The following is a 65,212-nucleotide window of genomic DNA, read 5'->3' as shown; positions in this document are numbered from 1 at the left end:
GGCTGGGCGCTTAAGTTCCACGTAAGTACTGGTGGTTTTGGCCCGAAGCCCTGCATGTTTGGAAAATCTGACTCTCCAGACACTAAAGAGTTAAGAATATAGGCCAAGACCTTTGAAAGAGAATAGATATTTTGACCAGTTCCATTTTTGGAGTGACCAACTTGTGACATTAAAAAGGGGCTTGAATTTCAGTCAGTGCCGAGCATCTGTGCTCTGAAAGTCAGGTTTTTTTTCACACATCTCAGGTTAGGCACCCACACAATCAGTAGTCCCATTTTTGGATCGATACTTTTTTTGCATGTGTAAAACATGTTTCTGAAATAGCTAAGCATATGCTGGTTTCTTTTTTGAAGACCGGGAGCTCTGAATGTTCATTGTCTTCAGCCTTATATCAGATCAAATGCCATATTTTAAGTCAGCTGGAATGATCAGACAATCCAGTAAGGCCAACCTCTGTATTTAAGCACCTTTCCAAAAGAACTAAGCGGCCTCAACTACAAAGTCACACTGGTTGGTACATTTGGTTTTTCCATTGGTGTAAACAGAAAAGAACTGTAGACTGGATGCTTTTGCAGTCCCCTCCTCCCGGCCCAATGACTCTCATAGTGCTAATTTAGGCCATTAAATAAAAGACAAACTATGGGAAATGTATTCAGTGGAAAATGTGTCTGTCTAGTGTTTCTATCCTCCACGACTAGTCAAGGATGCGGTCACTTTAAGAAGCGTCCTCTTCCACTAGACTGAAAATTCCCCAGCCCATACATCTGTCTCTGAGCAACTCTGAGTTTTTATTGTGTACCCAGTCTCTGTATTAGAATGGTGGATTTGGCATGCAGGCATTTTAAGCAATGGGGCACTAGGTAACAGCACTTCCATGCACACCGCTATGTAAGCCTTTTAGTTTCTGTTATCGCTCCCACAGGTCTTGATCTTTTCGCAATGTAGAAGTATTTTTAGTGGAAGGGGAGGAAGGAGGGAGAATGGGTCATTTGTGTCGTTCATTACTTTAACTGATTTTTTCAGGTTGGCAGCCAACACTGGCACCACAGCTTTTGCTCCAGTAATGTTCTTTTTCTGGACAGCATCCCAGTAGCACTGGAATGTTGCCGCAGATATGGCGACAGTGCTGTTATGCCTCTAACGCACCATGTGATCGTATGAGACAATCCATCAAGCCTTTCAGAGGGAAATCTGTAGCGGCTGCCTTAGCCCATCTCTGTTCATTATGTTTCAGAAGAGAATGAGGCTGCATTCCCCAACTTCATGCTCTGCAGCAAAAGAGCTGGAGAACAGTGAGATGGCAATAAAGTGCATAAAACAAAATATTAAACGCTAGCTGCTTCAATGGTGTAAATCAACTGTACCTTCCCTGGCATATGAGGATCTGGCCCTAAATGTGCCTTTAAAAAAAAAGTAATGGCAAACTTACATTGAAACCTTATAGTTTAATGAAATGAAATCACGACCCAGTGTGACAAGTTAGTAGAGCTGAGCAAAAAATGGATTTTTCAGTTCAGGGACCAAATAAACAAAATGTCCAATTCAGTTTGAACCAAAACCAATTTTTCCAATATTGTTCATCGCTTCAAAAACTTTTTTTGAATCAACCAAAATAGTTTCAGTCAACTCAAAATGAGGAGTTGGGTTTTTTGTTTTTTTTCATTTTTGTTTTTGTTTTTAAGTTTTTCATTTCAGTTTAGTCCTTTGGGGTGTTTTTCTTTTTTTTTTTTTAAACTGGCATAATTTGGAAATGAAATACCATTTCAAAATGAAGAATTTCAAAAAAAAACTCAAAACAAAGCATTTCCAAATGGTCCAATCAAAACATTTTGTCTGTTTTGAGAAAATATTTTTGTTTTTGTTTTTCTTTTTGGCCAAAACTTATTTGCAAATATGGGTTGAGTTTGACAAATATTTGAGTCCCTCAAAATGCATATTTTGACAAAAATTCTATTCACTGAAAAAAAATCACCCAGCTCTACTAGTTAGAACTGAAAGGGTGTGCAACTAAAAACCCATGACTGGCCTCTACCAGCTGACTCGGGCTTGCAGGACTCGGGCTGAGGGACTTTTAATTGTGGTGCAGATATTTGGGCTCAGACTGGAGCCCGGGATCTACAACCCTGCAAGATGGGAGAATCCCAGAGCTTAGGCTGCAGCCCAAGCCTGAATATCTACACTGCAATTAAACAGCCCTATATCCCAAGCCCGCAAGCCTGAGTCAGCTGGCACAGGCTAGCTGCAGGTGTCCAATTGCAGTATAGACATACCCGGAGAGTCCCAATGGAAACAAATTCCCAGGCAAAAACTTTGTAAGAGAAATTTTAAAAGAATATTCATTTAAATTAGATGTTAAAACTGGGTATATACTACAAAAGTCACATTTGTGAGCAGTGATTCCAGTTACCAACAGATGTTTACTTCTAGCATGTTCACACCACTTTTAATGGGCCATCATGAACATTCAGGAGAATAACTGGTTGATATAAATGTCTGGGGAGTGGTTATTCTTCTGCTGTATTCACACACACCACACATCAGGGAATACCTGCATGAATTAGAGTAAATCCTTTCCATTATCCACCTGCTTAATTAGCTCAGCCATCCAGTCAGGAAACAGAAAGACCATCATGCGCTCAAATGATCGATCCAATGACACACCATGACTAACATTATGAAGAGCTCAAGCACTCAATTCCCAAATACTCCATGGACTGAAATGTATTTACACTTCTGTTAACTGAACAATCACTAATAACATATACATTTAGACAAATCAGGGTTTGTTGCTGGATAATTCACAAGGAAAGAAAAGGTCTAACTTTGTGAGTAAACTAATGGATAATTGGATCATTGCTTTTAGAGGTTAATATACTTTGTACTTAGGTAGATCGCCTTTCACCCAAGATCTCAAAGCAACATATAAGTATGAAAATAAGCATCACAACATCCATCCAGACTATCTACCCTCCTAAATAAGGACTACTAGAGTGAATAAGGATGGCATGATCAGGCTGATAGGCCCAGAACCTGCAAGGGATTGGCTCCTACCTCCTGTTGAAACCAATGGAAGTTAGGAGCTTAGATACCTTTGAGAATCTGGGCCTCAGTTTTTAATTAGTCATCTATCTCTTAGGCAAAATTCCATGGAAGTGAATAAGTACTTCAGTATTTGGCCCAATTTTTCTATAATGTGCTTTGAAACACAGTGCTCAAAACAACACCATTGTGAAGTGGAATCTAGAATTCAGGGTTATAGGCCAGATCTAATTCCCACTGAAATCAGCTACAGTCTTTCCATTGACTCCAGTTACAGTTTGATAAGGTCCATAATATCATTGCTTATAGATATGAGCATCCATCAGCTTTATTTTCTCGTCCAGTATAATAAAAAAACAGATGTCATAATAGCCATCCCATCATAGACTAGTTTCCATCACGTAACAGCCAGACAGTAAATGTTTGCTCAGCTCTCAGTCAAAGGAGGGGACCAAAGCAGAAGAGACAAGCTGCCCTTTTAGGTTAGATTCACAACAAAGCTTTCATTTACTCTTTGCTGAGATTTTTACTGATCTGTACACTGGTAGAATGTTGCTTAAATTAAGGGGAGGGGCTGGGCGATGAGTCTCAGTGGTGTATTTAATGAGCTTTTATTTTTTTTTAAATTACTCAGAGAAATACAAACCTCCCCTAGTTCTTAACCTTTTATCAGTCCAGGTATCAAATACCGGTTGGCCCAAGTACATTTTGTGCAGTCCTTGTTTCTTATGCAAATGCAAACATCTATAGACCAACCTGCACTGTAGTCGAATTTGTTTCATGGACTTCATTCTGTTTTGTACTTTTCATCTAAAAGGAGTATCAGGTAGATGGAGGTTCCCCCACTTCCCCAGGAGATTGTGGGAGATTTATTTTCTTTCTAAAATTATTGAGATAAATCCGTCTAGGTGCAATTTCACTGAAGTCAGTTGGGTTACCTGAGGGGTGAATATTTTTCATCACCCTGCTTCAAAGAAAAAGCACTACTATGTAGGTAATCTTCATGTATTTTAAGTGTTTCTACTAATGCTATAGGATGATCAACCAAAAATATAGATGCTCCTGTCTTTGTCAGTCAGGGTGTTTGTATTACGCCCTTACCTATGTAGGTCTTGACCAAATCTCAGTTAAACACCTTGAGCCAAAATCAGCCCAAATTCAACTCCTCTGAAGTCAATGGAGTTGCACTTTGTCTACCACAGGGCTGAATTTGGTTCTTGAGTCTGAAGAAGTGGGATGGGCAAACTTGAGAGGACAGGCTTCCTCATGAGTTCCTTCCTCGTGTTTGGGCTGCATGTACCCTGTCTCATGATGTTTTGATACTTATGTTTCCAGTCCTAGGCAAAACTAGGAAGTAAAGAATAACAAAAGCAATGAAAACAATAAGCTAACCACTCTCTATCTCAATCTCTCTCTCTTTGTTTGTTGTTACAACACACACACACCACAAATGTTCCATTTAATTTTGGATCAAGAAATGAGTAGACATTTGGATTTGGGCTTTATAAAGTTACTTATAGATCTGGATTTTCAATATCACCACTTCCAGGATTTCTGGTCAGGGCCCAGGCTCATCTGTAATTGGATTAAACCAGTTGACTCATGCTCTCTAGTTCTTGTATAATGGACTATTCTTTAACTCAGTTGCAATGACAGTGAACTAGGGTCAAGTGGCCTGATCTTGCATGTCAATACATGTGTAAGTAATTTCATTTTAATCAATGGATAATGATTTAGGGAATTGGGCCCATGAGGGCAAAAGGCACAGTCTATTTAATATACTCTGGTCTAGTCTTGCGATTCTTATTTGACTAAAGGTTGCAGAGTCAGGCTTGTGGCTTATTGTTTGAAATATGGAATTGGGAATTATTAGGTCCAGTATTCCACTATTTTTACTTTAAATATCCTGGGCTATATTGTACCATCACATTGTAATGAAATCATTGGGGAGTTCTGCTTAAAAATCCATAGCCTAAGATGACCCCAACGTTTTTACTATTTAGAAAATAGTGTTTATATTATTATAATTCCACATTAGAGAGACAAGGTGGGTGAGGTAGCATCTTTTATTGGACCAGTTTCTATTGGTGAGAGAGACAATGTTTCGAGGTTACACAGAACTGAAAATTAGGACTCAAACTTGTCTCTCTCTCACCAACAGAAATTGAGCCAATAAAAGATATTAACTCATCCACCTTGTTCCTCTAATATCCTAGAATTCCACATAACTTATTGCTTATTTTTAGATCAAGTTCCCCTCCAGTACACCCCAAGGACAAACTGCTTGTGATATTTGCGACTAACTCATCTCATTAGGAATAAGAAGGAGAAAAAAATGGCAGGAGTAGAAAGTATTATCCAAAAGAGAAAAGGGAGTTGCACATCACATTAGAAATGCTAATACACATTAAAAACTTCCCTAATACTAACTCACCATGTAAGGAATCACTTTAGTTGTATACATTTTATTGGGAAAATCTAGGCTGGTTTTTTGTTGGTTTTTTGGGGGGAAGTTTTATGAAAAATTCAGAATGTGGAAGTTGTTTACATTTTGCAGGATTCAAAATAGAGCAATTTTTTTCCATTTTTGCAAAATTGTTAATTGACATTTTTATTGATACCATTATCAAAACATGTAGCTTTCTGAAAATAAGGTTTTCAGACAGCTTAAATATTTCAATCAATGTTTTGATAGCAGTTTCTAGTGGTTTCTGATACAAATCTTTGACAAAAGTTTGTAATTCAAAAAAGTCAGCAAGAATTTTACAAACAAATAAAAGAGATGGGGGGATTTTTTGCATAATTTTCATTTTGAATGAAAGCCTTTCCTTTTTTTTTAATTTAACTATTTTTCTTTTGAAAAATTTCAACCAGCTCTACAAAAATCCTCACTGGACATCTGCACCCTCTGAAGTCCCCAAATACAGTGAAAATGCCAACTTCCTACTATGTAGCAGGCTAAGTAAGTTCCCTGTAAGCTGCGCTGCTGCAGGCTATCAAGAGCCGCACAGGGAGGGAGAGGTACCACTCCCCCGGCCCTGCCCAGCCCAGCCCCACTGGAGCTGCTGGGAAAAGGAGCCGCACCCCACCCCCCAGCCCAGTCTGGCCCCACCAGAACTGCCGCAGCCCAGGAGAGGCACCTTTTTGCCAGGAACTGCCAGCCCAGCCCCACCAGAGCTGCCGTGGCTGAGGAGAGGAGCCTCTCACCTTGCCCAGAGCTGCTGCAGTGAGAGAAGGCTGCGGGGAGTCCTCTCTCCCACCATAGCCGCAGATCAGCCTGCACCCCCAAACCCCTCATCCCACCCCACCCCAGAGCCTGTACCCCCCCGAACACACCAACCCACTGCTCTAGCCCTGAGCTCCCTCCCTCACCCTGAACCCCTCATCCCTGGCCCTACCAAAGAGCCTTCACCCCTAGCTGGAGCCATCATCCCCCTGCATCCCAGCCCACAGCCCCAGCCCTGACCACCCTCCCACACTCCGAACCTCTCGGCCCCACCCCTACCACACATCACCTGTATATTGGTGCCCATAACAAAATTCATTCCGCAAATGGACGTAAGAAATTAGAGGGAACACTGGTAGAATGGCTGGGGGCAGACTCAGCACCTCCTAGTATACAGCCTGGTAAAGGACAGAATGTGGATGAGCTACAGTCATGATCACTGGGTCTCCGTATGATCCACTGTCATGGGGAAGCCACAGGTTACATGTGCTGCTACCCACATACATTTGCAGCCACAGCTGGCCACAGTGCATGGTGTATATAGGCCTTTTGATCTGGCTCTCTGCACAAGGGTGACTTTTACCCATTATGGATGCTTTTCTGGGATTAGATGCAAAAGGCAAGTCCCTCCTAAGGGAATATATTCCAGTTTGGATTCATGTGAGCCTCTGTTAAAGGATAATAAAACCTACTGACATATGAAAAAGCCCCAACTCTGGCAGATAATTTATTGAATATTCTTTCCTGTGTCTGAGTGACATTAGAGGGTGGGATTTTCAAAAACACCCAAGTGAGCTAGGCCCTAACTCCCATAGATATTCAATAAGAGTTGGGCATGTAGCATCTGTGACCAGGATGTGGGCAGTCAGGCATAGTGGTCAGGACAGAAAGGTGCCCAAGCCAAGGATCACTGACAGAGGCAGAGCCCAGGGTCAGAACTGAATTCAGCAGCCAGATGCCAGAGCCAAGGTTTGGACCCAAAGTCAGAGGTCAGGAATCAGAGACAAGGGTTAGACCAGGTAAGGCAAGAGCAGGGCTGGACCAAGCAGGGCTGCTGGGGGGGGGGGGGCAAGTGAGGCAATTTGCCCCACAAGCCCTGGCCCGGTGGCAGTCCAGCTCTTCAGCCGGCATTTCGGCGGTGGGGGGCCCATCAGTGCTGCCGAAGACGCAGAGCGACTGAAGGGCCCCCCGCTGCTGAAGTGCCGCCGAAAACCTGGACCACTGCTGGGTGAGTATAAGCGCCACAGCTCTCTCGCTTTGCCCCAGGCCCTCAGAATCCTCTAGATGGTCCTGGGACCAGCAGGCACAGGACCTATCATAACTGTGGGCAATTGCTTTGAGCAGCCAGTGAACTGCTGCTGCAGCTGGTCTGAAGAGCCAGTCTGCTGATCCGTCCAACCAGCCAGGTGATGGAATGGATCAGGCAGCCTGCTAAAGGCTAGCTGCTCTTATTAGATTGCCTGGAGAGTTAGTCTGCTGCAGGTCCTGCTTCCTGACACATAGTTACCTTGTGCCTGTTCGACATTCACCTCCAATGGTCATTCAGTGTCTTTTAAGCAAGCAGGTTTCAGTCAGCAAACTGGCTTTCTGCCAATAAATAAAAATCCGCATACTCTCTTCCAAGTTAAGATGTAAAACAAATTTGGTGCAACTTTGATACTGTTAGCAGAACTCTGTTTGAAGACCTTAATAAATATGTTTAAACCTCATTCAGATAGCATTAGTAATGTCTAATCTAGAGCAGGGGAACTGAACTTTCCATTCAGTTACTTTGTACAATTCTTTTTGACCATCCTACCCTATTGGATACTACTGCTTGATTGAGCTTTAACCAAAGATGGGTCCCTTTCACAAGATGGCCTATATAAAGTGACGATAATGCCAGCTGGATTCATTTGAAAGAAGGACATCTTGGTAAAAGCAGATACACAGCTAACAGAAAAAAACAGGGAGAATGAACACCTGAATCCTCTGTCTGTTCTTGTCTTGTAGGTATTATATTCCTTAACTTCTTATAGGTGCATGTGATTTTTTTTAAAGGAATTGCCACTTGGATATACAGTTTAAACAGTTTATATATTATTAGAAAAACAGGCTGATTGATTGAAAATGTTTTTGTGTTGAAAATACTAATTCCAAAAGGAAAAAATCGTTTCTCTATCGGGGCACATTATTGGCTAAATGCTACTTGTTATTTCTGTCTGCTGAGCGATCTGTGTAAGCTAGAGGAATTACCTAAAAAGTGTCTAGTGTGGAAAAATACAAGTATTTGATCCTGCTAGCTGGTCTGTGCTGGGACATGCCTGCATTGGGGCCGAGCAGCTTGCAGGTGGCTGAACTCTTAATACTATTAATTCATACTGCTATTTTGCAAACCCAAAGGCTAATATTAAAGGAGAAATTGCATCATTCTCTCAACAGCTTTGCATGAGAGAGTGAGATATATATTGCAGGATAACAAACAGCCGGACTGAATATGGGAATAGTTTCTCTGGTTGGCTAAGTAAAGTATGTATGTTTACTCACCTCTACACTTCTTCCTCCTTCCAATTAGCTCTTCTCCTTTCTTCTTATTTTCTTGCTTGATTTTGTTTTTCCTGCTTGTCTTTTTTCCTTTATATTCATTGTCTAATTTCGATTCATTCATATTTGTAGCTCTTTTGTTCTGTGACTTTTACAGGAACCAAAAGAAAAAAACAAAAAATCCTGGCAGTGGTACAAATCCATTACTAGACTCAGATACTAAAATTCTCAATAATGATGCCAAAGAGGCAGAAGTGCTCGGTAAATATTTCTGAGCGGCAATTGCAATCAAGCTGGATGACATATCAATATCACAAAATGATTTTTCCAACAGTGACTAAGGAGTATGTGAAACCACATCTACAATTCTATGATTGCAATTAATGGAAAATTTCATAGACATTTTCTCTTTTTTAAAAAAAATCAACATTTTAAACAAATGTGTTAAGACCCAACAGTATTCTAAAAGGCAAACTCTGCTTTTGTTACCAGTGTATTCTCGGCCCCTTGGAAGAAATGGTGATTGTTGCTCTTTACCTGCTGAACATCTTGGTTCAGGCCTTTGCAGCCCCTTGCAGTCCAAATAAAGCAGGTAAAATAACTTTGATTTATTTTTCTAAATAAGATCTTCTCTCACAGTTAAAAGAAGCCAAAGGGTTTCTGGTTAGGTAGCAATGAAATATCTATCTTGAGGGATTTAAATTATAGGCTCTCAAGTTTTTAATTCTGGCACTGTTTTTATTGGTCTGACTTTAGTCTCAGCTAGCACAGAAAACAAAGTAAGACACAGTCACAGTGCATAAAGTTATGCATGTGTGCATCTCTGCAGGATCAGGGCCTAGAACAGCCCTGAAAATAGAAATGAATATAAAGCATTCTAACATATCAAGGGCTACATCCTGCACCTTGCCACATAAGCAGCCGTTACTCATCTGAGTAGTTTCATTGACTCCAGTTGGGCTACTGGCGTGCCTAAGGGTTTGTAGGGCTGGAAACCTCACATATATAACCAGGGTATGTACCTGGGAGAGGGAAGTAACTTTCTGATCCTCCACTGAATTCTGCCTGGGAGTCCAATTGATTAAGTGCAGGACTGGGACCCTGGCTTGCAACTTTCAAAAATTAGAGAAAATGTATTAGAAATTTATCTAGGAGCCCTTAGAATATGAAGTATCACTTTATTTGCATGTTCATGGTGTTTGTGTCAACAAAATGGATCAGCAGGAATCATTTCCATGAGCTATTGATGAATTTTAACAGATGCTCATGAGTAAGGAGCTTTACTCATGTGAGTAGTCCCACAGTAGGTCTACTAATGTGTGCAGAGTTACTTGTGTGGGTGCAGGATCAGAGCGCATTTACAGAGAGGATCAGGCTGGGAGTTTTGAAAGTTCATTGATTTTAAAAAAGTGGAAATTATTAATGTCTCCACAACTACATTCTCAATCCCGTCTTCCTTGAGCACCTACAACTCAAAGCAAAGCCGGTGGATATCCAGTGAATTCAGGATCAAGCCCTATGTATCCCATAAGCAGCTGTGTTCTTTGGTTTGGGTTTTTTTTTTAACAACATTTTGTTTCTGTAACTGGTGGTCTTATTAATTTTCAGCCCATCAGTGTTTAGGCTGCTTCTACTTTTTATATATTCAAATTCATGCAACCTGATTCCGTGTAAATAAGACACACTATCCCCGCAAGACCAAGTAAGAAACCCTGTAGCTGAGATATGTAATATCTGTACTTCATCTTCATGGTCTAGTTCATGTTCATGTCTCTGTACTGATCATTATTAAAAAGGTTGGTCTGTTTGTTTCATCTTCTGCGCACTGCATTTTGGCTTGAAAATTGTGGACGTTATGTTTACATTGGCACTGTATCTACAGCGATGGGTATTAATATACAAACTTTTAGTAATGGTATGGCCTGGATCTAAAGCTGCTATGAATAGATGTAGGTCTACTGAAGACAACAAACACACTTGCCCAGATTATTTCCAGTGAAGTCAATGGTGATATGCTAATTGACACCAGCTAAAGCTCTGGGCCCATAACATTAACATACTCTAATCTGACCAATTTCATTATAGTACGGTTTCACTTCATTTTTTCTTTGTTCTTTGATTAGCTGTTCTGATTTTAATAACATTTACACAAAGGGTGAAATTCTGCCCCCTCCGAAGTCAAAGGCAAAACTCCCCCAGACTCCAATGGGGACAGAATTTCACACAAAGAATTTAGATTATGATGGTTTGCTCTCTAGATTTAGGCTAGTGGATTGGATTTTCAAAGACACCTAAAGGGGTTTAGCCAGGCAAATCCCAATAGATATAAATCCAATGGGATTCAAATGCCAAACTCCCATAGGCCTCAAACAGGCTTCCTTTAAAGTTAGTAGATAAACTTCCGGTGACATCAGTGGTCCTGAATCAGATCCTTAATCCAGTTCGAGGTAAAGGCAGGTCCAAGTGTAAACTCCAGCCACAAACACTACCCACAAAGTTCTGATCTAGATCAGTCTCAGCAGGAAAATGCAACTTAGAATACCTGTATTTTTTTTTCCTTTTAGACATCATGTTGGTGTATTGCTATCCTAAAACCATCATTACAAAAATTCCCGAATGTCCCTATGGATGGGAAGTTAATCAGTTGGCTCTTGGAGGCATTTGCTACAATGGAGTTCATGATTCGGGATATTACCAATTCACGATCCCGGACTTATCGCCCAAAAACAAGTCCTACTGTGGAACTCAATCAGAGGTAAGTACGTCATGGGCAAAAATTCACTTCGCAAGAGTTGGCAGCTACTTTGTACAGCCTGGGCCCATTCCAAAGCCCATTGAAGTCAGTGGAAAGATTCCCATGACCATTAATGTTCTTTGAGTTAGGCTATATGTGCATATATATCACTGAGGCAGACAGGATATAAACTCTGACGATTTGTCAAAGGTTCTAGTGCTTTTCAATATCATGGATCACTGACACTTATGTGAGAAGTCAGATGGTCCTACTCCCTGGCACAGCCAAAATGCACAAGGGGTTAGGTCCATGTGCAATTCATCTATGCGTGCATGTATTAACATTACAGTTTTCATTACTTGTGTGTCCAGCTCTCGGCAAATGGGGCCTCAAGGTTCTAATGTAACACAAATGCATAAAGAACCAGAACAGACTGTTTTGCTGATCATTTATGATACAAGAACTGCCTTTTCCTGTTTCAAACATCGGGCAGAGGTCCCAGTTTGCATCCAGCTTTCACTGCCAGCATTTCTCTCTTTGTCCCCCTGACTGCAGTTTAAAAACCCTATCTATCACTTCTACAACTCCATCGTCTCCAACGACAGCTCGGTAATTGTGAAGAGCCAGCCTGTGAATTATTCATTCACCTGCACTTACCATGCAAACTACTTGGTCAACCAGGCTGCCTTTGACCAAAGGTAACTCCACCAGGAGGAACAGACTCCCCTGTTTTCAGCACGGGGCTGGATCCATTATCAATAGCATATGTTGCAGTCATACGAAATTTTCTCAATTTTCTAGAGTGGCGACAGTCCATGTGAAGAATGGGAGCTCCGGTTCATTTGAAAGTCAATTATCCCTCAACTTCTACTCTGTAAGTGCTCCTTGTCATCCAGTATTTAGTCTCTCAGAGCCTGCACACTGGGGTGAGTTCACTCACTTCGGAGCTATTCCATATTTCCCCCAGCATCCGTGAGAAGGGAATCCAGCCATAAGAGCCATGGGAAAAGGAGCACATAGCCTCTGTTTTGTACGGTATTGAGCACACTGTCACTATGTAGCAGCTAATTAACAGGGGATTTATAGGGGGGCCTTATTTCTAATAAATTAATAAGGATCAATCTAGATGGAACAGAGTAGTTCATATACCATTTTTAAAATATGTAATGTCCCTTTGTGGCACAGATTTCACTGAATAGAGGCTTGTTTCTCTCTTGCATGGTTACAGATTTGATTGGTGTCAGAAGAAACAGCCAAACTTTGCTTTTAGCCTAAACAAAGAACAGTGTGAATCCACAGCCACTGCTGCTATCCTCCAGTCTCACTAAATATAGAAGCCCCTTTCATTCCTCCTGAAATTTGCTTAGCTGTTCTCTGATGCGCTGGCTGTTTAGTGTTCCCCTGAGAACTTTAGTTCACACTGGATTAGATTTCCAATGTTTGCCCCATGCCAGCAAGATTTTCTTTTAAAGTTCTACCACCTTTTCAGGGGGTGGGAGGGTCTGTCTGTATTGGCAGAGCAGCAACCAACCCCATAATCTATTTCCATCAAATCACAGGGTAAGTGGATGGTAACCCAGTAGCCTAGATTTTGCATGAATGAAACACAACACTAATGATTAGCAATGACATGGAGCCAAATCCTGAGGCCAAGCTATGGGGAGGCTTTGCATACGGATCCTCTGCAGGGCTTGGATAGATGGGATCTTCCCCTATACGTACTGGATTTAGGGTAACAGTGGAATCTTCCCCATCCCCGCTGGTTTTAGGGAACCAACAACCAAAGGCATTGGTCCCCGCTAATGTTCGTTATTTGTGGTGTGTGACTGATCAGTTAAGTACCACAGCACTGTTGCTAGTTCCTGGCTGAATGATGGGAGAACAACAAATGATGGAGAATGAACAAGGTATTTCCAGTCTGTTCTTTAACCAAGTTAATTATTGTAACTAAATTTCTTGATGCTCCAAGGAGGAGTCACAAACAGCCAATAGTCCTCCAAGAGTGCTCACAGACCACAAATAATGACCACTATGAATAAGTGTAGAGCTAACTCATGACATGTATTGGCAAAACATAAGTGAATCACTACTTTGTTAGGGTTGCTCAAAATATTCTGAACAAAACATTTTCTCTTTAGAACATGGGAAAAAAGCTCAGTTTTGGTGGAACTTTCCACCAGCCCCAAAATAGCTGCCATGATGCCTCATGGGAGTTGTAGTTCCGGATCACTCATGCCCCCATTTGCCCAAGTGGGCCCAGCTTCCAAGCCAGACTCATTCTCTCATGAGACAGTGCAGTTTCTTTTCTCCTCATTGCTGAGCTACTGTCACAACCAGAGTGGTCAGACTTAGTGGTCAGAGCAGGAGTCAGGCCCGGCTGGGTCCCAGAAAGCCGGAGTCCAAGACAGGCCAGAAGGCAAAGCAGGAGACAGGTGTCAGGAGACAGAAGCCGGAGTCTCGGGTCTCTTACACAGAGGGTCTGAAGCAGAGGCAGGCAGACAGTCTATGTTGTTTCTTAGACAGCTCCCTGTAATGGCTTCCTGGCTTAAGTACTGGTGCCAGACAGTCAGTGGGCTGCGAGGAGCTGCCACTCAAGTCCTGCTGGGCGTTACCTCCTACTGAGCCCAGCCACTAGGGTGACCAGACAGCAAATGTGAAAAATCAGGATGGGGGCGGGCGGTAATAGGAGCCTATATTAGAAAAAGACCCCAAAATTGGGACTGTCCCTATAAAATTGGGACATCTGGTCACTCTACCAGCATCACAGGGTCCTCCTAAGCCTCCTGTGGTGATGCGATGGCTTCAGTGACCCAGAACCCCCAAGTTCTAGCATGGCAGGTTCTTACAGCTATTGCAGTGCAACATAGAGCAGGGATAGACCAGCTTATAGTTTGGGGGAACATACTCTGTACAGAGCAGAGGGCCCATAGGGAAAAATAATGGAATGAGGGACCCAGAGCTACAATCCCCACAGAGGCACTGCAGCAGCTCATAGATTGACACTGAGCAGAAAGGAAATGAAACATTACATTGGATTGAAACATTCAGTGAAAAGCTTTGATACTTCATTTTTACCCCAATTGAAGATGAAAAGAAAAGGTCAAAATATCAAAATGTCTTGCAGGATGGAAATTGTTTTGCAATCAGCTCCATTCTTTGTACTATTCAAACAGCTCCAGTTTGGGGCATAATATTGTTTTATCACTAAATGGATCCTTCCACCTCTGCTAATCACTCTCATGGTGATGCCAAATGGCTCAGAATGAAACTAAAAGGCATAAAGGGGCTTGAATTTTATAACCATTTGCATGTAGCTACTTTGATTGCCCAAATGGCTCTTTGTGCACACAGACTCAGTAACAATACATAAACATTTTCACCTGCACAATTTGGTGTGGGAACCTATGAAAGTCATAATGAAATAAACAAACCAGAGGAAGAAACGAATAGAAAAATCAATGTCAAGTGATAGAGGTCAGGAAAACCAGCTTCACAAGTGCAGCTCATTGCTGGGTTAGGATTAATGATGCTCAGCCCACTTGTAGCTTCAGCATTACATAGAGATTCCTTCTGTTTCTTGGCAGAGAATGTCATAGTATCCATGCTGGCATCTTAAAACAACATGTTGAGTTAGGCTTATGGCTGTCTCATGCCTTCAAATATGTTAATTGCCTCAGGCCAAAGATAACAAATACATTCCCCAGTGTCTTCAGGATGCTTAACATTAGGGAGGGGAGGGATAGCTAAGTGGTTAAGCATTAGCCTGCTAAACCCAGGGTTGTAAGCTCAATTCTTGAGGGGGCCACTTAGGAATCTAGGGCAAAAATCAGTACTTGGTCTTGCTAGCAAAGGCAGGGGGCTGGACTTGATGACCTTTCAAGGTCCCTTCCAGCTACAGGAGATTGGTATATCTCCTATTATTTCCTTGCGTTGTAAAAAAGGCTGTAGAAAATTCTGCTTTCTCCCAGCAGAGGGCAGCATGGAGCCCTACATTTTCCCTTCCAAGTCTTAAACCCTGAGGAATGTGCCAGAGCCCTCCAAATAGAAAGCACCTGCTGTTTTACAAAAAAAAACCCATGTCAATAGGTTGCTACTGGGACGAGGCCAATGCAGCAGATGTGGTGGAGTGAGTGTACTTGACACGAGGGGCAGGAGTGCGCATTTCAGCGGTTCACTGCAAGAGGGATTTTGCCTGATTCAGAATTCTTCCGGCCACTCCTGGGCAGATCACACTGGAGCAAAAAGGCTAAGCAATTATAAACCAGTGTAGAGTCTTAATGTCATGGACCATCCCATGGTTGTTAGCCTAAGTACAGTCTTTAGGTTTAAGTTCAATACAGGCAGCCTATTGGGTATTTCAAAGCTATGGCTACAAGAGACAGCTGTAATGTCTCAAGGCTTTTTTTGTCCAGAGGAATGTGAGAGAAAAGTGCAAGAGAAACATGCTAGAGAAAGAGAATGTTAGAAAACAAAGCGAGGGAAGAAACAGATGAAAGATGGCTCTGTAGAGCTTTGGGGTCGTGTATCTATTTAACTAGACAGATAAGCACTTTGAAATGTACACCACACTTCTTTTGTTTACACGGTTTCAGTCTCTTACTCGCTTTGTTTTGCTACAGTGCAAGGAGAAGCTGTGAGGCTCAGGGTCCAATGGACGTGAGCATGCAAACTTTGTCAGTTCAGCAAAACACACTCAGTCTGTCTTTTGCAGAAGCCTCTTCTTTCTTGCTGGACAAAAACATAAAGTAGCCAGCTAGCCCCTTTCCTGACAAAAGGAAGATGGTTTCCTGAGCCGTCCTGCAACTCAACTTGGCAATTTAAGCCTTAATCATGTCAGTGACTGTTGTGATCTGACCTTATGGGGAAAATGCTGTAAGCAAAGATGGATGGATATAGTGATATGTAAAGCTAATCGTGTCTAATCTCATATCAGAGCACTCCCAAGCAGGGGAATCCAGACTTCTGAACTCCATTTTTCTGTGCTTGGCTTTATTACATAATCATGTCTTTGCTTTGGTGGTGTTATTAATGCACGCTGCCTCTTTCTCTCAAAGAATGCCAAGTTTTCAAGTAAAAAAGAAGCTCCCTTTGTCATTGAAACCTCAGAAATTGGTTCAGATGTATTTGCTGGAGTGGAAGCCAAGGGGTTAAGTAACAGGTATGAAACGTATTGATTTACAACCCAGAACTGTTGCTGACAGATAGTTTGTTGCTGATATCAGCGTATTGGTTGGTTTCCTCTCAGGTTTAAAGTAGTTCTGAACAACTGCTGGGCAACACCTTCATCTGAGTATTTCTACCAAATCCAGTGGCCACTGATCACAAAAGGGTAGGTAATTGCATGGGTGAGACCAAACGATGTGTTACTTGGATGGATTACGTGAATATTAAAGTGGGTGTTTTTAGGTCATGTTTGTTCTGGTTGGTAAAGCATGATATTAGGGTCTATGGTCATACAAAGTGTGCACAAGAGGGACTGGTCTTACGGTTTGAGTAGCGGCCTGGGAGATATGGTACTGAGGCACATAGTCCAGGACAGATTAATAGGTAATATCTTGTTACCTAGAGGACTGTGTTGTCCCTCCAATGTTTGTAAAATCATCCAAGGATGCCAAAAGTAAGAAAGTTGCATGAAAAAGCTATATGGAAGGGATCACATTCTGCTTTTACTGACACCCAAGCAACCCATGTATTCCCCTACATGTCATAATGGTGCAGCTAAGAGCAGAATGACTATCAAGATGGGCTCAAGCAGAGCATTATGAATGCCTGTCTCACTCCAGATTCAGTCAAAGGGAGTATCCTGATACTGCTATTCGGAGCAGGCTAAAAAAGCAGAGCATCAAATATCTAGGGCCGTTAGGCCTTGCAGCTGTTTCTGTTCTCATGATGCTTTTCAATGTGCAATCTAGGTGCGCGACGGACAATTCTATCTTAGTGCACGAAAATGGGAAAAACAGCCGGGCCACCTTCCAGTTCAATGCTTTCCGGTTCCAAAACATCCCCAAACTGTCCAAAGTCTGGCTGCACTGTGAGACACACGTATGTGACAGTGAAAAGTTTTCCTGCCCTGTGGTAAGTCCTTCCGCTAAGAATTAGAGATGGGCCCAAGCTAAAAATTCAGATCCAAGGTCGTCAGCCCTCCAGTCAAGTGTTTGGAATCTGGGGGTCTGGTCTGTTTCTTCGCTCTCAAGAGAAGTTTCTTCATGGTTATGTTTTGTCCACTAGAGGGAGCCAAAGCAATGCACTTGTCAGAGCAGCCACTGGAGTCAACACATACTGTCCCTGTATTGGGTAGGCTGATGTCTGCATTTCAAGTTTGATCAAAGGTTTTGGTGCAAATTCAGTTGCGGGGGGGAGGTTATGGAAAAAGTTCAGTGAAAGTTTTTATAGAATTTTTTTCAGGATTTTCCACCATCAATAGAGCTGAGTGAAAAAAAACTATCTCAATTTTGAAAGAAACAGTAAAAGAAAACAAAAATCAAAACATGTTTTTCAAAAAATGTTCAGTTTTTTCCAACCAGCTCTATGAAACTTTTGTAACCCTGACCCATGACATGTAACTAAGTCCAGGAAACAGTCTCCTACCAGTCCTCCTGGATGTCCCACTTATCATCACATGGAGCCAGAAGTAAACAAAATAATTTATGAAAATAAAGCAAACAAAGCTCCTTGAATGGATTCACCAAGGGCAAGTCATGCCTGACTAACCTAATTGCCTTCTATGATGAGATAACTGGCTCTGTGGATGAGGGGAAAGCAGTGGACGTGTTATTCCTTGACTTTAGCAAAGCTTTTGATATGGTCTTCCACAGTATTCTTGCCAGCAAGTTAAAGTATGGGCTGGATGAATGGACTATAAGGTGGATAGAAAGCTGGCTAGATCGTCGGGCTCAATGTGTAGTGCTCAACGGCTCCATGTCTAGTTGGCAGCCGGTTTCAAGTGGAGTGCCCCAAGGGTTGGTCCTGGGGCTGGTTTTGTTCAATATCTTCATTAATGATCTGGAGGATGGCATGGACTGCACCCTCAGCAAGTTTGCTGATGACACTAAACTGGGAGGAGTGGTAGATATTCTGGAGGGTAGGGATAGGATATAGAAGGACCTAGACAAATTAGAGGATTGGGCCAAAAGCAGTCAGATGAGGTTCAACAAGGACAAGTGCAGAGTCCTGCACTTAGGATGGAAGAATCCCATGCACTGCTACAGACTAGGGACCGAGTAGCTAGGCAGCAGTTCTGCAGAAAAGGACCTAGTTACAGTGGACAAGAAGTGGATGAGAAGCTGGATATGAGTCAACAGTGTGCTCTTGTTGCCAAGAAGGTTAACGTCATTTTGGACTGTATAAATAAGAGCATTGCCAGCAGATCGAGGGACGTGATCATTCCCCTCTATTCGTCACTGGTCAGGCCTCATCTGGAGTACTGTGTTCAGTTTTGGGCCCCACAATACAAGAAGGATGTGGAAAAATTGGAAAGAGTCCAGCAGAGGGCAACAAAAATAATTAAGGGACCGGAGCACAAGACTTATGAGGAGAGGCTGAGGGAACTGGGATTGCTTAGTCTGCAGAAGAGAAGAATTTGATAGCTGCTTTCAACTACCTGAAAGGGGGGTCCAAAGAGGATGGATCTAGACTGTTCTAAGAGGTACCAGATGACAGAACAAGGAGTAATGGTCTCAAGTTGCAGGGGGAAGGTTTAGGCTGGATATTAGGAAAAACTTTTTCACTAGGAGGGTGGTGAAGCACTGGAATGGGTTACCTAGGGAGGTGGTGGAATCTCCTTCCTTAGAGGTTTTTAAGGTCAGGCTTGACAAAGCCCTGCCTGAGATGATTTAGCTGGGGATTGGTCCTGCTTTGAGCAGGGGGTTGGACTAGATGACCGCCTGAGGTCCCTTCCAACCCTAATCTTCTATGATTCTATGAATCCCTGGGCCTGGAATGGAACCTGACAGACAGCCAAGCTGGTGGTTTCAGTACATCCAAGTATTCCCATTATCAGGGTTCAGCTGCCACAAATCTTCTGCAGCTGACCTGAGAGTGTACGATGGGGATTGTTTCATTGGCAGAAACAAAGAGTTCCAGGAGTCAAACAGCTGGTGAAGCCCATTCTGACCAGAAAGCCTTGCAGCCTATCTGCTGCAGATAAGCTTGAATGCCAGTGGTGGCTCTGGGGTTACAAGCAATGTATTTTTCTGGAAACCTAAGTTACCATGTGCAGCTTGTGTAAAAATAAACAAGTTATGCGATCTGGAAGGGCCAGGAACAAGCAAGATGACTCAGGCTGTAGTGCAAGACTAATAGTGACAGAAGGCATTATGCTACATATTTGGTGGTCTATGAGGAATGAATTTGGTGGTCTCAGGCTGACGGGAATCTCAGCTGGCAATAACCATAGCAGTATCCTCAATGATCACCTGATAGAGCAGCCAAGGATTGAACACATGGGGACCAACCCTGCTTTCCCCCTCTAAAGGGGGTTTCTCTAAGCTATTGTGGAGAGGGCAGGTTGGCCAAGCCTGTGGTTAGATACAAGACATGAGTCTTGATGGCAGCTGTCATTTCAGTACCTTAAAGCAGCAGTAAATTAATTTGAAGGCCATTTTTGAAGGACTGCTGCCTATGGCCCATTTGAATCCACCCTGGGATTCTCAGAAAATATGGAAGAAGGATTCTCTTAGAAAAGTGAGCGTTGGTCCTGCTCTGCCCCTCTCAGGAGTGATGCAAGGAGCTAGTAATTGGAGGCCAGGGCTGTTCCTACCCATACGCAAACACGCAGCTGCATAGGCACCAGGAAATTTGATGCCCTATGCAGCTGCATGCTGTTCCACCGGCCAGCCTGATCCCTCGGCCACCCGAGCCAGCCAGGAAAGCTGCCCCCACCCCTGTTCTGCATCTTCCCCAAAGCCCCAGCCCCTCTTCCACCCCACCTCTTCCCCAAATCCCCCACCCCTGCCCCAGCCCCACCCCCACTCCCACTCCACCTCTTCCCCAAAGCCCCCACCCCTGCTCTGCCCCCATTCCACCTCTTCCCCAAAGCCCCCACCCCTGCTCTGCCCCAGCCCCGCCCCCACTCCATCTCTCCCCCAAAGCCCCCACTGCTGCTCCGCCCCAGCCCCGCCCCCACTCCACCTCTTCTCCAAAGCCCTTGCCCCACCCCCACTCCACCTCTTCCCCTAAGCTACATCCTGGGGGACTGCAGCAGGGGTTTAGGGGGCTCCATGGTGGGGGGGGCTGCATAGGGGGCACCAAAATATCTAGGGATGGCCCTGTTGGAGTCTGTTGGATTTCCTTTTAAAATGCAAAATACAAGGACTGGCTGAGATTTCATTTTCTAACAAAGTAAAACTGCAGGGTTTCTTTTTTTAAATAAATGACTGTCTTCTTTTGAGCCATGTGAAAAACGAAAACGACGCACCGAACAAACTGGAGGAGTTCTAGCGGCGGAATTTGCAGTGCACAGTAAGTGTCGATGTTTTCTATTTGGGAAAGAGTTTCTCTCTCTTATGAAGTGTCACATAGGAGAACAGTCAGTCATTCTCTGGGCAGGGCTGACAGTAAGAGGGAGAGGTACTGCTTCCATATAAATCTGTCCCTAGACAGAGAATGGAGAAGATTAGCAGCAGTTAAATAGCAATCTTTAGACTAGGGTGGTTACTTGGAAGGGTAGAATTTTGCTACAATTGCTGTAGAAGGACCAGTTCCAAAGTCCCTCCATAGATAAAGCGACCATAGAGTTCAGCGACTATAATCCTGAAATGCACGGGCAGCCTGGGTTAAGGGGCTGCATGCAGGGATGGTCCACTGTGGTGGTGGAGGAGCGGGGGAATCCTCCCCTGAGTCTGCTGGGTGTCAGTGAAGCTGTGCTGCAAGTGTTTCTATGAATAAGTCTCTTTGGCTGATGTATCTGCACAACTGTGGATCCACTGGCCAGTCCTCCCAGCAATATCCCCCCGCCCCTACACACACACACACAAATGTAGCTCAAACCCATCACATCTGTCCACCTGTGCCTACTTCTCCCTAGAGGAGGGCCCAGAAGTTAACACTCTTAGGACTGTAGGATCCAGCCCTCATGTGCAAGTCTTTTGGTGCGGATTCTTTGAACACTATGGGCCTAATTCTCATTTTCACTAGCGGCCCTTTACCCCAAGGTGGTAATTAAATCAACACCAACTTTACAGCCCCTTTATGCTAACTGAGTGGTATAAAGAAGCCTTTAAAGTAAATGAGAATTCTCCTCTCACTTACCCTGGTGTAACTTCACCCACTTCAGTGCTCTTGTTCCTATATGCACACTTACCTCAATATAAGCAAGAGGAGAATTAGGCCCTGGAGACGGGAGGAGTTCACCATGAAGTTCACAGCGGAGATGTTAAAGCCATGAGAGAAAATACTTAGCAAACTGTAACATACTTTCTGCATGTTATCTGTTCTGTTCCCCCTAATCACACTGCTGGATTTTGCCTTCCTTTAAACGATGCCATCCAATTGTTCTCTTTTCTAATATTATACAGGCGGAGGTTTATCCAGTTCCTACAACTTTTCAGGTAAAGAGAAAAGTAAGACACCAAAAATGCCCATCCCAGAAAGCAACTGTCCATATTGATCCCATATGCTTTTTTAAAAACTTGTAAATCTACTCAGAGCAAACAGAGTTCCTACAGAAGAAAGAATTTTCAACATCAATTTTTATTCTGCAACATTTATGTGGTTTGTTTCCTTTTTTGGCACTTGAGGTACCTTGGACAGTGAAACTAGACCTGGCAGTTGCCCTTTCTGTCTAGTGTTAGTTTCACTTGTATTTTCATGCACGAGCTCTATGCCGCTGTGTTTGGGGGTTTCCATCACTGCAGAAGAATGTTCAAATGCAGAAACAAACCAACGTTTTCCCTAACTTACAAAAAATGCCACAAAAACATTTCTGTTCCTGGTTGGATTTTTAAAACACATTTCAAAATCTAAATATTAAGCCTAACACACGGACCGCGTCATTTTAGGGAGCTCAGATGCCAAGTTGATGGGCACAGGATAAGAACCTAAACAGAATTTAATGTAAGACATCTGAAGGTTTCAGCTGAGAACTTACCTTACTCTTTGTGATTTCCTTGCAGCTATTCTCAGTCATCTAATCTTCATGCTTGGAATCTGCGCTGTTTTACTGTGAGACACAGCCCAGCTGCAGTTCTTAACACGTTCCCCTCCCCCCGCCCAAACACACTTTATAACTGTACTTTACTACTTAAAACAATGTTTATTTTACTCACGGGGAAGGGCGGGGAAACTGTATTGTTTTACAGGAAAAATAAAACATGGCTTGATTTTTCTTTCTATCATAATGGGAAATGATGACACTGATCTTTCTTTCCTCGGTCTCTGCAGTTATGTTATAAAAGTGAATAGCAAGGGCATGCACGTGCTGTTCACTTCTCCCCTTTGAACTGGGGTGGTGGGAAACAGGGCTTGTTTCTATTATGTAAGAAACACAGGACATGCTAACTCAGCACTCTCCAAAGCTGAGCCCCCTTCAGAAACAAACGAAAAAAACAAAAAGCCCACTAGTTGTAGCCCCTTTCCACTGGGTCTTGTTAAAGATTTCCCCAGCTCAGTTTAGGACTCGATCCTGCAAGGTGCTGAGCACTCAGCCGTGATCCAGTGAAGCACTTTAAGTACATGAGCTGTCCCACTGAAGTCAATAGGATTATTCATGTGCATAAGTATCAAGATCAGGCCCAAATGCTCAGCATCATACAGAACTGAGCCCTCACACATCTCATGCATCTCCCCTCCTCTACCTACCCCTTTGTGTCCACCAGGGATCTGAGCACCACACAACGGGAAATATTGCATTAACTTGCACTAAGTTAGCCATAAAAACTGACTCTGTGGAGAAAGAGATCAATATAATCTAGCATGGCTCCATATGTACTCACACCACTGTTGTCAGCAAGGGTCACATGCATGATCAGCGGCACAAAAGGCACAAATCCTCACCCCTTGAACTAGAGAAGTATTTAAAGTGCAAGCTCCTTGGGGCAGAGATACTCTCTCACTGTGGATAGCCAATCAGAAGGTGTGATGGCAGCACATGTAGGCATACCCAAGAGAAGTGATCAAGCTAGCTCACTAAAAATAGCAGTGGAGTGGCAGCCTGGGGACAGCAGGGGGTTAGCCACTCCTACATATGGAGGGTTCCAGGCAGACTTATAACTGGGGGGCTATGCTGCTACGTTGCTTTTGTTGAGCGAGCTAGCACAAGCAAATCTAGCTCCAGTTTGTTCTACAACTGCCACAAAAGCGCCTCCTGACTGAAGTGTTCAAACAGCACCTCATACAATGGGACCTTGATCTCCATTGGGGCCCCACGATACTATCACAGTACAAATTATAAGAGTAGCAACAATTCTTAGCTGTCAGTAGGTGGCAGGTATTTATCACCTCTGGGGCCTCCCACTAGAGGGAGACATGACCATTTCCCAGGAGTGACGTGTTGGGCTGTAGAATAGTGTCTTATGGGAAGTGATGGAAGGTCCATTGGTTGACACATTTGAAACCAGATTGGACAAAACACTTGAAAATGTCCAGAAAGGAACATTCTTCCAGTGGGCCAGGAGATGGATGGATAGGTCTTTCCATCAAACTTTTATGTATCTATGATAAAAGAGACTAAAATAAATACAGTAAGTACAGTCAGTTTTTATTTGCCCTCATTAATCCCAGTGCCAGCAGTACACATATCTATACATACAGTACAGAACATACGTAACTAAAGTAAAAACATAGACATTACCAGACTGGATCAGACCTGAGATCCACCTAGTCCAGTATCCTGTCTCCAACAGTGGCTAGCACCAAATGTTTCACACAACAGTGCAAAAAGTCCTGTGGTAGAGAGATGGGGTAATCTGCCTCACATGCTAGTTTTATCCTAATCCCTAATCAAGTTCGGTTTAAAGCCTGAGGCATCAGGTTCTAGCTCCTTTCCAATGCACTTTGTTTGCATTAACTCTGTCTGTTCTTTGTTAGCTATGTAACAATGTGGTCCCCCTTTGAACCCTGCTAAATTCCTGTAAGAGCTGCATCCTTTTCAAGCTACCATTTTAATGCGCTTCCTTTTCTCCATTTCATTGACTGGGTTCATTGCTACAGATGCTATAATATCCTATTATAGTTTCTCCATTCATCCTTCCCACTCCCTCGCAGCTGCACCTGTTTGATACACCTTGTCTGACGCTAGGCTCCGTGGGGCAGGGGCGGTCATGAACTATGTAATCATACACAGCACTACCACAATGAGGCCCAGGCCCTGACTGAGGCCTCCAGGTGCTACCAGAATTATATAATTAATAATAACAATAGTTAATAATTCATTTGACATTGCACATATAGTACTTAACATACAATTTCAGTGTTAACCTATTACATAAACTATGGCAGCACATGAAAGTCAACACCGCTATTGCTAATATAGGGGGAAAACCCTGAAGTAATTCTAGTAAAATACGTTTCAAACTTATTGTCCTTCTTATTTCTTGCTAAAGTATTTAGAGATGATACTGTATGTCCACTATTCTCAAATTCTGCATAGGTTCTCTCTCACTTTGGGCACCATTTGCCTAAATAGGTATGTAAGACATCTAATATAAGTAGTTTAATGTATAAGTAGCTTAAAGCAAGGATTCCTATTACCTGAAATAAGTGACAAACAGAATCCACCATGATGACCTCTGATATAACAGTATCAGATCAGACTGTATTTAGCCTTTTGAGCCTATAGTGTACACTCTCCAGACAAATTGTTCTAGCTAGATTGGGTTTACATTCGGTGGATAGATTTCCTCACTTAGGCCTGTTCATATCATTAAAGCTGTCCATGGGAAGACATTTCAATGAGATGTTCCTGCTTTGAGATATTTCCTAGACCACAGCAGATCCTGTTGAATGTTTCAGAGATTCACAGAGCATCTTGACGCAAAAAAAGTTTCACACGGATTTTTTCGTTCTTTTTTTGCTCACGTCCCCTAACACTAGGTTTCAGCAACTCCTCCCAGCTTCTTTCTTGCCTAAAGCTTTCTGCCTGTCCATGCCAGAAGGGATTAACGCGCTCATGTCATGAAATGTGAAGGTTAGACAGTATTGGTTCTGGGTCTACCCTGCACCTTCACCAAAGGCAGATTCTTTGGTCTACGTTGGTTATCTATCCCTGTATCAGAGGTCTGGTATCACAACTCTTGTGTAGGATGTCTGAACTGAGCTCCTTTGATTGGTTCATTAATGCTGCTACTGACTATACAGCAGCTATTATTTTGCACCAAGGTGTGTCTCACACCCATGTGTTCCCAGGAGCTGAGTGCGACACAGAATTCCCACAGTCCCTGCCAGTCATGGAATCAAGTATCTGAGTGCCCTACCACTCAGCTGATATTACACCGCTCCCAATTTAGCCCACGCAACCAGCTGCATGTGGTCATAACACAAGCTACCAAGTTTGGATCCTGATGCAAATTTGAATCTGTTGTTCCTCATAGTTCAGAAGTGATTGGGCTTTGGGCTTGTGACTGAGTATACAGATCCTTGGAAGGTTTCTGCCAAGGCAGTCCCTACCCCAAAGGGGGCAACTCAACAGTCTGAAACAGCGTGTACAGGCTGCAGCGGCAACCCAGCTGCTATTCCCAGGGAATCCAGGGATGTTCTGACCTACAAGGGAAAGACCTGTAACATTATTTAATGTGATGCAGAGAAGTGAAAGTGCACTTAACCTTCATTTTGCTCATCTCCATACTGCACATGGTTGTTAATTTCCCCCCTTTAATTGCTGTTTACGTTACTCGTATCTGAGAGCTCATTCTGGAATGTGGCTGGTGGCAAGAGATTTTAGCCCATGTTGTTCACAACAATCTATTTCACTTTTATGAGAGATCACCTTCCAAGACGAGAGAAGACTGGGGTCTGCTGTGGTTGGTGGGGTAGGAAGACATTTGTCTTGAACTCTAGTTCTGAAGGTCCCTGCATACATCAGTGCAATGTTTGAACTACGATATTAGTCTTCCATTCATTCCATGTTGCAATCAAATGGCCTCAGTTTATATTGTGTTCAATATCCCCAGCAACGAGTTCCTCTTACTGCAACGAGAAGGTGATGATCATCCAAAGTGTCAAGTATCATAGGGAGAAATAGCACAGTACAATTCAATTTTCAGTGCAGAGGAGATGAGGACTTCTTTTATATGGGTGACTGTAACAGTCAGGCCTTATCCGGCATGGAACCCTGCTTCTGACTCAGTTTCCCCTCCTTGGGTTTCTCAAAAACTGCGCCCAGTGAGTCTAATAATACCCCCTCTTGGGGTCTGGGTTTATTAACACATCACCACAATTATAAAAAAACAAGATGTATAACAGCAGCTAAAACATGTCTTTCTCCTGTCTCCCCACTCCAGTTTCTTAAGCCCCTTGCTGGGCTTCTTTCCAAAAACCCAGCTCCTCCTGCCTAGTGTTTCCTCAAGCCTCTTCCTTTGACAGCTGTTACATCTCTTAAGGTTTCTGCTCCTGCCACTAACTATAAGTTGTTCCAGCCAGGCCTTTTCCTTCGCTGATAAGGGAAGCCCTTTTCCTTTTCTCTCTCCCCAGATCCCTGCAGGCCTCTCTCCCCAGATCCTCTTATATCAGAGGATATACCTCAGCTCTCTCTCGCTCAGCTCCCTGCACCCCTTTGAGCAGGGCACCTCTGCCAAGTCCCCTCTGGGTTTGTCTGGAGAGCCCTCTCCCAGGTCTGTCCTAGTTCCTGGCCTCCCTCTCTCTCTCTGAAGGAACAGTCTCTCTCTCATAGGAAGACCTGTCAATGGGCTACCATCACATGAAGCCAACCATCAGCTGAAGCCCAAACTCATCACCAGGGTCCTGATGACAAGGCACAGGTAGGGCTGAGTCCAAATCCCTTAAAGGGCCAGCCCATCTTGTGACAGTGACTTTCTTCCAGAAGGATCTCAAAATGTTTTACAAATGAATTCAAAAACTGTAGCTCCAATTCTGCAGTCCAGCTGTAGGAGTTTTGCTCACTGAAGTTAAGAAAGGTTTGGCCACATCAGCACTTCAGGACCGGCTCTTAACTTGTTGTAAGAATTATTTCACCTCAGTCAACCCTTGGTTGGGATGTGGCGTAACAGTGCATAGCCACCTAGCCTAGGAATTTAGGGTGGCCCTAATTCTTCACTCCCTGAGCTGTACTCAGCCATCATGGAGATTAACAGCTGCAATGACTCCCTCATTTCCAGGCTGCCTGTGCTTGGTATAATGGGCCTTACACCAGAAGAGGATTGGGTGTAGCAGAGCTCTGCTTTGCTTTGCCTCTTCCTCACCTCATCTCACCCATATTCTCTCATTCGGTGGGAGGGGAAGGCTGGTGTACACCAGTAGAAAATTCCTGAACAGGGTAGATTCTCCACTGTTATTCTATAGTTTTATGGTCACTTGCAGCCTTTGCAGATCAGAAAATCTGGCCTTTTGGGTTTTACATCTCAACCAAAAGGTAAAAATATCTTGAAAAGAAAAATGCCAGTCTCCAAATTCTTGATGTGCCACAGCAGAGCGGTGCAAATGTTTCCTGATCTTTTTCCTTCCTAATTATATAAAGCTTTCGAAATGCATAACATGCTTTCTGTTTCCAGGATGTTTTTGGTGGGCTATGGTGGTGAAGATGTTTCTCTCACCTCTTAAAGAATACACTGCATAGGATTGCAACATACTCTCTGTCTTGTCTTCTAATCAACTAGTAAGGGAACATAGGAAGATACAGAACTGCATCTGCCTTGAAAGGGCATCTCCTGTGGGTAGGTATAGGATTTGCCAAAGTTTTAATGCAACAAGCCAAATAATCCTCATAGGGGAAAGACTGTAGGCCAAATGAATTGCTCATACAGATCTTACTTATCTCATCCATTTATGACAGAATTGAATTTTACCCAGTGAATACGCCATAACGTGGTGCAAAGACCAGTTTAATTCCCTCTATTTCTTATGTACCAAAGGTCAAATCCTACCACTGATTTTTAAGAAAAACTTCCCATTGGCTTTAATAGAGATTTCTTCATGTGCATCTGTGACAACTGCCATTTTGGTCATGACCAGGGATTGAGCCAGGGAGCGCCAAAACTTTTACAACTTGAGTTTAAGTACTGGCTTATAACTGGGAGCTTTAAGAGACCCAGATGCTGTGCAGATTGGCCATGTGGTGGTGGGGTGCGTAACACACACTAAACACTTGGTTACGCTTCTATGCCAGCATAGACCCCAGCTGGATTGAGTTTCAAGTGAGTCTAGGAGTTAATGGGCAAGGAATAACCTGCTGTTTTCAGAATGAACAACCAAAAAACAGTGTGGCTTGAAAATGTTATTGTAAGTGATAATCCCAGCTCAGAGCCCAGGAACTGTTATTCACAGTCCTCATGAACCACGATGCCATTACACCGCTGTGCCTCTGTTGAACTCAGACTGTCGTGCTGGAACTAGAATATTTGGATAACACACAATAGGGTCAGATCCTGAACAGCGTAATTCCACTGCAGTCAATGGAGCAACACTGGTATAAACCACCCAAGGTGTCAAGTTAATGACTCCATAATCTCCTATATTTCAATAAGGATACATCTACACTGCATGTCTCCCAGCACAAGCAGACAGACAAACACTTGCTTTGCTCTAGGTAGCATGTTAAAACTATCACGTGTGGACACGATAGCACGGGCTAGCCACCCGAGTAGGGACCGAGGGGATCAGGTGGGCTTGTACTCTGGTGTCTAGCCTGTGATGTGCAGGTATTCTTAGCTTGCTAGCTCAAACAGAACTAGTGCATGCCTGTCTACCTGGACTGGGAGGCGCGCTCCCAGCTGCAGCACAAACATAGCTCCTAAGAGGCAATGCCACACCTAGTAGCTTCGATAGACCCGGGAGCGCCGCCAGTTTTTTTGGTGCTCTAGGCGGCGGAAGGTCCCGACCCCGACAGAGGTGGCAGAAGGTCCCGCCCCTGAAATGTCACCCCCCAACAGAGGCAGTGGAAGGTCCCACCCCCAAAATACCACCCACAACTGGGGCAGCCGAAGATCCGGCTGTTGAGGTCACCGCCCCCCAAATGTTAGTGCCCTACGCGACTGCTTAGGTCAAATAATGGGTTGTGCTGGCCCAGAATCGACCCATATTAGCTCACTCCTCCAGTCCTTGAACTGTATATCTGCATTATCAGCATATGGATTTAACACCCTTCCCTACGAAAACCTTATCACTATCTTACCTGCAACATTTCCTTCAAACAGCCTCACAATTCGTCATTGAACTCTGGGAGAGCCAAGTGAAGGTCAGCTTTTCCTTTTAACCAAAATGTTCTTTGTTCTCCCTTTCCCTGACAACAGAAAGAAGTGAAGGTAGAGTTGTACAAAGAAATCTGGGCAGGGTGGGGGAACTTGCATTGATTGTAAGTAGAGTTGGCCCAAACTAGGAATGTCTGGATTGTGGCATAATTTGGTATTTCAGAATTTGATTTTGTTCCAAATTTTTCAAAGGTTCCCCCAAACTGGAAATCTTGGGGAAAAAATTGTTTTGGCGACATCCACATGTGGCGTTTTCAAAATGAAATAGGCTCCCTTGAACCATGGCCACCCCTAGGCATTCTGTCACCCAGGACAGAAAACATTTTTGGTGTCCCTCATACTCAAAAGGTGCAATAAAAAAAACCCAAAAGACCACAACAAAAATCAAACCAATTCCCTCCCTGCCTCCACGGATTTGGCACCTCCAAAGTGCAATGATCTGGTGCCCCTCAATGTCAGTGCTCAGGGCAGACATCCTGATTTCCCACCTCTAAGACCAGCCCTGCCTGAAACCATGGCTGCTACTTACTGAAATTCCTACTGTGCTTGTGAAATTGACATGAATGTTGATTTCAGTCAACAGCTGCCTGGACTCCCAGGTTCTGTAGCTCCCAGGCAAGCCCACTACAGGAATTGCTTTGGGGCAGGAGACACCAGGGCTTCCATTCTCCCTGACTACCTGGGTCCTAGAGTTGCCCACTTGGAAGCCCAGGGTCCCTGGCCCCAGCCACGGACCCTGGAACTCAAACCATTTTTGTCAAACATTTCAGATTTTAGAAACGGGTATTTTCCAATGAAACTGTTCCATTGGAAAACTTTTGACAAGCTCTAACTGTAAGGTCTTTGGAGCCGGAAGCATCTCTTGGTTATACCTTGGTACAGTGGCTAGCATGATGAGGCCACGGTCCCTAATTGGGGCCTCAAGGCACTCCAGCAACATAAGCAATAAAGAACAGTAATATCAACATAGAGCATGACAAGGTATATACCATGCACAGGATCCAAGGATGTGAGACATGGAAAGGGCTGTGAAAGCACAAAGAATTCACATCGAGTCCTGTTTTTCTGGAATGCTTAATTCTAGTTTGCTAAGCACTGTCCTATGTTAGGCAGATGGGTATCATATACAAAACATGGCGGTGTCTGATTTAAGTCACACTATAGTACTGAACACCTCTACATGTTTGTTGTTTTGTTTTTACACTGATGCATTAACATCAGTTCATATCCAGGAAAGCATATGTTCTGCATACATTGTACGACCTTGAAAATTCCTTCATATGCTGTCTAATACAATAGATCTACCTATTTGGCATGATAGGCTCCCATTCTGCACTCTCAATGTTCATACCTTTACTGTTATGATACCTCTTTCTTGCAAGTCATACCCGCCGATGGATTGCAAGGCATTAGCAGTAGTTGTGGAGACGTGGATTCGGAGAGCTACAGCAAAATAAATCTATTTACTTATTTTATAAATGTATATGACTGGCTGGCTGGAGAGTATAAACTAGTTAAAGAGGCAGGATCAATCTCTTTAGAACCTAACGTTTAGCTTCCTAAAGGCTGTGTTTCATTTTTGGCCTGAATCTTTCCTCCTGTTCAGAAGGGTTTGTAATTAAGATTTAGGCTTTAGTCTGACTCCATTTAAAATGAAGTCACTTGATAGAAATGGTCTCCAGGGCAAAAGCACAGTGTTTATTATATAAACCTCAAACTTTCTCTTTTCATTTTGGGTATTGTAACATCCATGGCTATCTAGGTCCTCACAGTTGTCACTACGCTGCACAGTATGGTCATTCAGAGCTTCGTGGCATCAGTGGGAAAGAAATGAGCAAGCAAAGACCTCTCCATGTAGTAGTATAGGGGTCTATGATGCACAGTCATGTGTGTCTGAGGGCAGTTACAAACCCACAAAACACCATGTTCATTTTAAATTCTTCAAAGGTTGAACATCCCAGCTGGTTGTGAAACATGAAACATTGTCACTGTGGATAGCAGTGGACAGAGCAATGAACTGCGACTCAGGACACATGGGTTCTATTCCTGGCTCTGGCACAGGCCAGTTGGGTGAGCTTGGGCAAGTCACTTCACCTCTCCATCCCTCACTTCCCCCCACAGTAAAATAAGGATAATGATCCTGACCTCCTTTGTAAAGCTCTCTGAGATCTGCTGATGAAAAGCACCATATAAGAACTGATGGTTGTTATCTGACAACAATGATCTCAGATGTAAGACACCCTCAGGGTTCATCAAACTGGGTTATGAGAGCATTGTATAGCAAAGGTTTGACACAAAAAATGTCAATTAACAATGGGTTAAGTGTAACACTGCCTCTATTTGTGGTTAAAAACAATTCCATGAAGGACGATTGCAAACCCATCGTAAATGGTACCTACGCAAACTGGTACTTTCCATCCTTGATGCTGTATTAACAGTGTCTCCAAACAGGCAGTACCGTGGCATTGTGATTCCCACCACTCCTGCAACAACAGGTCCTAAAGTACAAAACAAAGCACAAGTTATCAAGACAGAAAGTGTTATGCAAAGCAATTCTGCCCTGCACTGGGACTCCTGACTAGGCACTGGAGAAGCATTTTAAATGAAAGAGTGTCATAGTCTCCTATCTAGAGCCCAAGCATAGGTATGTGCAACTCCTAAATTCTAATCCCAGCTTTGATGCCAATTTCCATTTTTGACTTGCTCAACTGATGGTTTATTGTCTCAGTTCCCGCAACTGCGAACATGGCAACAATCCCTAGCTAATCTGACTGTTGCTATAAAAACTAACATGCATACAATTTCTAGCTCTGCCAGGGGCCTGCTGGGTAACCTTGGACAAATCACTTAATCTCATTACTCATCTATAATGGGCATAATAATACTGACCTCTTTTGTAAGGCTCTTTATGATCAATGGAGGAAAAAGAGCTAGGGATTATTAAAACAGCATAGAAATGCTTAGTTGTGTTATTAGAACTGAGACATGTATGAAGATCAAAATATTTAGACAATTATTTCCCCAACCTTTGCAGTTGTCACTGAAACACCCTGAGAAAGGAACATTGAAATTGTCATAAGAATGGCCCTATTGGGTAAGACCAAAGGTCCATTTAGCCCAGTATCCTGTCTTCTGTCAGTGGCCAATGCCAGGTGCCCCAGAGGAAATGAACAGAATAGGTCAACATCAAGTGATTCATCCTCTGTTGCTCATTCCCAGCTTCTGGCAAACAGAGGCTAGGGACACCATTCCAGCCCATCCTGGCTAATAGCCATTGATGGATCTATCATGCATGAATTTATCTAGCTCTTTTGTGAACCCTGTTATGGTCTTGGCCTTCATAACATCCTCTAGCAAGGAGTTCCACAGGTTGAAATACTTCCTTTTGTTTGTTTTAAACCTGCTGCCTATTAATTTCATTTGGTGACCCCTAGTTCTTGTGTTATGAGAAGGAGTAAACAACACTTCCTTTTCTACTTTCTCTACACCAGTCATGATTTTATAGACCTCTATCATATCTCCCCTTAGCTATCTCTTTTCCAAGATGAAAAGTCCGAGTTTTATAAATCTCTCCTCATACAGAACCAGTTCCATATCCCTAATCATTTTTGTTGCCCTTTTCTGAACCTTTTCTAATTCCAATATGTCTTTTTCGAGATGGGGCAACCACATCTGCATGCAGTATTCAAGATGTGGGCACACCATGGATTTATATAGAAGCAACATGATATTTTCTGTCCTATTATCTATCCCTTTCTTAATTATTCCCAGCATTCTGTTCGCTTTTTTGACTGCTGCTGCACATTGAGTGGATGTTTTCAGAGAACTATCCACAGTGACTTCAAGATCTCTTTCTTGAGTGTTAACAGCTAATTTAGACCCCATCATTTTATAAGTATAATTGGGATTATGCTTTCCTGTCATACTAAAGGAGACAAGTGGTCCATCTACAACAACATCCTGACTCCAACAGTATCAGATGCTTCAGAGTAAGCTTCAAAATGTTCTATAGCAGCAGGCAGTTGTGTAATAACCTGCTCATAAAGGAGATTTCTTCCTGACCTCTGTCAGTTTGAGAACCTAGGCCTCCCATATCCCAGGTGACTGCCCTACATACACTGGGCCAAAAAGTTATAGGGCACATGGCCTTCTCTTCCATTTTTGCAGATGAAACTATTTTGCAAATTTTTGTCAAATTTTTTAATAAGTTTCATGTTGTCTGAAACTGCATGTTTTAACAAATAAACTATTCATCTGAAAAATTTTGCCCAGCTGTAGAAATTACAGCTCCAATGGTAGGTAATGTTACAAATCTAGGCCAGTATTTGTGAGATGACCTTGAATACATGCATTATCTTTTCAGGAAGAGTCCTACCACTGAAATGTACTTCTAAATCATCTTGCTGGTATATGCTGCATTGAGTTTCCCCGCAAACTCTTCAGTCAGCATAGACTCCAAGCTGTGCCAGTATTGCTTGGATAGGAAATGAAAAGCACCAATTAAGAATGGAGTTGTCATTCTTTAGATGAGAACCAAAGCAGAAGCCCAACATTACTATAATCATTGTAAAATGTTTGCATAGCATTGTACATTTACACAGTGATTTACAAACACAGGAAAGAGCATTGTTAGAGCTTCTGAATGTCTTATATTAATGTTCTACATCTTGATAGAACCTTTCAGCTATGGATCTCAGAGTTTAAAAATAGAAACTAATAAAACTCCCCAGCAATCCGTGAGGATACTGCATGTTAATATTGCCAGCTTGCTGATGGGAAAACTGAGATACAGAGCCATTATGTAAGTAGCCAATGTCAGACAGCAAGTCACAGCTGAGGTATGAAGAGAATCAGAAATTCCTAACTCCCTGTCTCATGCTGTAACTGCTCAATACGTGCTACAGTGAATTAAGGATGAACCCCATACCCGAAGTTAAAACAAACCAGTTCTTTACTCAGGCAAAAATCCAAATTAAGGTTGAGGGGAATTTTGGCTGAATTAGGACTGGAGGATAAGCTCCCTGGCTCATCTTAACCTGGGGCTTGACTCATCCTGAGGTGAATTACAAACGTGAATTATGTATTTGTGGCTCAATTTACATGGACCGAGAACAAATCTCAGTATCGGAAGCAGATGAGACTCACGCTACTTACCTGTGTTAATGCCAATCCGCAGCTTCAGCTTCTCTTCGGGCATGTGCCCTATCTTGAAAGGGATCATTGCACTGAGGAAGTGCAAAGACATTGTAGCAATTTCCTCAACGTGCTTCATTCCATTGCGGATGGGAAGGCCACTGGCAACCATGTAGGCATCTCCAATTGTTTCAACCTGTAGCAAGGAAAACAAAGCACTTAGGCAGCACGTTATGTGCCTGGGGCACAGGGCAAATAATAGCCAATATTAGAGACAGTGCAAACTAGCAGACTAAGCTTAAACCGGCAGTTAAGATCTTCTACATTCTAGTCATGGTTCTGCCACTGATTGTACTCAACCATCAACAATTGGAACAGTATCAAGTCAGTGATATTACTGGGCTTTGGATGCAAGTGACTACAGAGAGGGGAGCCTGACTGTGTGAGTACTCACTCTCTCTCTCCAGGAAACTTCCCTTGACTTTGATAGAAGTTCTGCAAACACACTGCTTGCAGGACTGGGCCCAGCAACTGTGCTGCCTGAGAACCAGGGGAGCAGCGTGTCTCACCTTGTATACATCATAAGTTTTAATGATGTTATCGAACAGGCTATACAGGTCATTCAGGAGATTAACCACTTGCAAGGGGTTGCTGAGAGAACACAAATTGGTGAATCCAACAATATCTGAGAAGAAGATGGTCACGGAATCAAAACTCTCAGGCTCCACAGATTTCCCAGCGATAAGCTGCTCTCTGATAAAGCTGAGACAAGAGGAGAAAGTGATTATTTCCTTTATGTTTGTTTACTTGCTCTCTCTCTCTCCCTCCTGCTCAGAATAGATCCATTTGGCCTTAACGTCCTGCATGTTTGGGAAACACACCAAGTGGTCTGTTTAAAGCACTTCTAAGCCTGCCTTAAAAATCCCCAAGCCAGATTCAATCTGGATTTACACCAGCATCCACTTTGGCAAAAGGTCCCCAGATTAAAGCATCTACTGGAGGGAAGGAGGGTGCAACAGAGAAAAGTGGCTACTTGCCAGAGAGGTGTGTGAGGGTGAAGGTCAGTGGAGCACAAGAAGTTGATGGTATGAAATGCATTTTAAAATAATGCTGGTTGGCCTGGATTCAGCCTAGACCTACAAAATATTTGACAAGGAGTAAGGGAGCTGGCACACTAAGACCACAGCTTATGTTGAACAGTTCAGTCTGATTGTTTCCTACTGCTCCTCATGTCTAGTGTACCCGGCTATAGTCCTTTGTCTTAGACTGTCAGCTCTTCGGGGAACAGTCTTTTTGTTCTAGGTTTCTACAACATCTAGAACAATGGGCCCCTGGTCTCTGACTAGAGCTTGTAGGCACTATCACAATATAATGAATAATAATTCATTGCTTAATTACCATTCATTAGTTAGAGCTTAAGGCTGTACTACCAATGTTTAAGTGACTATAGTACTTTGCAACGCATTCTGAGACAGAGCCTTTCATACTCTGTGTGTCTTGCACCAAATTCTATTGTCGACAAATCAAAGTTGTTTGATTACCTGGGCAACATTGCTGACAAAAGTTTATCTGTCTTTTTCTTCTCTGCCACCAACTGGGCTGTCCTTTCTTCCACCACATCCTCCAAGTGATTGGCATACTTTTCCAGTTTGTTTACCATGTTATCCAAGATGCTGATGTGGCTAATGGAATTGTTCAAACAAATATTGTTTTTAATTTACATAATAGCACGAAGTAATACAAAATATTGATGGGAATTGTATTCCACTTCCACTTCCATCAAAGATCCCCTCTAGCATCTAGAGTTCATGGGGGAGAAATGACTTCTGATACTTGGCTACTCCCCATTATGGGCCTTTCATCAGATCTCATAATTTAACTTGGATAAGAAATATCCATGGAGACTATACATGCTGCAGATAGTGTTAGTACTGACCCAAGGCCCCCACATAGTCTTTGGGAGCACTGTGACGCCAGAAGGAACAATTTTCAGATGAAACATCAAATCAAAGTCTCTTACAAGACTCAAAGTTCTATCCTGGCATCCCAGCCAAATTCCGCTGTGGATAATTATATGCTAACTACTTAAAGATATCATCAACGTAAATATATTTTATCTGATTTTTTTACATACTTATTATTAGTAACACTTAAGATACTGTAAGTGGAAAAGATTAGAGCATAAACTGCCTGTTTTGTTTAGTCTACTTTGTATAGCCCACAGTTTCCACCATGTGGGTCTTTCACTTAAGAGAGGAAAGAAAAACATTTCACCACTAGGAAATATGTGATTGCAAAAATGCAAACATTGACAAGGAGGAGCTACAGTACTTGGAAACAACTTTAAACTCTCTTCTAAAAACTGACTATATTTCAAGTTAACTACATCTATTTAACCTCCCATCCCATCCCTCAACTATGGTTTCAGCTGGACATTATTCATACAATCACAGAAATGAAGGGCTGGAAATGGAGGTCATCTAGTCCATCCCTTTGTGATGAGACATGACCAAGTAATCTAGACCATCCCTGACAGGTGTTTGTCCAACCTCCAGTGATGGGATTCCACAATTTCTCTTGGAAGTCTAGTCCAGAATTTTACTATCCTTATAGTATGAAAGGTGAGATATTGGGAAAATCTAAGTCTTTATCTTCCTGTTCTAAACTATCCTGCAGTGGTGCTGTGGGCTGTTAAACTCCATCTCTGATGCAGCTGCATTTCAGCCATGTATGAGTAATCCCTATGTAATGGATGCTATCTATAAAACACTTTGGGAGCCTCCTGGATGAAAAGCACAATGTATATCTGGTATCATTCTCAGACAGGTAAGAGAAACTCACCCTTCGGGGCTTGCATCTCTTAACCCTTTCTTCACAGAGGAGAATGTTGGCCTTCTTGCTGGATCTTCATCCCAGCAAGTTCTAAGCATTGAAATGATCCTTTCACTGCATTTCTCTGTTGACAGGGATGGCCGCAGTGGGACGAGCCCAGTTGGGTCCATGAGTCGGTTTATTATCTCTGTATTTAGCAAATGTGATCAATCAGGATTTGAGTCTATTAATTATTTTAGTGTCCCTAAGTTTGGAGCAAATTGTCCTGGTCCTTAATGCAGGAGTCTGAGAGGAGGAAAAACAGAGTGCATGGAGCTTCCTTTTCTCTTATGCACCTCACATAAAGGTCAGAGCAAATCAGTCTTTCACCTGGATGACCTTAGGGTCTGCCTCTTCTATGCAATCCATGCAGCTGGCCAGTTTCAAAGGAGGAAGCCATTTGGAACATCCTACAGGTGCAGTGTTCACACGTCCTGGAGTGCTGGGGAAATTGTGCCTTCAAAGCTACAGGCTAAATCTATCTCTGTAGATGAATGCTTTCTCCTCTTAGGGTACGTCTACACTACCCACCAGAACGGCGGGCAGCAATCAATCCAGCGGAGGTTGATTTATCACGTTTAGTCTAGACACGATAAATTGACCCCTGAGCTCTCTCCCATTGACTCCAGTACAACACCACCGCAAGAGGCACAGGTGGAGTTGACGGGGTGGGGGGCCGATGGTGAGTAGGTCTAAGTATGTCAACTTCAGCTACATTATTCACGTAGCTGAAGTTGTGTAACTTAGATCGATCCCCCCCACCAAGTGTAGAGGAGGCCTCAGATACAGGGATTTCAGGGTGTAGTTGTAGTAACTTGGCACATGCCATAATACTGCAGGCTGCTGAGTAGCTCTAACATGCGACTGGTGTGGTGTTTTCATTGGTACTATGTTCAGCTGAGCAATTACTACACTTCACTTCGCTGTGATTAATTTAATTTGCACATAAAGTCAGATTAAAAGGTGCCTAGAGCCCTATTATCTGAACAGAATAGACAACATGGAATTTATTCAGATGAATAGAAGGTCAAACAAGAGAGGTTTTCCTGTGAGTAATGCACTTCAAGGAGATACTATATGTGGGCTATAGGAGTTTGTGGGAGATGACAGCTGCTGCTGTATTTGAAACAAAGCTAAACATAAAGCAACTGTTTGTTTTTTTCTTATAAAGCAGGAAGCAATGAGAATTAGTGACAGGAAATCAAGACAGGGTTAGGCAACCAGTTTGGAACACTTGCTCAGATTAAGTTCTAAATTCTTATGATTTATTAGGTAAAATTGCCAAATCACTTAAAACATATATACAGTTAAGCTTGCGTGACGCTCCAAAGACCAAAGATGTCTATCCTTATCAGGCAGATAGTTAAGCGATACAATGATCTGCCTATACTCGTTCATAATGTTCAGCGTACAAAAATTCTCTTGCATCCCAAGGGTGCATCTAGTCTGCAAATTAAAGGTGTGTTCCTAACTCAGAGTAGCTAACCGGCTCTGGCTAATCTGGGTTAAAATAACATTAAAGAGATGGCAGCAGAGATTAAAGCCTATACGGGAATCTGGGGTTGAACACGACCTACTAACCTGAATTAACCGTATCTTCAGTGTTATTGAAACCACAGTTACCTAACCTAGGTCACAGCTAATCTGAATTTTAAAACACATTTTATTTGCAGTGAAGACCTACTACATTTAGGGTAACTCTAGGATACAAAAATGTGCTTCACAAACCGTCTGGAAATGTAGTACAAAGAGAGGAACAAAGTTCTACCTTCTGCTTCCTTGTTCAGATCCTGGAACGGCCCATCCTCATTGTTATAAATCAGCTCCCTCATAATTACAGCAAAGCTGTAGACATCCCCCTTTTGGGTCCCATGGAATGGAAATTCCCCCATCCTGAGCAGTTCTGGGGCTGTCCAATAGAGATCTACAAGGCAAAATAGGAAACAGCAAGGAAGCCTGTGCTCCAGCTGGGTCAAACTCATCATCGGCAAAGAACAGGCTAGACAGGGTTTTAAAATTCTGAACACAATATAGACAGGTTTGTGCTTTTATAGTGTCGTCCAACTGAGGATTTCTCTGCCATTTGCAGGCACTCATTCATCCACACAACACCATGGCCTGGTAGCTAGCTAGAGAGATGCAGGCAGAGGCAAGGGCACTCCTTCCTCCCCCCTCTTCCCAGAAGTGGCAGCAAGACCCCCTTTGGGAGAATAGGGGTAAAAGCAGAGAATGAGCTCCCAGCAGCTGGGAGGGGAAGGCCCACATGTGGAGTCCTCTGTCAGGGTCACAGAGAGGCATAAATGAAGCATACCCAGCTCCCCTGTGCTAGAACAGGATCTCGCAGTTCAACCAACTAGGAGGGGAGAGCAGCACCTGCAGCCATAAAGAGCCAGGCTGTCAGGAAGCGGAGGGCAGGAGCAGCAGGAAGTTCCCTGTGAAAGGCTGCCAGAGCCCCCCAGGAGGCAGGGCAGTGGGAACCCGCAGGGGGGTGGGGGAAGGGAGGTAGGGTCTCCAGGGAGAAAGTGCTGGGAGGTGGTGCTCTGTTAAAAGGGGGTGGGGGGGTCTGAGTAAGGCAAAGGTGGAAATCCCCTGGGAGTTGTAGCCCAGAGTGGACTGAGGAACTGTTGTGGGATTTGTTTGCCTACATCTGAGAAATAAAACTGTGCCTGGAAAGATACTCTGAGTGTGGTAGCGAGGCCTTTGTGGGTTGGGAAGAAGCCAACACATTGTATCTCAGAGAATGTAGGCAGACGAATCATGGGATCTGCTGAAGCCTCAAGGTTCCACAATCATTCTGTGGCCTGGGATGGAGAATTTCACAGCATGACTTCTCAAAGCTGTGGCCTTTGGAGTAAGCACCCTGTTCAGATGCATGAGACGGTTAACACATCTCAGAGCTATTGTTTCAGCCACCTGCAGACTCAGGCAGACTTCACTACATCAGTTGCACTTGAATCACATTTTCAAGCTTTTCTTTGCAACTATAAAGGCTAGAATGGAGGGGGGGTTCTCTTTCTTTTCTTTTCTTTTTTTTTTTTAATGAATAAAGGCAGCGATTCTCCTATAATGAAATGATTCCAGAACCTGGGGCTCTAGGCACAGGTCTATAAGAACATAAGAATGGCCATAGTGGGTCAGACCAAAGATCTATCTAGCCCAGTATCCTGTAGTTTGTCAGTGGCCAATGCCAGGTGCCCCAGAGGAAATGAACAGAACAGGTAATCATCAAATCATCCATCCTCTGGTGCCCATTACCAGCTTCTGGCAAACAGAGGCTAAGGACACCATTCCTGCCCATCCTGGCTAATAGCCATTGATGGAACTATCCTCCATGAATTTATCTAGTTCTTTTGTGAACCCTATTATAGTCTTGGCCTTCACAACTTCCTCGGGCAAATAGTTCCACAGGTTGGCTGTGCATTGTGTGAAGAAATACTTCCTTCTGTTTGTTTTAAACCTGCTGCCTATTAATTTCATTTGGTGACCCCTAGTTCTTGTGTTATGAGAACGAGTAAATAACACTTCCTTATCTACTTTCTCCATACCAGTCATGACTATATAGACCTCAATCATATCCCACCATAGTCGTCTTTTTTCCCTCAAGCTTAGAAGTCCCTGTTTTATTAATCTCTCCTCATACGGAAGCCGTTCCATACCCCTAATCATTTTTGTTGCCCTTTTCGGAACCTTTTCCAATTCCAATATATCTTTTTTTGAGATGGGGTGACCACACCTGCATGCAGTATTCAAGATGTGAGCGTGCCATGAATTTATATAGTGGCCATATGATATTTTCTGTCATATTATCTATCCCTTTCTTAATGATTCCCAACATTCTGTTTGCTTTTTTGACTGCTGCTGCACATTGAGTGGATGTTTTCAGAGAACTATCCACAATGACTCCAAGATCTCTTTCTTGAACGGTAACAGCTAATTTAGACCCCATCATTGCATATGTATAGTTGGGATTATGGTTTCCAATGCGTATTACTTGGCATTTACCAACACTGATAAATGTCTACAGCATTTATGCCTTATTTCATCCACCGCTACTGACCAAAAACTATTCAACAAAATTATTCAACAAACATTTTCAAACAACAAATAAATTGTAGAAAATCATAAGCTGCTCAGAGACAATTATTGAGCAAAATAGAGACCAAAACTGATCAGATGCATTATTTGCTGCTATTTGCTCATCTATATGCAGCATTACTGGAATAAAAAAAAATCAACCCTCTGTAATTTCCAAAAGCCATGTTCCAACCATCAGTATTCAAAGAGGTGTTGTAGATAAAATGTGTGTGAAGACCAGTATGAAGGAAAGCATCCGGTAGAGGAATGCATCAATCATTGTTTTGGTGTATCCCTTGTGCTTGTAATTCTTGTATAATCCTCTTACCTGCATAGCTGGTATTTTTCTCAGTAATTACTCGGTATTTCTTTCCATACTTAAACTCCCATAGCCCAAATCCACACAGTTTCACTTGCATGCGACTATCCACCAAACAGTTAGTAGGTTTCAGATTTCCATGGGAGTTCAATGGGCTTCTGTGAAGAAACAACATCCCCTACAAAAACAGGGACAGTGTGACTATAGAGTGGTGGCTTTAGAAGCACCAGGCAGAGTAAAATACCCCCAACGGAATGACGGGATCAAGTTTTGGCTGTCAGTACAAGAAACAGCAAGTGTAATCAGCTCTTGGCTCAGCTGGTTCTGGTCAGAAACGCCATGGCATTTGTCCCTAAAACTCATTGTATCTATGCTAGTCTTTTTTTCCATGACATTGTCCAGGCTATTTGTAGCAATGGTCTGCTTTGGTCAAACACTTCCAGAAACCTACTAGTCATGCCCACACTTTGTCTGGATAGCCACATTCTCTATCACTGCTACTGTTGTCTTCATTCCTTCCACCCACCCAGGCCTTATGTTAGGCCCTGATCCTGGACATTGTTTCCATATGGACAAATCCCTTTGCCCACATGGAATCACTGACCTCTCTACCTAGATGTCTTGGGTATTTAATATGGTCCCTGTGACAGACTGACAATATCATGCAATACCCTGGACAAACCGGATGGAATGAAGATAAACTTTCCTGAATTAAGTTAAACCTTATGGAGTTTGGTTTGATATTTTGGGGGCCCATTGTATTAAAAATGCAACTGTGTTATTGTGGAATTGTATATAACTCTTCTAGGAATATGGGGATGGTAATATATTTCCTCTGGTTACTGAAACCATCTGGTGGGGTCCACATATATAAGTTCAAACGGGATCCTCCTGGGACCATCAGGCAAAGAAAAGATTTTTGGTAAAATAGCCTGTTTTCAGACAGGCTCAGGGCACTATTTCTGATCCAGCAAACAGACGGGACCCCTGCTCTAAGAAGACCCCAATTCTTAGGGAAGGTTTGGAGAAACTTGGCTTGCTGAGGGCCCAGCCCCAAAAGATTGCATGCTTGTTCTGAGCTAAAGCTATGATGAACTTGGTACCACAAGGAAACCCCTTGGGCGCATAGATGCTGGAACTAGGAGTGCTGCCGCACCCCCCAGCTTGAAGTGGTTTCCAACACATACAGGGTTTACAATTTGGTTCAATGGCTCTCAGCACTCCCATTATACAAATTGTTCCAGCCCCCTGCTTGGACAGAGTAGTGAAGGATTGTTCCTACCAGAGCCCATGTTGGGGTAGGGGTGATCTCTGGTAAGCTTGTTGGCATGCGTGTAGGTTCTTGTATTGATTTTAATATGTTTTCTCTGTAATGCTTTTACCTTGAGACTCAAACAGGCTTGCTTAGAAAGAGCTGTGCAGTAACGTATAACTGTAGGCAGTCGCACTGCTAACCATCTCTGAAGATAAAGCAAGCAGGCCTGCTTGGGCCGTCTGTCTCTGCTAGGAATAACACAATATAGTCATGGGACTGTGCAGCCTGGAAGTACCCCAGTCAGGCGAGAGTGAGAGGTGAAGGAGAGGGGAGCTGGAAACCTGACAGTGCGTACCCTTGCTGGACCACTGCAGAGAAATACAGGTGCGGTTGCTCTGAAATGTGACACTCTCCATCACAATAGTATGTGAGCCCCTCACATTCTTTATTGTATTTATCCTGACAACACCCTTGTGAGGTAAGGAAGTACTATTATCCCTATATGGACGGAGCACTGAGAAACAGAGACTTAAGCCCAGAATTTTACAGGTATTTAGGCATTGTGGCACTCAGCATTGTAATGCCCAGCTGATTTAGGAGCCTGTCTTGTTTGCAAAAGGGATTTAGGTGCTTAGAGCCTAAATACCATTGTAAGACTCTTAAGTGCCTAAATCACTGTTGAAAACAAGACAGACTCCTAATCAGTTAGATATTGTGACACTGAGCACCACAATGCCTTTAAAAATCTAGCCTAGGTGACTTGCCCAAGATCATATTGGAGAGTCTGTAGCAGAGATCGGAAATGAACCTCTCTCTCCTACATCCTAGACTTATGCCCTAATCATTGGACCAAAACTTTAGATTACAAACTCCTCAGGGCAGACACTTATTCCTACTGTGTGTTTGTACAGCACCTAACACAATGGAGCCCCAATTCAGAGAGGCCTTTTTACACTGCTGTCACACAAACAAATCATTTTACTAGCATTTTTCATTCATTCCTTACTGAAGAAGAAAATTAATGAGGAATGAATTAGAATGGTGTGGCCTGTTCCTTTGGATGTGGCCATACTCCTTCCTGCCTGCCTTGGGAGCATGAGCACCTCAACAGGGGGACAGTCCCTTCACTTCCACAAACCAGACAAAGGCATGTAAGGAAATATTTGCCAGGGCCAGGCGAATAAAGCCAGGTTACAAAAGTGGCTACGTGAGTCACAGGACATGCACTACGGGTCTTCAAGTAAATGACCAACAAGTACCAGAAAGAGAAGCTGTATCATTTGCTAATCTTTCTCCCTTTCTCCTCACTCCCATCTTGTGTCTTAATAACACACACAAACCAGAATAGGACTTTAACAACAAAATCGGAATGGTAAGAGCTGCCACTCAACATTGAATTCCTTCCCTCCCCCCTATTTAGTAGCATCTATAAATTTTCAAGCAAAGCTGTATGTAGTAAATACATAATAACAGCCATACTCCAACCCTGGAGCACCCATGGAGTCAGTGCCTCCCTCCCCAGCTTGCCTCCTTACTTGAATATCGGGACAAATGGCTTCCCAATTGTACATTGATTGGGATATGGGACAAAGGGTTAAATATCGGGCCATCTGGTCACCCGAATGCCAGGTGCCCCAGAGGGAATGAACAGAACAGGTAATCATCAAGTGATCCATCCCCTGTTGCCCATTCCAGCTTCTGGCAAACAGAGGCTGGGGACACCATCTCTGTCCATCCTAGCTAATAGTCATTGATGAACCTATCCTCCATGAACGTATCTAGTTCTTTTTTGAATGGCCGGTCCAGTCCTGAAAAGCTTACAATGTCAAACAATTTTCATAAAACTTTAGAACTTTTTACGTTTTATTTTTAACTGTCCACCCCCCTTTTTTCCTATGTGTAACAAATGTTTAATTTGGGGTTTGTTTAATGGTGTAAGCACAGGTCACTGCAACAGAACTCCCAAATTAATGAAATAAATACATGCAATAAAATAAGGATAATTTGCAATAACAACTTCCTCAACCCCTTATCAAATGTAAACCCAACACTTCCATCTGGCTCCAACGGGATAGAATGTTATTTTCATTTTTGTCTCTGACACGTTCAAAGTCCAGAGCAATAAGTGTTTCTAGTTTCCATAACTTTTTAAATAAGGTTTTCTATCAAAAAACAATTCAATGTCATACTCACATTGACTATATCATAGGCGAGAGAGAGTTTGAATACCCAGTCCAATTCAATATCAGAGTTCAAAATGTCCTGAAAAACAAAAACGTTCAGAATGACATTGGACTGAATCTCATCAGACTGAGATGCAGTGAGCACATGGAACTGAACTCAGCCTATTTGCTCTGTGAAAGTTTATTGGAAATGGAAAACTTATTTCCTAATACATGTGTATGGGTCTCCAAATCAGCAGTTGCTGAGAATAGTCTGCATGTATCACTATTGGGCAAGTGGCAATTACAAACTTGAAGCAATATTTACATACAAATTCTGTAGAGCTTTATTATACACTAAATTACAGAAGCTGGGAATGAGTGACAGGGGATGGATCACTTGATGATTACTTGTTCTGTTCATTCTCTCTGGGGCACCTGGCACTGGCTACCGTTGGAAGCAGGGCCGGCTCCAGGGGCTTTGCCGCCCCAAGAAGCCAAAAAAACAAAAAAGCCGTGATTGTGATCTGTGGTAATTCAGCGGGAGGTCCTTCGCTCTGATCAGGAGTGAGGGACCCTCCACTGAATTGCCACCAAATAGCTGGACATGCTGCCCCTCTCCGGAGAAGCTGCCCCAAGCACCTGCTTGCTAAGCTGGTGCCTGGAGCCAGCCCTGGTCGGAAGACAAGATACTGGGCTAGATGGACCCTTGGTCTGACCCAGTAGGGCCATTCTTATGTTTTATGTACTAAGCTGAGGAAATAAGACGTTTCTTGGTATATAAGATGTCTTAATACTCACTGCCTCTGTGGTGTAATGTCTTTATTTTTTTATTGTTCTCCAGGGTGCTATTCTGCTTCTCATATCTAGTATTCACAAAATGGTTGCACATCAGAGAGAACTGAACACTAAAGCAATGAGGACGCATAGGAGTAGGAAGGGACATGTGCACTTGAAGTCCTAGCTATTAGAAGCCAGGAAAGTCCTGATATCAACAGAGCCAAGAGTAGGCAGCAAAAACAGCTAACAAAAAAAAAAGGCCGGGGAGGAATATCAGTCCTGGCTGACCTGGCTAGAGCTCAGAAAAGCTCTTTTGCAAGCTCTCTTACAAGTCAACCCTAAGGCTATTGATGTAAATGATGCTGGTGTTCTCACCTTTAGGCTTCCTTTCTTGCAGTACTCTGTAATAATACAGATATTTGGAATTTCAGTGCATATACCAAAGAAGACCACCAGATTCTCATGCCTCAACTCGCGCATCTGAAAGCAAAGAGGCCTTGTTAAACACATTTGTTTGGTTTTAGCCCATTAAAGCTTATGCTCAAATAAATTTGTTAGTCTTTAAGGTGCCACAAGTACTCCTGTTCTTTTTGTGGATACAGACTAACACGGCTGCTACTCTGAAACCTGACATTTGTTTACATTACAGCACCACCCCTGAGTTGTTTCTTAGTCATCGTTTACTAGAAGAATCCTACAAGGTAGAAATGAAAAGGTCATTAGCTCATCTTGTCCAAAGCTGGCTTGTTCAGGAATGCCTCTACAATATATTTTCTATTCCTGAGACGAGTCTTGCTTCAGATGACTCCAGTATTTGAGCTTCTACCATTTCCAGGAGTCTATTCCAGCTCCCAGGAGTCCATTCTAGCCTGATAGATCACCACTATTAGGACAATCCCCATTATTTCAGCTTCATATCTTCTTCACAGCCCCTGAAAATACCCCACTGGACCACCCTGGACAATTCCTCTCCCTTCTTAATGCTTCTACTTTGAAGATGGAGAAGGCAGTTATTTCTCTGGTTTATCTTCACTATATAAATATTTAGTCCTTTGGGACCAGATTCTGACACTCTTACTCATGCTGAATAGAACCGTGAACCATGATTAGACCCGTTGAAATCAATAGGATTACTTCAAGATTAACACTCAACATGAAAAAAGGTATCACAATCTGGTCCAGGAGCTCTCTTAAAATGTCAGTCCCTCCTAGGAGCGGCGCCAAGGTTTTTGCCGCCCTAGGCAGCAGCACTCCTCCTCTGAGCTTTCGGTAGCCGGGGTCCTTCCACTCCGCGTCTTCTGTGCTCTTCAGTGGCAGGTCCCGGAGCAAGTGAAGGATCTGTCGCTGACTTTCCGCCAAAGACCTGGAGTAGAAGGACCCCCTGCCGCTGAATTTCTGCCGAGGGTGGCAAAATGCCACCCGCAAATCCTGCCGCCCTAGGTGACCACCTAGGGTCGCCTAGTGGAAGCGCCGGCCCTATTAAATCCTATTTGATATTGGTCTTCTCCTCCAGCTTGTCAATACCTTTTTAATATAGAGGTGCACAAAACCAAAAGGCATGACACTGATGAAGCCTAAGTAGAATCCAATCTTCTCCCAGATTCAAAACCAACAAAATATTGCAGGCTCTGAATGTGAATTTCAGCTTGCTAAAGATAGATGGATCAGTTGCCCAATTCAGCAGTACATACAGTATGTTTGTGACATAATTTGCTTTTCATTTCAGTCGGGCATAGGAGGATCATGTTGAGGTTGAACCTTACCATCTGAACTTCGTGAAGGACTGACTGTTTCTGAATCCAGGCATCTGTTTGGTTATCAATGTACCTGATTGCAACAAGAGTTCCCTGAAACAAATATTCAGAAAGGTTGAATCCAACATACAGTACTTTAACACAGAAACTGTTTGGAACAGATCTGCACAAAAGGTTATGAAGGCACCTATGAAAAAACATAGCATGTGCTCAGAAGTTTAGAACTCCCATATGTTAAAATAGCTAAAAGTATCTTTCCCTGTACAGACACACAGCCATAAGAGATGACCAATATGAGCTTCACTGTACAAGGTATTGGATAACTAACTTGCCTAGTGACAGACAAAGTTGAAATTGCCTTTTAAATCAATTTTTAAGGGTTCTGAGGGAAAGATGCCAAATTTATATTGGGAAACCAGCTGACTGTAACAAAACATGGTTGCCCAATGATGATCCTGTGCTAACAGTAAAATTACCAATGGTTGTCACAGACAATACAGTCCAGAAGTGGTTTTAATTTAGGTTCTCTTATATAACATGCTGCCCAATGATGTTAATCGATATAGCATATATTTTCAGAACAACTTTATGCAGATGAAATAATGTACTCATGGAGGAATTACCAAGAACTGTAATGCTGTCATGGTATATATACTTTATTATATAGCCAGTAAGTTAAGACTCATAAGATATGTCTTGCTTTTGGAAGGCCAGTTATGCTACCCAAAAACTCTAACTCCATCTCTGTCAAAATTTCATATAGGACATTTCTGTAATCTGCCATTTTTGACAAAGAAGAGCTGGACATTTATCAGTAACCTTAGTAAATTAGTACCATCAGTTTCACAGTGCTATCTGTGAATCCTGAGAACTACTGTGACTTTTATTCTTTTGTCCATCTTGTGCCCTATTCACCTGTACAGAGCACCCAAAGCCGCACAAAGGAAACTAAAAAGGACACAGTTAACATAAGAGAGCAGAAAGTACACCTACTGAAGCTCATCTAATCTCCCTTTGTAATCGTACCTGGTAAAGACCTATTGTGGTATAAAATACAACTTTCCCCTGCTTGTCCTTCAACCCAGACCGCCAATTGTTTGAAAATATCAAACTGGACCCAACACTTTCTTGTCCGTTAGACACTGGTGTGCTTGTTTGCGATAACTCAGAATGATCCTATAGGAGAAAACACAAGAGATGTGATACTGTTAAAACTTCATAAATAACCTAGTTAAATTTTGACAAAACTAAGACTTGCCCATATTGACAAAGACAAACTGATGAGGCAGAAACCCAGTAATGGGTTTGCCTGCAGTGCTTACCATAAACGATAAAGACAAAACACTGGCAATAACAAGCAAGATGCCTTCCAAACCTATATAGAAGGAAATCACATACGCTTGGGCTTCACTCCTATACAGAGGACCAGCACAAAGTATAAGACTCACATAAATAGAAATGGGCAAAAACATTTCATAAGAAACAGTTGTTCCCCCCCCCAAAAAAATGCAGATTTGGGTTGACCAAAACAATTCACAAATTCAGATCAATTTTGGCTAATTGTTCCAGTCAAAAAAAATAATTCAGAAACGTCAAAACAGTTCGATTTTGGAATTTCTGAAACAAAATGTTTTGACTTTTCGTTTTGAAAAAATATTTCATTTTGGCATTTCCCTCAATTTTACTTTTAATAAAACCATAGAAACATTTTTAAATGAATTTTTTTTTACTTTTTGAGTTCTCCGAAAAAGATTGAGAACAATCATTTCTGACTAACCTGAAATATTTTTTTTAATTTTTCTGTTCAGCCAGTGAACTGAAAAAATCGGTATTCACAAAGCTCTATATTTAAGCCCTGAAGGTTATGTCCAGGGTTGACATACGGCGAATATGAGCCCTCTCCAAACAATTTTCAACTAAGGTATAAGTAGGACGGTTGTGCTGAATATGCCTTGTGTTGCTCCTCTGGACAGCAGTGAATTTCACTCCTTAGTGAGTAATATGCTGAGAAAATGTTTTAGAAATCATTGGGAAAACGTGTAACTGACCTAACACTGCCAGGCAACACAGATCAGATCATAGACTCATAGACTTTAGGTCAGAAGGGATCAATATGATCATCTAGTCTGACCTCCTGCACAAAGTAGACCACAGAACCCTACCCATCCACTTCTATAACAAACCCCTAACCTATGTCCGAGTTATTGAAGTCTTCAAACTGTGGTTTGAAGACCTCAAGCTGCAGAGAATCCACCAGCAAGTGACCCATGCCTCATGCTGCAGAGGAAGGCGAAAAACCTCCAGGGCCTCTGCCAATCTGCCCCGGAGGAAAATTCCTTCCCGACCCCAAATATGGCAATCAGCTAAACCCTGAGCATGTGGGCAAGACTCACCAGCCAGCACTCAGGAAAGAATTCTCTGCAGTAACTCAGATGCCATCCCATCCAACATCCCATCACAGAACACTGGGCATACTTATCTGCTGATAATCAAAGATCAATTGCCAAAATTAAGCTATCCCATCATACCATCCCTTCCATAAACTTATCAAGCTTAGTCTTAAAGCCAGATATGTCTTTTGCCTCCGCTACTCCCCTTGGAAGGCTGTTCCAGAACTTCACTCCTCTAATGGTTAGAAACCTTCATCTAATTTCAAGTCTAAACTTCCTAGTGTCCAGTTTATACCCATTTGCTCTTATGTCTACATTGGTACTAAGCTTAAATAATTCCTCTCCCTCCCTAATATTAATCCCTCTGGTATATTTATAAAGAGCAAGCATATCCCCCCTCAACACAGTATAAGGACCCAGTCCTGTACTGAGCATCTACTGCTGCAAAGTAATCACTCCAGATTCCATCAGTGTAACCCAGGGCATAGATGGTTTGACCCAATAACTCCTTAGGCCCTGATACTGCACTAACTTCAAGTATAAGAATAGGCCTATTGATTTAAATAAGACTACTTAAGCGCTTAAAGTAAGGACATGCTTATGTACTTCGCTGGAAGTAAATTTCTCCAACTTCATGACAAAAGCATGGTTAATTGCTAAAATGATGACAAACTTATGGATCCCTTCTCTCAGAGTATCATTTATAACTAGTGTGATTCCTGGTATTTTCAGGAATTGCTTTACCTTATGATCTTTAAGCATAATAATATCATTGTAGTTTATTTTCCACCAGATGTCATCCATTTGCTTTTGCAGCTTCCTTTCCTGGATCTTTAAAAACACCATTATGCTGGCAGCTCCTGAGACTGTTACCAACAGGACGACAATCAGAACGGTCACTGGCGTACCTGTTAAGGACATGATACAGATTATCCCCAGCCATGTGGAGGCGGAGAAAAATCTTGATGGCACAACCAAACTGGTGATTTTTTCAGGAGTAAGTTGTCACTTTGCTTCATATTGGTATCATATGCTTGGTTGATCCCTGGTTCCAATCCAGGGGCTTTTCACCACTCAGGCAGCATAAAACAGTTGGAACACCAATTTAATTGGCTCCTTGTGGAGAATCCAGTGGAATAATGCCCTTCTAACATTTCCTACATAGCCACCCTCCTCCTGACTTTCAGAGACTTGGATTACTCACTGCTCTTACTGGCTTCAGCTGGAGATGTCGGTGCTCACCACTTGAGAAAATCAGCCCTAAGTGTCACTAGTTATGAACCCAAAAAACGGAAATCACCAAAGATTAGCAGACACCTTTTCAAATATTAGCCTATATTTAAAAAAAAGCCTAAATATGGATGTAGTACTGACACTTAAATAATAGCCTAATTTTCAGAAGTCTGAGCACACAATAGCTCTACTTATTTAAGTGCATAAATATGGATTTAGGTATGTACATTTAAGTATCCATTTTTTAAAATCTTGGTCCTAAGTCTCAGCCTCTCTTTGCCTCAGTTTCCCTATAAAATGAAGATGGTATACTGTAGACACACTCACAAAGTTTATCCTTTTCTGAGGTACTGTGAGATTTCATTAATTAATGTTTATAAAAAGCTTCTTTGATCTTTGAATGAAAGATGCTAAAGAGCAACAAAGTATTTCCTTTGTCTCTTTCCCCTTCCCATGTGCCCAAGAGTGCTGATCTCATTAAGTATGACCATACTCACTTATAACTGAAGTTTTACAATGTTCATTATAAAACCCACAGTACGGTCTGTCTTTGGGAGGAAAGCCAGCCAGCCAGCTGATGTAGGCAATTTCCGTGGTTGGGCTATAGATGGAGACAGATAAATGTAAGTGCCCATTTCTATTACCTGTTCTCCTTTACTAAAGTTATTTTCCAATGGAGAGCTCAAAATTGGCATCATTTCTAAAGCTCATAAATTCTAGAACTGATCAGAAAATGTGATTCCCCTCCACCTCCCCCCACACACAAATTTCTATCAGAAAAAAAATCCTTTTGAAATGTTTTGATCAAAAATTTCTGATTTTCTGCAAGAGTTTTTTAAAATCCCTTGGAAGCCTATTCCAGAGTTTAACTATCCATATATAGTAGTTAGAAAGTTTTGCCTAATATCTAACCCAGTGTTTCTCAAACTGGGACTGTCACTTGTGTAGGGAAAGCCCCTGGCAGGCCGGGCCAATTTGTTTACCTGCCCCATCCACAGGTCCGGCCGATCGCAGCTCCCAGTGGCCGCGGTTCGTTGCTCCAGGCCAATGGGGGCTGCTGGAAGCAGCGTGGCCTGAGGAACTTACTGGCCGCCACTTCCAGCACCTGCCATTGGGCTGCAGTGGCGAACTGCAGCCAGTGGGAGCTGTGATTGGCCGGACCTGCGGAAGGGGCAGGTAAACAAACCGGCCCGGCCCACCAGGAGCTTTCCTACACAAGCGGCAACCCCAGTTTGAGAAACCCTGATCTAACCTAAAGCTCCCTTGCTGTAGATTAAGCTGTTTACTTCTTGTCCTACCTGCAGTGGACATAGAAAACAATTGATCACAGGCTCCTCTCAGTCTTCTTTTCTCAATACAAAACATGCCCTGTTTTTTACCTTTCCTTATAGGTCAGGTTTTCTAAAGCTTTTGTATTTTCATTGAAAAATACTACCCACAGTACCTGATTGTTTTTGTCTCGACATCATAATTAAGAATAGGAACAAACTGTGATGAATTCCCAGCTTTCTGCAGACAATATACAGAGTAATCCATCCACCTCTCACCTGATTCATCGATATACACCAGGCCAGTAACCCCTGGAAAGATAAAAGAGTACATAGCATACTCACTCAACGCTGCTGGGCTTTTTTTGGATCAAGGTTAATTCCATGTTCCTTCTTTAGCATTAGTAGCTAACAGGCTGGTGATGGTAGGGAGCTGACACCCAGCTAAGCACAAGCCAGGCACCCTCGAAGTGAGCCTGCCTGAACCATAGCATAGACCTAAGAAGAAGGGTTGTGGAGCCTGGAACCAAAGGAAGGAAGTGTAGGAGTTCAAGAACCTGAGGACTGGTGGACCAGAGAAGCCTGCTTGAATTGCAGCACTGGCCCATGAAGGAGGGCTTTGGAACCCTTTCAACCAAGGGGGAAGGAGCTGTCAGTTCAGGAGTGGGGCAGGACTTTTCTCTGGAAAGCTAAAGCCTTTCCAGAGAAGCTAGGGGGCTGCAGTGGGACTGGTAGAGCTGCCCAGTTCAAAAGGAACTGGAGGGGAACCAGGAACCTGATTTGCAACAAGAGCAAACTGGAGCTGAAGTTGTCTGGTGCCCAAGTAAGCTTCAGGGACCCATTTTCAATAGAAGACGACACCCTGCTAACTATGGAGCTGGTCAACATTTTTCAAAGTTAAAAAATGTCAAAGCAATTTTGGAAACAAACAGTTTACATAGACAAGAAACAGTTCCAACTAAAGCAGCTCTGGGTATGCAGTGCCCACCTACACCCCTTCCTTACTTTCTTGGTATTTGTTTTGATAAACCCCAGCACAATAATGCTTTGTTGCCATTTCTGCAAAAAGGAGAACATGGGAAGCACACCTTGGCCAGCACTAAAACTCTTTGTTTGTTGGTTTGTTTTTAAATGACAGATATGGGGGTTGCTAAGAGCTGGTGTTTTGCTAAGGTATAAAAAGAAAAGAAAAATGAATGGTTCCAAGCAAGCCACCATTTTTGCAAAAAATAAATAAATTGGATAATAGCTCTAGTTCTCTGGATTGAGTTCCTCTGGATTTACACTCCGATAACTGAGAGCAGAATCCAACCTTACACACCTTTGCAAACCTTCTACAATTCATCTGTATTTAAAAATGGGGGGGGGTAGAAAAAATGATTAATTTGAACTAAGATGTTACTTTGCACACTGCCCAGAGCAAATCAAGAAAATCTTCCCAAGACAATCAGAAGTGTGCTAACTCATGAGAGGCTTAGTTTCAGTCAGTTGCATGTGATTGACAAATCTCCCCCTCAGCAGCTTACCATACAAACGGGTTTTGTTGTAGCCTTTCAGAGTGTTGACAAGTGCCCGTCCATCGCTGATATCTTTCCCTTCTTTTAATATTTCCCTTACGGACAAGGCATAAAGCAGGACTGCATCGTGTAGGTAGGCAGAGTAAGAACTCACCTGAAAAGCCAAAATGGAAAAGCAATGTTTCAGCTCCAGAGATAAAAGACTTAGACAGAAGGGCCTTCTCCCTAGAGAATGAATATAGGGTTTGCTTACAAAATTTGCTGGATCATTTTCATATAAACCTTATAGCATTGATACTAAACCCTGGGACAAAGTCAACAGTGACTTTCTGAGCCAAATTCAGGCCTGGAATAAGCAGGTGCAATTTTCCATTGACTGCAGTTGGAGCTGTGTCTACATACGAATTTGATCCTCTGTATAGAAAAGCAACCAGGATCACTGTCCAGATAGGACGGCATGAAAGTGAAGGAAAATCTCTATAGAAATGGTTCAAGTCACCCTTCTACTTAACTGGCAATCTCATCGCCACCCACTGAAAATCAATAAATGGGTGACCCACATGTGTTTCTGATCTCAGGCCACTTCTTTCAAGTAAGTACTCCTGGTGGAATCAACAGAACTACACAAGTTGCACAAGAGGAAGATGGCCCTTGATCTGAATTAACCCAGTGGCCACATGTGCAGCAATTAGAGAGGATCATATCAAACCTCTTCTTCTGAAGAAAGTGAGCTGTAAAATGGCTGTCCCTTCAGTTTTTCATGGACCTGCTTCAGAAAATCTGAATACATAGTGTATCCTCCATAAGGGTTGAGGGAAATCAGAAATACTGGCTGGTAGGCTTCAAGCACACTGCTGTTCTTCTCTCTGCTTAGTGCCTCTTTCAAAAAATTGTCCTGAAAGAGAAAGATGAGTTGAGGGTACAGCAAGTGACTTAAAGTGATGGTGCTCTTAGTTCAAAGTGCAGTTATTGAGCTTGGGCTTGGACTGTGAGCTGCTAACACAAACTGGGGTGCAGAGTCAGGGCCATCTTTACTGTACGTTGGTTGATAAAGATTTCTTGCTACAATATTTTTAATGTCAATTCTCTGCTGGTGACAGGTTCCAGATTGATAAAAACAAGTGCTAATAAACCAACTTGGAGCAATACTCGCCAGGTTGCCACTGACCTGCTGCAAAACGAAGAACACAAATTTCCCATTCACCAGCCCTAGAAGTTTGGCCTCTAGCATAATAGACCTGACATCCGAAGAGCTGCAGATTAAAACAATAACTGCAAGAGAAGAAGATGTGTTTAGTCATTTGCTCCCCATCCATTCACCGAATTAAAAAAAAATGGACAAGACAATCAGAGCTGCCAATCAACACTAGGATGATTTTTAAAAAGCTGAGTTAAATTACATGGCTCATGATTACACATTGAACATATTTATTGCTTTAGCCAGCATGGACCGATGTCAGTCAAAAGCTCTTTGTCATGGACTTGTGTAAATGAATCATGCATGGCTCACTGGGGCTTTCAGTGGTAGCTAGAAAGTAAGGAACAAGGATCCTACACACTTTACCCACTACTTACTCATGTGAATAGTCCCATTGAAGTCAATGTGATTTGTCATGTGAGAAGTAACTGTTATGAATAACGGTTGCCAGGGTCACAGGCTTCTCTCTGCTACACAGTAGAGAGGTAGAAAAATCTGTAGTAATTTACTCCAGAAAAACAACAGCAAATCCACTGTGTAGCTCAAAACACACTGAGTGGTACATTCCCGTCAATAGACACATGGCAGCAACCAAAGATAGCCATGAAACATATGGAGATGTAGGTCACCGGCAAGTGACAATTTGAGAGAGTCAATATATTTCCTCACAAAAAGTGTTTTTGTTTGTTTTGTTGTTTTTATTTATTTAATTATTTATTTTTAGTCAAGGAGGGTTTCAATACAAAATAAAAATATGTGGAAAAAATTATCAAAGTCTTTTTTTTATTTGCAATATTTTTAAACAAAAATTCCAGAGAAGAAAACAGAAAGTTATTTTTTTGTTTTGAAATTCTGGATTCCTGCCTTCACCGCCATCCCCTCCCCCTCTCCCACCCTGACTTTCTGACCTTTAACTAACTTGTGTCCGTTGGAAAATAGTAACAAAAAGTTCTCTCTGGCAGTAAGAGAAAGTAACAACCTCAATTCCTCCTGCTCTTTATGAGGTACACATTATCTCTTCCCACTCTGCACTGGTTTGTATTGGCATGGCCCTAAACAGTCAGATGAACCTCTGCAGCGGATCAGAGGAATTCTTCCCCTCTTCTGATCCTTTGCTCTTCAGAATAGTTCCTCTGACTTATGCCACGTATTGCCTATGCAGCTCAAAAAGGGGCAATAGGTTCTAGTCTGCCTTGTATTCTTGTCTTCTGAAGTGCTAACTTTGGTATCATAGAATGGCATTTGTAGGAGAGATTTATTGCACTGTCTGTTTCACATGTGGATATTTTCTTTGTAGTAAGAGCAACAAACTAATCTTCAGCAAGTAGAGCAAAATCCTTATGCTGTATCTTGTCATTCTCATCTAGTTACAAAGGGAAAATCAGAACACACTTTCAAGATGCCAAAGAGAAAGTCAGTAGGACTGTCAAAGATCAGCTTCTCATGAGCCTAGGAGTGAATGGAAATGACCCAGCTGGGGTCTGTAGCCAACACTGCAATTGGGCACAGCAATTATATTCAGCTTCATTGGTTTTCTGATGTAACATGTTTATTTGAGTTAATATCTTTCTTCATTTCTCCTTAAAGATGATGTGCTAATAAGGGAAGGGTGTGAAGGCTAAATATAAGGAAAAGCTTTCTGTTATCATGCCTTTCAAATCACAAGCAGAAAAAAAAATCGTAGCTGCAAGTAACAGGCAAAACCTGCAGCTTGGTGCAGAGCTAAACCATGTGCTGTTGTGAAATAATTCTCATCTACCCGAACATTTGGACACAGATGTTCCAATGAGCACACAAGCATTTTGCTTCCGAATTGTGCACTGCCACAGCAAACAGCTTTTAAACCGGATTAGGTTTCTGTATAAGGATCATGAAGAACCCTAATCACATACTTACAGTAATATAACAAAGGTCTTCCATTGTTTTAGTGGAAATATTTAAAATATTCTTTTTTCCCAAACTTTATTATGTTTTTCAACCAAAAAAATAAAAAGTTGTGTGATTTCAAAAACTGTTTTTAATATAATGTAGTTTTTGAAAACAAAAAGATTATCAAAACCCAATAGTTTTAATAAACACCAAATTGTGTTTTGCTTTTTAACAGAAAATGTTTGGGGTTTGTTGTTGCTGTGGGTGTTGAAAATGTAGGAAACATTGACCAAAATTAAACTTGTTCACAAAAATGTTTGATGAAATATTTTTGACCAGCTCTAGTTAACAGGTCAATTAATTTGTTTTGGACAGGCTGTCTTCTCCTCTCACCTGTGACCAGATTTGGAAAAGCTGTGTCCCTATGCCGAGTTTTCATGAATCCAGAAAGCTGACCTGTGTAACTGTGCCACCAGGGAATACTGACACACATTGTCAGCAGCGTGATGGGAAGGACATGTTGTCCATTGAATGGCAGGCAGAGAGCTTTCTCTATTTCTATGAGCAACTGGAGCTCCTTGCATGATTCAAGTGCTTTATGTAGTCCTATGGGCAAGTCCCTGCATGTGTGCAGCTCGAACAATCAGGCTGAGCCCTGAGTGGCTCAGGGCTTGTCTACACTACCACGCACGGTCGATCTAAGATATGCAACTTCAGCTACGTAAATAGTGTAGCTGAAGTCGACGTACTTAGATCTACTTACCACGGTGTCTTCGCTGCGATAAGTCAATGGCAGCACTGTAGCTAGACAAGCCCTTAGTGTGGAGACGGATGCCCACAGAGTGCGAGAGTGTTCTGTGCACAGGGGACAGCATGGAAGAACGTGTGTGCGGAAGATGCAGACAAGCAGGTGAATGGGGTTGCGATCTGTCACGGATCCACAAGATCGCTGCTAAGGCCCCAGATTTGGGACAATCTCTAGAAGGAACTCTTTCAGTAAGCCAGCCCCCCAAGGGATCTCACACATCCTCCAGGGTAAGCTACATGGCTTAACTGCCGCTTAAACTGGAGCTCTGGGCCTGCAGCACTCCTGCTTCACACCATGAGCTCTGTTCAGCGAGTCCAACTGAAACAGACTCCCATGGAGACCTGTATATTCTTCGGGGACTAATGCGCCTCTCCAAACATGTGCCGTAACCCTCACACAGCATTGTCAAAACAGTAGGGGTTTATTAGTCATCTGGAACACAGCATAGGAAGTCCCTAGGTTAGCCTAGAGGAATGAAGGTTAAAGCATAGTCCATTCTGGTTAGCCTAGAGCCCAGCTAAGCCATAGAGAAATCCATTGTTTAAGCTCCGTTTCTCCAGAACCCCAAGTGTGCCCCTGATTGCCTCTCACAACCCACACTTAAACCCTACCCAGTCCTTTGTTCTCGAGATGGGGAAATGCCACTCAGCCGCCCAGCTGAGAGGCAGGGAAGTTCATATCCCTCTGGGGCATTGCTTGCTAGATGTCAATGACCAGGCAACTGGCTTTGCCATTGTTTTCTCAAGAGCTCCACTGGTATGGAACCTAAGCCCTAGACAAATAGGCGCAATCCACACCTGTGTCTTAGCCTGCCCCAAGAGCAAACAGTCTCTTTCCACCCACCAGGTAACAATGCAACATATAGGGGACACTGAGGCACAAACAGGACTCATAAAAATATTTCAAAAAATTCCCACTTTGTCATACCACCCCTGGTGAAGCAAAGGGGAGGGGAGGAGAGAGACCCCAGACAATGAGCTAAGAGGTGGGCTAAGTAGGCTGGAATTCAGGAAATTCTGAAATTTTGCCATTTGTTTTTATCTGGATCCCTCTTCAGAGCAGAGAGTGTCTCCAGTTCGTACACTGTGTGGTGCCTAGAACAATGCTCTGTGCAAATCACAATGACCTGTGCAAATCACAATGAACCCAGTTAAGTCAGTGTAGCTGGTTTCCAGGTTCCACTCACACTAACACAATCTTGCTGCTGCCATCTCACCCAGAGAGGAGTGTTTCCTATTTATAGTGCCTTGCATGCCTTACTCCACAGCTAGTGAGAACATATCAACCATCCTCTAACTCACTCACAGCTGAGCTTTTGAAAAAAAAAATATACACACACACACACAGAGAAATAATTCTAAAATAATAATGGAGAATATACACCAATTATACCAGATAAGCTTCCAGATTGATACAAGTAATGTGTTGTAGTAATTTTTCATTCATCTGTATTTGGCAAAGTTTGACATGTAGTCCCTTTAAAGCCAGCCAGTATAAAACACTTTTAAACGGAACTTACTTCTGGCAACAGACGATATGTACTTGAGGTTTTCCTGGTGGAGACTTGGATCTTCTGTGTTGTATCTGACTTTAGCAGTGATAGTGATATTGACTTGGAGTTGGTTTTCGACTGACGTCCAGAGTTCATCAATTTTCTCCCCGGTGGAAGCATCAGATGAACCTCCAAATAATCCAACATATTTCCAGCCAAAATACTGTAGACTTTTATGCAGAACTTCCCCTATCCTTTGCAGAGGGGAGACAAGTTTGACATAGGTGTCATATAGATCTGCATTGTCCAGCTTTGCACCCTGGCCAACAAATCCAAACCAGGGAATATTCCAATGAGAAGCCAGCAAACCAGTAACCTAGATGGCAACAAAAAGTGTTTTTTCAGACATATTATTTAATATCAGTATTTAAAATGCAAAGGTTGGACTGATAAGTAGCAGTGAATTGTTTTGATTAATAAGGTTTATTGGCATCTGCTTCTCCTCTCAGACCAGTTTTACACAGTCACTCCATTAATTTCAATTTACACCAGTGTGAAACCAGAAAAAGCTCCCATATTGTTATAAAACAATGATGCTATATAGCTGAAGAACTAGCTTATCCTGTGTAAAGCCCAAGAATTGGGGGTTAATATTGTATGAACCAAATTAATCTCTGGTTAACTCCATTGACTTCAACATTCCAAATTCTTCTCTCATCCCTCAAATTAAATTCTAAGAGCTCGACTCATGCCACAAAATGAGGATTCAAATCAAGATTTTGGACATCCCCATGTCTATGGTTGTTCAATATGGAGATTTAGTTTGGTCCATTACAAAGGTAGGAATCATTTTCAAAATTCAGAACGAAAGATCAGTAATGACAATGCAAGTTACACAAATTCACAGTGTGCTGGTTACTTACATAAATCATGTTGCATTATTTCTGTTCAACACAGGCTATTTGAAATTAGTGCATAGTCAGGATTGACATTCACTTTTCTTGAGAATTCATAGTACTAAACCTGGAGTACGAGGAAGTTCTTAGAATGAAAACATGAAAGTATCAAAAACATGGTAAAATCACAGTTCACTTTCAAATTCAAATGAGGACAGAAATATTTCATGCTGCAGGCTCTATTCTGTGGAAAGAGAAAGTTCAGCGGTGCCAATTTGACATTTCATTAATGAAGTCTATTAAAGGGGTCCCGATGATATAGGAATCACTGTAAAAGTCTAGGTAGGTTTCTCTATTGCTAAGGAAACCCATACCATTGATAATCAGGGATAATGGGAGATAATACTTTCTCCTGTGAGCATCTCATGTGATTCTGGCTGCCAGCAGAAGTCAGTCTGAAAGTTTTTCTGCTCTTCTCTCTGCCCACAAAGTCAAATGCAACTAACAACAAATAACACAAACACACATCTACAAGTGTAGCCTCCTTGTAGGTTTTATGAGACATCTCAAACAGCGTTCCAGTATCACCTCATTGCTGAGCTGCTACTGTGGGTCCGTGATTAAAATTATTGGGCAACTGAAATTGCACATACGCTCCGGCAGGGTCGGGATTCACTGCTTTTATATTTGAATTGGTTACACGGGATGAAATTCACCCGTGAACAGAGGAAAAGAAAAAGACCACTGTGCCATGTAAGTCCCACAGCACAGGCTTTCCATTGGCCCTCTGCAAAAAAGCACAACCTTATTCAGTAGTTTATATTGAGTCATATGCTGTACTTTTACTGAGCAGTGCTTATTTCCCATATCTTATCCCATGAATTCATGGCCATGTATCTCTTTAAATATTTTCCCCGGTGACAAAAGGAATTTAAATATTTGAAAGAGCTGGGCATCACATAGGGCTGAGCACAATAAAAGGGAGAGGTTTTTTTCTCCCAGTGCTCCTGAAAGGATATTCACTTTGCATCTATTCAGACTAGATGTAAATATCACTATTGTAGCTTTGGTTAAAGCAATGACAGAGTTTCCGCCAGAATTTCTTTGTAATCCACTTTCATACAATCCTAATTGGTTCTGAAATCCACTTTTACTACTGAAACATTTATTTATGATTTGTATTAGTACAGCACCCGAGTGACCCCAGTAAAGATCAGGACCTCATTGTACTAGGCACTGTACATACACACAGTAAGAGACAGTTCCTACCCTGAAGAGTTCACTCTGTAATTGGATACAAGATGCAACGAGTGTGACAAACAGGAGGAAATAGGGGAGAAGGAAAGACAAAAGTAACAAAATTGGAGCAGATGGTTCCATAGGTAGCTATTGCACCATTTAGTGGCCCCAGATGGACCAGCATTTCATACTTTCTCTTAGCAGGAGATGTATGTTCCAAGAACTCAGAAATGGCTGAACAAAAATACTCCATGCTTAGAAAGCAGCTAGTCTTCGACGACGAATTTGTCTTAGGTTGGGGAATGGTTAGTCATGGAGAAATTAAAAATAAAGAACAATTATAAGTGATTAAGCAAATACAATTGTTAAACGCAGTTGCAAAATCACCTCTAAGCATGCTTTATGGGCATCTATGAGGATGATTGCCCTGACACCATGCACTCTGTGATATGAGGCAAAGGGGAGAGACAGCTGTGCATCCACTTTTCATGGCTAACATTTTCTTCTCCCACTCACAATCCTCCCTAGAAATCAGGTTACATTTTGGCCACTTCTAGACAAGGTCCGGAAAACAGCCTATTTAAAAAAACTTTTTAGCTAATACAAATGCTCCCCCCTAGGGTTTACCACATCCAACACACATAGCAATTAACACAACTTGCCCTGTCTACCTTGGGTGCAAAGTCCTGTTTAAAATTATATTAATTAACACGTCTGAAAACTTAAACTATTTTCCTAATCAAGACATGGCCTTTGAAGTCTCTCTCTGCAAGGAAAAGAGATAGAGCTGTGGGGGAGGGATGAGGAGGAGATTTTAAATGGAAGCCCACCACCTGATGCACTATACAAAGATTGCTGTGGCTGACAGTCCCCAGTGAGATTGCCAATTAAAAGGTTATTAACTGTTTACATACTTGGGCTTTAAACAACATTTTAGATCTGGACTGGTGTAGGTCTTTAATTTTAGGATGCCATCATTCAAAAAAATCTCTTGTTTACATCATTTTGAGTTTCATAGGAAAATTCCATCTTGGACTCAAAATCTAATCCACCAGTTTCAATGCCAATATAACTTTTTCTGTGGTGTTTACAAGGAGGCATGAAAACTTATCGTGGAAATTAGGTTGCAAACATAACTACACACACATTACTCAAAGTAGCGAGTGCCTGAAGGTACAGAACTGGTTGGCAGGTTGTAGGGTGACCAGATGTCCTGATTTTATAGGGACAGTTCCAATTTTGGGGTCTTTTTCTTATATAGGCTCCTATTACCTCCCACCCCCATCCTGATTTTTCTCACTTGCTGTTTGGTCACCCTAGCGGGCTGTCCCCCGTTAGGGCTGTATTTCTGTGTTAGAAAGCTCTGGGTGTAGGCTGGGTAAACAGCTAAGGGGAAGGCAGTATATAAGAGTGAACTATTCTTATTATCACAAGTATAAGAGGTGTGTGAGTAAGCGCACTGAGTAGTGAACTGGAAGAGTGAGGCTAACAGAGTTTCAGGGAGATTACACAAACAATCAACTACAGATACTCTCTTGAAAGTGAGCAGTGACTGAAGATAAGAATTTTTGTGGTAAGATGGGTATCAAGGCAGCTGTTTTTTACAAATGGAAATTATGTGCTGAGGGCTGCAGAGGTGAACATCAGATAAAGGAACTCCTGGAAAGGGGGAACATATGTGAGTCAGCTGGTCTGGGTGAATTAGCTTTTAGAGTGAAAAGGAAACAGTGAATGAATTTACATTGGTATTTAATTTTGAAGCACTCTGGAGACACCAGAAGATTGGGGGAAAGCAAAACAACATATCAGCATTCAGCCAAAGTAAGAAGGGTGATCCTAGCAATGATAGTGTCATTAGATCTAATTTCTAAACATAGTAAAATATTGAAACAAGGAGCAAATATCTTATCTGTTCCCTTGATTTGTACTCTGTGCCCTAAGATCTAAGCACACATGCAAACCAAAATACATCTGAGACTTTTAAACTGACAGCACAACTAAAATGCTCCCTGCCCATCAGAACTAATAACATTCTCCCCCTCAACACATCCCTCCACAAAAGCCTGTGAAAGGAGATCAGCCTTGCAGAATGCTCTGAAAGCCAACAATCTCAGGCTGTATCAGACCAAGGATGAAGAAAGCAAGTTCCAGAGTTGAGAAGAATTCAGGGGAAACATCTTCCCAGCTGCCACTTTCCACGAGCAGCTGTTAACTCAAGCACCAGCACTGAATTCATATCTTTAAGATAACCCATTCAGAGATATATAGGTCAAACACAACTCCCCGAATTAGTTGGCTCACAATGAAAGCAAAAATACATACAGTACACAGAGCAGCAGGGCCAGGAGAGAGAAAGTGGAGGGAAGTCATACTCTACCTCAGCTGCTTCTGAGCAAACAGGTCCAAACAGGGCCGAAATGTTCTGCTTCTGAACCTGATTGATGAAAGCATTGACAGACTTCTTGGCATCACAGCCGCAATCAGCATAAACAAAATCCAAGGTGTAGTTATCCAGGTAAGATGGGTCTGAATTGACTTTATCAATGGCAATCTGGATAGCTGAGCCCAGCTTTTGGGCACTAAGTGGGTGGGAAGCATTCCAAGGAGCTTGAAATGCCACAATAAGCTTAGACGTTTCCAGTCCACGATCTAAAGCATTAGCAAAGATCACAGCAATAAGTGTTATTATGGTAGCGTAGTGGATAGGAATCAAATTAAGAATGACCCTCAGTATGTAACAAGGACCCATTCCGAGATCCATGCTGTCCCTTAACTAGCAGCACATCAGCAATTTGGAAGATTTCACTTTCCTCCTGCTCTTAGTGCTACTTATACTATTGGCTCTAATGACAGCACCAGCTCCTTTGCCTGTGACATGATTTTAATTAAACAATACTAATTAACTGAACCCTTACTCTCCAGAGCATTGTGCAATCTATCCTTCAGTAGGATCCTTACTTTGGACTTGGTGATACAAGCCAAGTCTGTTCAAATATTTGACAGCTTTCCGTTCATTGCATTTAAGAACATAACATAAAAACGGCCATCCTGGGTCAGACCAATGGCCCATCTAGCC

General features: G+C 42.5%; 2 protein-coding genes across 2 annotated transcripts; one reads left to right on the top strand and one right to left on the bottom strand.

The window, feature by feature from the left end:
- The first annotated feature begins 8,175 nt into the window (after positions 1-8,175).
- On the top strand, positions 8,176-22,705 carry TECTB (tectorin beta). The gene is made up of 11 exons (XM_050958208.1): positions 8,176-8,253; positions 9,281-9,380; positions 11,353-11,543; positions 12,078-12,220; positions 12,324-12,396; positions 16,577-16,680; positions 16,768-16,851; positions 17,435-17,597; positions 20,912-20,981; positions 22,037-22,069; positions 22,634-22,705. Exons 2-11 carry the CDS (start codon positions 9,305-9,307, stop codon positions 22,684-22,686), a joined length of 990 nt encoding a protein of 329 aa, XP_050814165.1. The 5' UTR covers positions 8,176-8,253; positions 9,281-9,304; the 3' UTR covers positions 22,687-22,705.
- Positions 22,706-29,826: 7,121 nt separating this feature from the next.
- Positions 29,827-64,885, bottom strand: LOC127054538 (guanylate cyclase 2G-like). Its single transcript, XM_050960774.1, has 21 exons — positions 64,514-64,885; positions 60,029-60,377; positions 55,803-55,906; positions 55,344-55,529; positions 54,644-54,788; positions 53,294-53,429; positions 52,347-52,450; positions 51,361-51,524; positions 49,253-49,402; positions 48,236-48,319; positions 46,848-46,952; positions 45,724-45,792; positions 42,285-42,453; positions 39,651-39,806; positions 37,853-38,030; positions 36,553-36,693; positions 35,581-35,773; positions 35,033-35,207; positions 32,278-32,376; positions 31,230-31,321; positions 29,827-29,910 (listed from the first exon to the last, which is right to left on the bottom strand). Exons 1-21 carry the CDS (start codon positions 64,883-64,885, stop codon positions 29,827-29,829), a joined length of 3,255 nt encoding a protein of 1,084 aa, XP_050816731.1.
- Positions 64,886-65,212: the final 327 nt, after the last annotated feature.

The sequence above is a fragment of the Gopherus flavomarginatus genome, chromosome 6 (genome assembly GCF_025201925.1).
Source record: "Gopherus flavomarginatus isolate rGopFla2 chromosome 6, rGopFla2.mat.asm, whole genome shotgun sequence".
NCBI lineage: Eukaryota > Metazoa > Chordata > Testudines > Testudinidae > Gopherus > Gopherus flavomarginatus.
Note: the sequence above shows the minus strand (reverse complement) of the source record. Positions and strands in the feature narration are given on the sequence as shown.

Excerpts from the sequence above, each read along its gene's own strand:
- TECTB (XM_050958208.1), top strand. The coding sequence starts at position 9,305 with ATGGTGATTGTTGCTCTTTACCTGCTGAACATCTTGGTTCAGGCCTTT. Across the intron at positions 12,397-16,576 it reads TATCCCTCAACTTCTACTCT|AATGCCAAGTTTTCAAGTAA; the intron begins GTAAGTGCTCCT and ends TTTCTCTCAAAG. Across the intron at positions 20,982-22,036 it reads GGCGGAATTTGCAGTGCACA|GCGGAGGTTTATCCAGTTCC; the intron begins GTAAGTGTCGAT and ends AATATTATACAG.
- LOC127054538 (XM_050960774.1), bottom strand. The coding sequence starts at position 64,885 with ATGGGTCCTTGTTACATACTGAGGGTCATTCTTAATTTGATTCCTATC. Across the intron at positions 48,320-49,252 it reads CCACAATAGGTCTTTACCAG|GGAACTCTTGTTGCAATCAG; the intron begins GTACGATTACAA and ends TATTTGTTTCAG. Across the intron at positions 36,694-37,852 it reads AGAGATGCAAGCCCCGAAGG|CCACATCAGCATCTTGGATA; the intron begins GTGAGTTTCTCT and ends CAATTCCATTAG.